Here is a 71,722-nt window from a genome sequence, read left to right on the forward strand (position 1 = left end):
ATATTTTTTCCCATATCTCTATGGTGACCTACCTTATTAATGTATTTTCTGAAATCAAAATCTTATATTTCTTTGAAGGAATTTCTCCTTTAATATTGGCTAAAGCTTTCTTGCTCTACAATTTGCTTGAGTTACTGCAAACAAGGCAACACATAATATTTCATGTGGTCATACCATATACTTGCATAAAAACATTACAGTATTAATAGTTTTGTTTTTTTATCCCTTTTCTAATGATCTCTAACATGTAATTTCCTTTTTATTTTTATCTTTTTGCAGCTGCTGAATACTGGCTGGGCAGTTTCTTGCAGCTATCCAAGAAAACAACTATCCACTTCTCCTTCAGTAAGTTTCAGCTTGGATACCTTCAGCTGATACATGAAATATTGGGAGCGGGGTTTGGTCCCAATATGTTATTGACTGTTAAAAATTAACTAGTCACTAAGAAGGGGTGGGAGAATATGCTAATTTATACTTTTCTACTATTGAATCACTGCTTCATCAGATTACTTGCTCATATCTGCTCTTGCAGTAGCCTCCAACCAAATTCCAATCCCTCCAACCAAAAATATCAGTGATTTAAACTTGGAATTATTTGTATGCAGAAGTTACATTCAATAAATTATGGTTCTTCTTTATGGTTATGGATATCATTGGGTAGGCTACTGTTTAGAGATGAAAAGAGATGCATGTATATTTGGAACAGTTTATCTGCCATAATGTTCTTCTCTACGTATTATATGCCACTACATTCCTTAGGTTGATTCCACACTTTCATGCAGATCTCTTGAAATTAATATTCCTATGTTAGCCTTAATATCTTTAGCTTTTTTCCATCCCATTGATTTCAGTGCATGAACTTAAAGGTGGGTCACATTGAACTATAGTGTGTTTTGTTTGACATCAGTTTAGCATGAATTCAAACATGCAAACTACAAACTACAACAAACACTGTAGTTTGTTGTTGTAAACTAGTTGCATGTGAACCATGCCAGTTATGATTTGTTCAGTAAAGGATAACTAATGAAGTCATGGTTTAGTGCCTTGATTGACAGCATGGCTTGGAGAGCGCATGTGGTGCATCACATCACAACTCCTTATATTGATTTTATTGTCCCCCAGTAACAAGTCCCATTCTGCTTCCGTATTGCTAAATTTCATGTCACCTCTTTTGAATCCGTGGATATCAGTTTTCTGTGTGTATGTGTATAGGTAGTCCTTGACATACAACAATTAGGATCAGTTTCCACTATTAAGCAAACTGGTTGTTGAATGAATTGCATCCAATTTTATGACATTTTTTTCCATGATTGTTAAGTGAATCACTGTAGTTGTTAGTGAATCATGTGGTCATTAAGTGAACCCAGCTTCACCCATTGATTTTGCTTGTTGGAAACTGGCTGGGAAGGTCAGAAATGGAAATCGCATGGCCTCCGGATGCTGCAGCCATTATACCAAATGCCGGTTGCCAAACACCTGATTTTTGATCACATGATTGTGAGGATGCTGTAACGTTCATAAGTGTGAGGATCAGTTGTAAGTCACTGTTTTCGTTTCCATTGTAACTTTGAGTAGTCACTAATTGAATGGATGCAAGTCAAGGACTACCTGTATAAGTGTATAAGAAAAACATGAGACTTGTAGTTTTTATATGAGGGAACCACTTTTAATGCTACTTCTCGTCTTTGTAGTATGGCATCAAATACGCTGTTTAAAAACTGGTATGATTTTTGCTGCTACTAAATTTATGCACTTCTGCTTTAGCATAATCTGAGGTGTGATATATTTCCGCGCGAGCGGTTCTTTTAGTTTATCTGGATTTGAGACCTAATTTACTTTTCTTTCTTTTTTCTCAAAAAAGTTTTTATTTTTATTTCTCATAAACATATTTAAATGTACAATCCTTTATCCACCATTTTTCATTCATCTTATCTTTTAACTTTTCTTATTGTGGCAGATTGCTACTTGTCACTAATTTCCTTTTTTTTCCCTTTTATTTTATTTTTCTTCCCTCCCTGCCAAAAAGTTGTGCAATTTTTTTTGTGACTCTCAAAAATCAAGACTGGTTTAAGAAGCAAGCCACAAGATGATGCAGCGGTGCACACATTCCAAGCACTTTTGGCACTGAGAGCAATTTGAGGGTATCTCACCAGAAGGTCAACGTGATGACGGCCTGGTCTATGGTGGAAAGGCTGAAAATGGAGAAGAGGCATTCCCAAAATGAGAGGACTGTTGAGCAAGTCAGTGGGGATTGCAGCACCGAATCTGAAGAATGGACAAGCTCCGAGAGTGAAAATGAGCAGCCTTGCATCAAGAACAGCTCCAGCAACACCCTACCTAGGGAGAAGGACATTCCCCTCCACAAGCCTCACCGGCAGCTTTGCCGCTCTCCTTGCTTGGATCAGCCCAGCTTCTCCCAGAGCAGCCTTCTTCAGGATTTAAAACTGGAAGATGGTAAAGTGAACTCAGACAAAGAATATCAAGCGAAAATTGATTTCGCTTTAAAACTGGGCTACGCAGGGGATCAGATTCAAGCTGTGTTGAACAAGTTGGGGGCAGATGCTCTCATCAATGATATTTTGGCTGAACTTGTGAGGCTTGGCAACAAGGCTGAGAATGAAGGGCCGGCTAGCCTTGGAAGTAGCACTGCTCCCACGGGTGGAACAGCTGCCAAGGAGGTAACCAGCCCCGAGCTGTCCCTGGAGGAGGATGTTGTGGACAGTTCTGACAACTTGAGGCCGATCGTAATTGATGGAAGTAATGTAGCAATGAGGTAATTCATAATTTTGTGCTGTTTTTGTTGCACCTGCGCCCCTCTTTTCTTGCATAAAAACCCTTGAAGGAAATCAGCATCCAGATAAATGTTTATTTCAAATGTGGATAAGAATATACAACAATGGATTCAAATGGCAAATTTTGAATTCTATATCCAGGTACATCCGATACAGATAGTTCTGGACCACATTTGAACCCCAGATTTCTGTTGCTAAGTGAGACAGTTGTTAAGTGAGTTTTGTCCCATTTATAATCTTTCTTGCCATGGTTGCAGTAAATCACTGCAGCTGTTATGTTAGTAACACGGTTGTTAAGTGAATCTGGCTTCCTCATAGACTTCGCTTGTCAGAAGATCGCAAAAGGGGATCACATGATCCCGGGACACTGCAATCTTCATAAATACGAGTCAGTTGGCAAGCATTCAAATTTTGATCATATGCCCATGGAGAAGTTGCAATGGTTGTAAGTATGAAAAATGGTGATACGTCATTTTTTCAGTGTGGTTGTAACTTTGAATAGTTACTAAATGAACTGTTGTAAGTCAAGGACTATCTATACTACCTTACAAGGTTTGAATCTGCCCATCCACTGAGAACATCCTAAAAATGCCCACAAAGTGTCCCTCCTCACTGAAGATTAGGGAGATGTAGACCATATGGGAGTCCTTTTCTATTATATCCCTGTACATTGAACTTTTTATTCCTGAGGTCTATGCAGCACTCCTATGGCCCTGTCCCATTGAACTGTTACCCCTAGATCAGCGGCCCCCAACCTTTTATGTACCTGGGACATATACCGGTTCTGTACTGGTTCTGTGGAGAGAAGCTTTTCCGTGGATCAGAGGGAGCATGGCTTCACACGCTGCCTGCATCCCACACGTGCACAAATGGGACTTCACTCATTTGTGCAGCCCCGTTTCTGATATGCTACAGACCAGTGCCAGTCTATGGCCCAGGAGTTGAGGACCTCTGTCCTAGTTGATTGTTGGAGGTGTCCATTTTGGGACAGACATTTAGAGCTAGTGCACCTTGAACTGTTTCTGGCACAGTAATAATCTGCCCAGAGTCTTCTGATTCAGGCATACTATAAAAACAAATTTATTCTGTTTGGATGCCACTAGATTCCAGCTGACTCTGGATGACTCACAATAAAATAGCAAAAACAAGAGATATAGAGAATTAATCAAAACAGATTTTAAAAAAAACAATGTGGCAACACAGAAGACATAAAATCTCACAAACAAGGTGGTGGTGCTGATGTCCCATCCACTCTACCCGATGGCCTGGGTAAGAAGCCAAGTCTAGACAGCCCGATATGTCATCAGGGAGGGAACTATATGGATCTCAATGACATCTCATCATTGTAGAACAGGGATCTCCAACCTTGGCAACTTTTAAGGCTTGTGGACTTCAACTCCCAGAATTCCCCAGCCAGCAAGAAAACAGAGTGAAGTTTGTAGGGTCCAATCTTGAGTCGATCACCGGACCAAACATTTAGTCTTCCAAGCTTTTGAGCTCGTCTACAACCCATCCTCAGGGAAATTCTCTCTCTCCAGATTGTGTGCCATTCTCTCTCCAGAATGGGCGTATAGTCTAGAGACAGAGAAGTTCCCTGAGGATAGGCTCCAGCACGAGTCTGAAAGCTTGGAAGAATAAACCTTTGGTCCCGATGACCGACTCAGATTGGATCCTGCAACATTATCCTAGGACACATATATTTGCCTTCATTTGCGAGAATGAAGTTTTTCTGTTTTTTTTCTAGATCTTTAATACTATCTCCTAAATTTTAATAAACGCCTTTCCCTTATGTATTAAATTTTTTCTCAGCCATCTTCATTAAGATATATCAGAAATAATCTGAATTATTTTTGTTCGTTTTCAGCCATGGAAATAAAGAAGGATTTTCCTGTCGAGGGATTCAGCTAGCTGTTGATTGGTTTCTGGAAAAAGGTCACAAAGATATAACAGTATTTGTGCCAACCTGGAGGAAAGAACAGAGTCGACCAGACGCGCCAATTACAGGTAACAATTTTGGGACTGGCATAACTGTTTTAAGATCAAAGATGAGGATTTTTCCAATAGGATGACTCAGTTACTCTGTCTACTATAATACTGTAGACATACATACTGTTTTTGCAAAATATAATAGAAAAAATTTGCATGACCATTTAAATCTTATGGGCTATATTAATGCTTGCATTGAGGAACATTTTGAACCACGTGAGTTAATTGGTACTTATTTTGTATTCTAGTTTATTGAATGCTCAATTTGCTTAAGATAGTTTCCACTTTATACAGGTAGTCCTCGACTTATGAACACAATTGAGCCCAAAAGTTATGTTACTAAGTAAAACGTTTGTTAGGTGAGTTTTGCCCCATTTTATGAGTTTCTTGCCACTTTTGTTAAGTGAATCATTGCCAATTACCAATTGACTTTGCTTGTCAGAAGGTTGCAAAAGCAGATCACACGAATTCAGGACACTGCAACTGTCATAAATATGAACCAGTTGCCAAGCATCTGAATTTTGATCATGTGACCATGGGATGCCGCAATCATAAGTATGAAAAATGGTCATAACTCACTTTTTTCAGTGCCATTGTAATTTGAACACTCATAAATGAACTCTTGTAAATCAAGGACTACCTGTACTCATTTTTAATATATTGTGAGCCTTGTTAAAAGTGGGATATAAATTAACACAAATGTAGTATCAGTGTCCCCCCTTTCCCCCCCCTGACTGATTTTTCTGGAAATCAAAATGGAATTAAGGAAGGGCACAATGGGGAAAATTTTGTGTTCAAAGAATATTCTGCAAATTGCTGGAAGAATTTATTAATCATTTGGGGAAGTAGCTTTAATATTTCATAACTTCAGGAATAGCTTCAATCAGCTTCATCTGGCAAGTCCTTTTGGGGAAAAGAAGTTGTCAGAGTATTGGTGGCATTTTAGTAGGAAAGAAAGAGATACTGAAAGGATTTAATCCCATTCCATCTCTTTAGATTGAAGTAGGGGCTTTTGAGGCCTATTCTACAAGCCAGAAAAGTCATGGCCCCATCACAGGAACACTGTATAATATCATTTGTTGCTAAGAGCCTTGCTGTAAGGATGAAAATGACTCCATTATCTTGACTCCAAATGTGACAGACAAGCATTATCTTGAGTTTCTGAAGCTTTAATTTAGAGTTCTTTTAACACTTTTTTTTCTTGCTGTTCTTTAGAATTCCTCATTCATACATTTCTCTAGATGGAAAAGTTGCTGCTCACTTGACAGAGGAGCTAATTTTACAAACAAGCACCATCTAGTGAAAGAAGATGACAGCAAATGTCAATGAATTCTGGAATTTTTAAGGATTTTGATGAATAGAAGTCCCAATGATTTGGAGAAAACCCGTGTTTTCGTCACCCCCCTCCCCATATGGTTTCCTTTCATTTCACTAGATTTAATCTAAGCTTATTAAATCTCTCTTATGCCCACCTAACAGTTCTAAAGCATGCAAATTGCTTCGGGCAATTGGGGAGGAAAACGCCGGAAAATATGATGCATGGAGGCAATGCTCTTTTTCCTCCCCGATTCCCTGAAGCAATTCACAGAGCCACGCACCCTCCTCCTCCTTTTCCGCAGTCTCACTTTCTCTTCTCCATTGTGGGTGGAGACAGCAGCCAGGAATGGATGTTCTCGCCTGTTCAGCTTGAAGGACTGAGTCTGTAGCAAAATTAAGCTCCGCCCTTGTTGCTAGGATTATCCAGCTTTTTTCTCAGTCCTTCAGACTGGACAGACGTCTTGGGCTGGGTCTCTTAACCACCTTCCTTTCAGCCTTTCCTGGTTGCTATCTTTGACATTTTGGACTTTTATTCTTTTTATTCTCATCGAACTGTGAGTTGCTGAGAACCTTGTCCTCATTGGACTTGGTTCCTTTCCCCTGCAGACTTGCCTGCCTGGGAGGAGACACTTTAAAGAGTAAAGATTTAAAAACTGCTGGGCGGAAAAGACCAGTAAAGACCGGTTGTTTCGGCTTGAGGCCCTCATCATCAGACAAGTCCGGTTCCAGGTGGTTGACCTCGTCAAGAGTCGCTGGATTGGTCATGTGTGAAAGAGCCAACAACACCGATTCCAGACAGGATAGCAGATCATCCTGGATGTCCCGCACAGGAGAATTAGAAACCTTCCAGAAGGATCTTTGGCGGGACAAAGATAGCCAGCTTCTAATGACATCTGAAGAGCCCTGGAAAAAATCTGTTGGAGGTTATCAGGGAGGTTATCAGGGAGCACACATTCTCTATTGTGTGCCAGGAACGGCCTCGGCAGATTCCTCTAGAGGAAGAGGAGGAGGAGTAGAAGCTGAGGGCATAGTAATTCCCCACAATCCAGAAGTGGAAACAGATATGGGACAATCCCGGAGAGAGACCTGGTCAGGTGTCATCACAGAGGGAGGAACCTGGGGAAGCTCCTGTGAGGTAGGGCCCTTACTCTTGCTGGCCTTATTGTAGATTTTCTGCAAGGCTTGATCCCTGCGCTTCTCGTCTCTAGTGGCAGCTGAGCTGAGGCAGCGAGGGGCATGATGGGAATGAGAGTTTTTGCCCTTGGAGGACACTTCCATGATAGAAGGTGCCTGAGAAGTACCTGGGTCTGTGCTCAAAGGCATCCTATCTGACTGGTCAGTAGACCCGGCCTTCCGGCCATGTTTTGATTTGGAAAGTGCCTTAGGCATCTTTATGACAAATATAAAAGGCTCTACGCCCTTTTGGGGCAAGGCAAATTGCAAATGGCCGCCTCAGATAAAAAGAGGCACTCAGGGCAGTTGATTGCTGGAGAGACAATTCAATGGGAACCCCCCCCCCCAGTTCCAAACACAGAGGCCCACTGCAAAGCGCAAATGTGCTATCAGAAAAAATTGAGCACAAGGTGCCAATGGAGTCCAGTAATAGACCAGGGAGCCCAAAACTCCGGAAGGTCACAAAATGGTGCCCAACGGCCAGGCAACGGAGCACGAAGCTCCTGAACAATCAATGGCGACCAACAGTTAAGCAACGGAGTGCGAAGCTCCTCATGGCCAAAACAGCTCTCAGAGGCCAGGCAATGGAGCGTGAAGCTCCTGACGCCCAAATCAACTCCTCAACGGTTAGGCAATGGAGTGTGAAGCTCCTGATGATGAAATAGCGGCTAGCAGCAAGCCAACTGAGCACGAAGCTCCTGGGACAGCAAACAACGTGGTTGCCTGTGAGATCGTTGTCGTCAAGCTGGGAATGCTCACTGCGGAGGGCTAGCTTCTTTGATAATTAGGCAGGCAGGAGTGGTGGAATCAGCAGCTGATCTAAGCAGTGGACGGCCTCGTGCACGATGGAATTAGCAATGGCCGTCCGCGCAGCTCTCAATGGAGCGCGAAGCTCCTCACCAAATCTCCGGCTTGCCACGTTCACCCCAATCCTCCAGGAGAAAAGCCTTCATGGTGCTCTGGAATGCCTGCAAGTTCAACGGAGCAATGCTAGCCGGTGAAATGGGGAGGGGGATGTCTCCTCCCAGGCAAGCAAACCTGCAGGGGAAAGGAACCAAGTCCAATGAGGACAAGGTTCTCAGCAACCCACAGTTTGATGAGAATAAAAGGAATCAAAGTCCAAAATGTCAAAGACAGCAACCAGGAAAGGTAGAAAGGAAGATGGTTAAGAGATCCAGCCCGAGACGTCTGTCCAGTCTAAAGGACTGAGAAAAAAGCTGGATAATCTTAGCAACAAGGGTGGAGCTTAATTTTGGTACAGACTCAGTCATTCAAGCTGAACAGGCGAGAACACCCATTCATGGCTGCTGTCTCCACCCAACGAGAAGGTGCGTATCACCTTCTCTTTCTGACCAGATCCATCTCTCGGGCCAGGAGCAGAAGCCGACCGCCCTCAGCCTGGGTCGTCTGGAGAAGGGGCAGGTTGGGCGGTGAGCACCTTGCCTTACGCCTCTCATGTAGAAGTGCCCGCTTCGCAAGAGTATCGCCTCCATGCATTGTGTTTTCCGGCATTTTCCTCCCCCGCCCTCCTCCTCAGTGACTAAAGGAGAAGAAAACTCTGGGCACATTGAGAAGACATACATTCCTGTTGCTGGAAGAAGGTCGAGGTTGGTTTCCTCCCCCCCCCCTTTTAAACTGAACTGCACTGCTTTTCTGACTTGTTGATAAATGATCCTGGGAGACAGCAACAGCTGGCCACTGCGGAGGCGGCGCTGATCGGTTTCGGGCGGTCAAAATGCCAAGCGGCTGTGGGGAGCTGAAACGTTTCTCCTTCACGCTGTCCCCCCAGCTACTCAATGCAGTTCAGTTTAAGAGAGCAAGTGGGGGGGAACCAACCTCGGCTGCGGATGGAGCCCCTCTGGGCACGAAGACTGTTTGGGAGGAGAAAGTGGCTGAGGAAGGAGGACTGCAGGCGCATGGGAAGACGCAAGGATGGGGAGGGGGACTGCAGGAGAGCAGCCCTTCTTCCAGCAATAGGAGTGTGTGTTCTCAACGTGCCCAGAATTTACTTCTTCCCCTTTAGCCACTGAGAGCTCCAAGTTCTCCCAGGGTCTGCCTGGAAGCAGCTCCAGCAGTTCTGACAGCTGCCTTCACAACTTGTGCAAGGACTGGCGATCTCCACTCCCTACAGCAGTAGACTTCTCTTTAACCTCCCAAGATTTCTGCCTCTATAGCTGCTGTACAGCATAGGGTGAGGGTGGTCCGTGCAGACGACCTGCAGGCTTCGGGTGTGCTGAATGGGCTTGCATCTTCAAGGAACTGGTGGCTTGCTGGACGCTGTACAGGAGGTGTAAGGCAGGGCACTGCCACCTGAAAACACTGTTGCCACGATCTCCTCTGCCTGGAACTGCCTGAAAACGCAATGCTCTTTCTTTGCCTCCACATGCCCCATTTTTGGAATCGGGGAGGCAGCGGAGATCTCCAGGCAGCAGAGATCACAGCAACAGTGTGTTTGGGTGGCAGCGCCTTGCCTTATGCCCCCTGTGCAGCGCCTGCTTCGCCAAGCAAGTCCCGACCTCCGCGCTTCCCCAGGCCGCTTCCAGAATCAGGCTCCGACCAAGGCAGCAAAGGCGCAGGGGACTTGCCGGAAGCCTGGCACCATGTTTATGAGATGGCAGCGTCCAGGAGGACTGAAGTACTGTGTCTCTATCGGGCCTTGCTGCAAGAAAGCCAGGCTTTCAACGCCTATAGGTAGGAAGACGGGGGCATCTCGAGAGTGAAGCCTTTGGTGCCAAGTCCCTCTTCTGTTCCCATGACAATCATACCCCACCCCATACTGCCCACTCCAGTTAAATAGAGTGATAAGATTTGTTTTAAACTGATAAAAAGATCTGTGCTACTCGTTATCAAAATCCAAGTGGAAGTGAGGACACTGCTGATCCTGATGCTGGTAGGCAGAGGCAGAATTATTTTTTTCTTGTTTTCCTCCCCAAAAATTAAGGTGCATCTTATACTCTGGTGCATCTTATACTCCAAAAAATATAGTAAACACTTACTTTAGAATGGATGAATATAAGAACTTGGCAATAATCACACTTTCCAAAGTAGATGATTTGTACTGAATTTTACTGGCTTGCTCTCAGTGAGCTCCTCAGAAGTTGGAGCAATATGTGAATGACAGTTTATTTATTCTGCCTTAAGTTCGTACTTTTCCATGTTCTTATTTTACTCTCTACCTTTTCAAAGGTCCTTAAATATTTGAAAACAAATGTAGAAAAATACTTGATGGGTAAAGGCCAGAGGAAACCTAATTACAGGTTTAAATCATTCTAGAGTAGTTGGTTTCATGAGAAATTCACTATAGGCAAGATACTATTTTATCACGCTTAATATCTTCTTTAAAATTATCCTATAAATTATGACAAAAACTTAATAGCATGGGGAAATGATGACTACGATATGAACTAGAAATGTTAAGTATATAAATATATGTAACTTCTGTAAAATTCTTTTAGAATCCTTAAATGTAGCTTAGATTCTACAGCAAGTAAGTCATTGGTCTGCTTCACAAGCTCCCCAAACTTTGGGTGTGGCCCCAGAGAAAATTATCTTATCAAAAAGTACTTTTTTGATGTGAGAAACTGAAACATGATTGCATATATAATATAGAAAGTATTAACTAAATTTAAATATAAATCAATTCAAGCCTACTTTTTACTTTTAAAGCAAAGTGTGGTCTAGAACTTGAAAAAAAGTTATGGAATCCTGAACTAAAAGAATTAAATAAACTCAATGAACCAAATGGGTCACATTAATCCCTATAGTTATATAACTGCCAACAGTGACAAACCGTAATAAATGCTCTTTATCCAAGTACCTTGATCTTAACATTCTTATGTAAATCCAATTTTGCAGACCAAGAAATCTTGCATAGATTGGAGAAGGAAAAAATTCTTGTTTTCACCCCATCACGGAGAGTGCAAGGGAGACGAGTCGTCTGCTACGATGACCGCTTTATAGTGAAGTTGGCCTATGACTCTGATGGCATCATTGTGTCCAATGACAATTACCGGGACCTTCAGAATGAGAAACCAGAATGGAAGAAATTCATAGAGGAACGGCTGCTTATGTATTCCTTTGTAAATGACAAGTACGCTATTTCCCCTCATGTGCTGTGCACAAATCTTCCTTAGAGAGGTTTCCTCTCTAATTGTCTAATTCCGATTCTCATTACATTCTCATTACAGATAGTCTTTGGCTTACACCCACAATTGAGCCCAAAATTTGTGTTGCTAAGCAAGGCAGTTGTTAAGTGAGTTTTGCTCCATTTTACAACCTTTCTTGCCACAGTTGTTAAGTAAATCACTGCAGTTGTTAAGTTAGTAACATGGTTAATAGATGAATCTGGTCTCCACATTGACTTTGCTTGTCAGAAGGTCACAAAATGGTATCATGTGATCCCGGACACTGCAACTGTCATAAATATGAACCACTTGCCAAGCGTCTGAATTTTGATCATGTGACCATGGGGATGCTGCAATGGTTGTTTGAAAACGGTCATAAATCACTTTTTTCAGTGCCATTGTAATGTTGGTCATTAAATGAACTTCGTAATTTGAGGACTACCTGTATTTGAAAATAGCATGGCCAAGAATTAATGTCTGTGAACAACGTAAATAGTAGTTAACTGATTTAAGTATTTGTTCTCAAAGTTTTCCTATATTCTTCAATTCTTCTTCTTTCTCCATAGATTTTGTTCTAAGCTAGAATAACATTTTTTCCTCTTTAGTGAGAAAAGGCTCCAATCCTGTTAGATTTTTGGTTAGCATTTTTTGCTTGTTTTTCAGGTATCTTTTACTTTTACGTGGAAAGTAAAGATTGATTGGCAGAAGCTGCTTTCTGAATTCGCTACTGCTAAACTACAAAAGTGGTTGTGATCTTGGCTTGTTAGTAAAGGTTGCTGCTTTGAGACTCAGCAACAATAGTTTTGTTAATGTCCCTGATAACCACGATGGGTGGTCACTGACCTCAAGCCAGACATCCTAGAATGTGAAGTCAAATGGGCCTTAGGAAATCTGAGCAACAACAAAGCTAGTGGAGGTGACAGTATTTCAGCTAAGCTAAGATTTCAAAATCTTAAAAGATGATGCAGTAAAAGTGCTACACTCAATTTGCCAGCAAATTTGGAAAACTCAAAAGTGGCCACAGGATTGGAAAAGGTCAGTTTATATTCCAATTCCAAAGAAAGGCAATGCCAAAGAATGTTCAAACTATCACACCATTGCACTCATTCCACATGCTAGTAAATTTATGCTTAAAATCCTAAAAGCTAGGCTCCAGCAGTATGTGGATCGAGAACTACCAGAAGTACAGGCAGGATTTCAAAGAGGCAGAGGAACTACAGATCAAATTGCCAAGATATGCTGGATCATGGAGAAAACTAGGGAGTTCCAGAAAAACATCTACTTCTGCTTCATTGACTATGCTAAAGCCTTTGATTGTGTGGATCACAACAAATTGTGGCAAGTTCTTAGAGAGATGGGAGTACCAGACCATCTTATTTGTCTCTTGAGAAACCTGTCTGCAGGTCAAGAAGCAACAGTGAGAACTGGACATGGATCCACTGATTGGTTCAAAATTGGGAAAGGAGTCCGGCAAGGCTGTATACTGTCGCCCTGCCTATTTAACTTATATGCAGAGCACATCATGAGAAAGGCAGGGCTAGATGAATCAAAAGTTGGAGTTAAGATTGCTGGGAGAAATAACAACAACCTCAGATATGCAGATGATGGCAGAAAGTGAAGAGGAATTAATGCAGGTGAAGAAGGAGAGTGCAAGAGTTGGCTTGAAACTAAACATTAAGAAAACTAAGATCATAAACTAAGTGCATATAGTCAAGGCTATGGTGTTCCCAGTTGCAATCTATGGCTGTGAAAGTTGGACCATAAGAAAGCTGAGCACCAAAGAATTGAGACCTTTGAACTCTGGTGCTGGAGAAGACTCCTGCGAGTCCCTTGGACTACAAGGCGATCAAACCAGTCAGTCCTAGAGGAGATCAACCCTGATTGTTCTTTAGAAGGCCAGAACCTGAAGATGAAACTCAAATACTTTGGCCACTTAATGAGAAGGAAGGACTCCCTGGAAAGGAGCCTAATGCTGGGAACGATTGAGAGCAAAAGAAGAAGGGCGTGACAGAGAATGAGGTGGCTGGATTGAGTCACTGAAGCAGTAGCCGTGAGCTTAAATAGACTCCAGAGGATGGTAGAGGACAGGAAAGCCTGGAGAATCGTTGTCCATGGGGTCACAATGGGTTGGACACTCCTTCGCAACTAACAACAACTGTCTTTCTGTGATTTCATGTCAGCGCTGAAAGAGATCATAATTTGGAACGCTGACATCAACATTATTTTAAATCACCATCAGTCTGTGTTCAGTATGCACTATATAGGTATATTAATGGTCTCCAGGGGATGGTAGAGGACAGGAAGGCCTGGAGGAAAGTAGTCCATGGGGTTACGATGGGTCGGATACGACTTTACAACTAACAAGTATAATATATAAATCTGTGTCATGGCCAATTTTAATGTAAGAATATTGTGTAACCTTCTTAACCACTAGATGCTAGTTACTTTATAGATTGCAGAATAACAGAGTTTGAAGAGACCTTGGAGATCTTCTAGTCCAACCATCTGTTTAAATCAGGAGACCCTACACAATTCTGGCAAATGGCTGTAATCAATCTATTAAAAACCTTCAATAATGATGCAGCCATAACTTCTGGAAGCAAGCCATTGATTAATTGTTCTCACAGACAGGAAATTTGGAACAATCTACCCCCAGAGATACGAGTGATCTCCGACCTTCGGATTTTTCGTCGGGCCCTAAAAACTCATTTTTTCCAGTTAGCCAGTCTGTCTTGATTTTAGGGTTAGTTTTAAAATTTTAATATTGATTTTAATTGACAAGTTTTAAATTATGGGCCAAATTTATAAATTATTTTAACTTTATTTTTTAACTGTGATGTTTTGTATAGATGTTTTTATCTTGGCTGTTCACCGCCCTGAGTCCGAAAGGAGAAGGGCGGTATAGAAATTTGAATAAATAAAATAAATAAATTTCTCCTGAGTTCTAGGCTGGATCTCATTAATGATCTCCCAACCGTTACTTCTTGTCCTGCCCTCAGATGTTTTGGAGAATAGGTTGACCCCCACTTCTCTCTCACAGCTCCTCAAATATTAGAAGACTGTCATGTCTTTCATTCTCCAAAGTACCTGCAGGCAGGACAAGAAGTAACAATTAGAAGCTTGTCAAAGAGATTAATGCTAGGCAGTTAAATTTGACTATGTTTCATTTTTCTAGGTTTATGCCACCTGATGATCCATTGGGACGCCATGGCCCTAGTCTTGAAAACTTCTTAAGGAAAAAGCCAGTGATACCAGAACACAAAAAGCAACCATGCCCTTATGGTGAGTAGGTTACTGGAGGGATTTGGAGAAATTTATGTTCTCGTTGGCTGGGAAATTCTAGGCATTGAAGTCCATAAAACTTTAAGTTACCAAGTTTTGGTGACCCCCTCTCTAAAGGTTTGAGGAATACTTTCAGACTGCATAGCTAACATTTTTTTAAATTGGAAATTTGTAGTTCCCTGAATCTCTGGAAGATTCCAGGTTGGGGAATATTAAAATAAACAATCAATTTATTGAATAATTATATTATTATTTTGCATCTCATAATGCAAAATAGTAGTAGTAAAGTAGTACAGCTTTGAAGAAAATACAATTTAAATTTATTGGCTAATCAAGAATTTACTCTGAATTTTTAAAATTGGGAGGCAGCATAGAAATACTATTTCTTTAGTTTATGCCACCTGATCCATTCAACATGATCTTTGAAGGTAAAGCCTTAGTTTTTCTGCTCTCTCTTGCCTCTCTCAATTATATCTACAGCCAAGAAATTCATTTTGTTTAGGATCTAATCTGGCTCAGTCACTGGGATCAGAGGTTTTGTCTTCTGAGCGTTCAGACTCATGCTGGAGCTCATGCACAGGGAACTTCTCTGTAGCAGAGTATGTGCTGTTCTGTGTGTGCTATTTATAGTGCCTGTTGTAAGTGGCTTTTTGGATGTAGATTGGGGTGTGTCCATGACTGGCTTTTAAGTCATTGACTGTTGTTTCCTTGTGCTGACCAGCCCTCGCCTTGCAAGTATTTGATAGACTGGTGGTAAATCAGTACTCCTGTTGCCTGATGAGGGGCCTGTTTTCCAGGCTTCAGTCACTACTCTGGCTCTTTTTGTGCACACACTCTGCTAGAGAGAAGTTCCCTGAAGATGGACTCCAGCACAAGTCTGAAAGTTTGGAAGACAAAGCCTCTGGTCCTGGTGACCAACCCAGATTGGATCCTGCAGCATTATCCTGGAACATGTATATTCACCTTCATTCATTTTGTTTTTAGATAGGAATAGATCCTAATGATTCTCTTTGATCACTTAGAATAATACTATCACAACATAACTGTGTTCTAATTTAGCTGTATCTCATTTTGAGTGAACATTTATAAATGAATATATTTATTTGTGAGGTCTGCTCTAGCTGCCTTCATGGAGCATTGTCACTCGGATTAAAACCTTGACAAGAATTTGGATCTGTTAATAAGGAAAATTGTGGACCTTTTATCATGATGTAAGAAAATACCAATGTCTTACTTTATGTTTTTGTGGTAAGAGCAAAAGATTTCACTAGGATTATCCAGTTAAGATATATAGTTGGCAAAGAACATTCCTAATCAGAGAGGATTTTTTTCCCCCAGGGAAAAAATGCACGTATGGGCACAAATGTAAATATTACCACCCTGAACGGACAAACCAGCCCTTGAGATCTGTCGCAGATGAGCTTCGCATCAGTGCAAAATTATCTGCGGTGAAAACCATGAGTGAAGGTGCCTTGGCCAAATGTGGTTCAGGGCCAGCCCTTTGCAAAGGAGGGGAGAACATTTCAGAAGTGAAGCGCAATCCTCCGAAACGCCAGTCTGATCCAAGCATCCGGTCTGTGGTGGTGGAACCGGAGGACCGGCTGTCGATAATGCGGAAGCCTGAGGCAAGCTCTGTCCCATCTCTTGTTACGGCATTAAGTGTCCCAACGCTTCCACCTCCTAAAAGCCATGCAGTTGGGGCTTTAAACGCTCGGTCAGCGAGTAGCCCTGTGCCTGGGTCTTCTTCTCAGTTCACCCATCAGAAATCCTCCCTAGAACACATGGCCAGCATGCACTACCCTCCAATCCTGGTCACCAACAGTCACGGGGCTTCGATCAACTACACGGACCCATACCCCAAATACGAATCTTTGGGAGACCATGGCTATTATTCTATGCTCAATGACTTTTCCAGTTTGAACATTAGCAACATCCATAACACAGATTATTATGGAGTCGATCTAGACCAAGGTATCTACTCAAGAAATTCAAGCCCATGTCCTGACAGTTGCTTAAGCCATGCAAGTGATGACTCTTACTCTTCGTATACCGACCTGTACCTGGGTGTAGGAGATGTGGGTTCAGAGGATCACACTAAAGTTCCTCGAATTCCACCGCAAAACCGACTTCAGCCTTTTTCTCATGGCTATCACGAGAGCTTAACTAGAGTTCAGAGTTATAGCACTGAAAGGCCCAAACATACTCCACGCAAGCATTCAGCTTCTCATTTAGCATTACACGTCCAACACCCTTTTGTTGGGGCACGATCCAGTTGCCCAGGGGACTACCCAGGGCCTCCAAACGTTCACCAATCATCAGCTACGGCCCAACCGAGCCGTGCACTGGTTATGACAAGGATGGATAGTGTTTCTGATTCGAGACTTTATGAAAGTAACCCTACTCGGCAGAGGAGACCCCCCCTTTGTCGAGAGCAACACGCCAGCTGGGATCCATTACCATGTGCAACCGATGCCTACTCTTACCATTCCTATCCCTTGAGCAACAGCCTCATGCAGCCATGTTATGAGCCCGTCATGGTGAGGAGCATGCCTGAGAAGATGGAGCAACTCTGGCGTAACCCTTGGATTGGGGTTTGTGGGGAGCCCCACGAACCACGCGTTATCCCAGAGCATCAGTACCAGACCTATAAGAATCTCTGTAATATTTTTCCTGCTGGCATCGTCTTGTCTGTGATGGAGAAGAATCCACACATGACTGATGCACAACAGTTGGCAGCTATGATTGTTGCCAAATTGAGAACAGGGCGTTAGCATGGTATCCCTTTGAATTCCTGGAGAGAAATACTGACTGCACCAAACCAATGTCCTGCAGGAGATACCCATGATCCTATAGAGATATTCTCTGTTATGGGAATAGTTTCCCGCTCTGGTATACCAATCTGTAGATTGTTTTGGCAATTGCATTGAATATGTGGTTGAAGAATTCTGTAAAAAGCAGATTGTATTATAAGTAAGCATTAAGTAATTTTTTTAAAGCTGGGATTTTTTTTAAAAAAAATGTGTATTTTACATGAAGTGCATACTTTTTGCATGGATATATACTGTTTCTTGAATCCAAAAGGTCCTATGTTTGAAATAAGTCCCTCAAACTTAGAAGCAATTATATTGCATGAGTGAGTTTTGTAGTTTGCAGTGTTAACTGACAAGCTGCTCCAAGGAAAATGCGCTGTGTGCATTTGAACATCCTCACACACTGAAGGTTGCCTGTTCTGGTCCATCTCATTCAAAGAACTTCTCCGAGGCCCCATCAGCTGCTGTGTCTGAACAACTCTCGGTTCTCTGGCAAATTCAGTTTGTGCCCACTGGAGAAATCTTTGCTCTCCAAGTGAGGAAAATGGAAAGACAGATTTTTTTTGGTGGTGGTGGGGGAGACTTATTGCATGGATGCACAACTAATGGGGTGATTTGGGGGGGGGGGGTGTCTTTAAGTCATGCCCTTTGGGACGAGGCCATCCGTGTCAAATAGATGACATGAAAGCAAGTAGGACAATACTCAGCTAAACCTTAATCGTCTCATTTCCACATAAATCTTGTTAAAATTGGCAAGTGTGGGTTTTAAAATACAATTAATTGTACAATTCAATTTTTTACAATCCAAAGGCGGTATAATTATAGCATCCTAAATCAAATTTCACATTTCAGTTTAGCCCAAGTACAACTAAGTACAAAATGAGTAAACACATTTTTTAAAGGGATTACCGGTAGATGTTGATGATAGAAGATGGAGTTGTTTTCTAAAGGATGTTACAGAATTGATAAACTTGTTTCAATTTTTCACTTTCGGATCCATGCAAAGGTATGCATTTGCTTCTTTGGAGCTGTTTGACTGACTCAAATCATCTCAGCAAATGTTTGGGTATTTTTGCTCAAGAGCGGGTAACTTTTGTAGCTAAATGTCTCCCCTAAGAGATATTTATCCAGGTGTAGTAGCTTTTCCATTTTCTTTTTTTAAAGCTGCCCTGAGTGGACACCCTTTTAAAATCCAAACATGTCTTTGAACATTTTGAACCATTACTAACTCGATATGTCTCGAGCTAGGACTTGTTGACTTCTACTGTAGTTTTTTTTCATGAAAGTCGAGAAGGCCGAGTTACTGGCCTTCGGTTTCTTCATGAGAAGGTGTGACACTGCCTAAATGTTTCTGACTAGGAAACACATGGAACGCGAGGCTGCCGTCAGGGTTGTTTCTGGTGTTTTGAGAATGGCTTCCAAGCTGCTTTCTGAATTTTTGTTTTCAGACCCAGGGGATTGGGGTTGTGAGGAATAATCCAAAGGGTGTTTCATGTTGCTGGAATAATTCCCAGCAATGCCCAGAATGGCTGCTTAATTTATTTCTGTTTGGCATCAGGTAGGATATTCAAGGTGGATCTAGACAGGGATGATGTCACTAACTGGGTGATTCTATCTCGGTGTCCACAACAAGTATACTTGTGCATTGATACTAACAAGAAAGAACTTGTTTAGATGATTGAGATTCTGCTGAACATATTAAAGAAGGCTACCTAGGGGTAGCATTTCCCCAGAATAGTGTTTTTCAACCTGGACAATTTTTAAGAAGGACTTCAACTCCAAGAATTTCCCAGCCAATATGAATTCTGGGAGTTGAAATCCACTCATCTTAAAATTGCTAAGTCTGAGAAACACTGCTCTAGAGAGAAGAATGACAGTAATTCATCTAACAACTTTCCAACCACAAGAGATGTTGATGTCACCTGCCTGTAGCATGTTTGCTCTTCCACAAAGCTGTCTTCTGATTTTAAAGACAAGCTTTATTTCCCTGTAGGAAAATGGTGGTGGATCACCTGACATGACCCCATGTACTTGTCATGGTACAGCTTTTTTCAAATTACTGCTGGCACACTGGTGGCTTTTTTTTGTTGTGGCTGCTATTGGATTAAGTTTGGATGGTGCACCATGCTGAGTTTACTGCATTGCAGACCCCAGCATTCCCAGTTTTATCCAGTGCTTTAAGAAGCACTGAAGAAAAATGCAGATTTGCCCTTTGGTTTAATCTGTGCCCTGAATATTCTTCGCAATATTTGGCCCTTTCGCTGTAAAAACAAAACAAAGAAAACCCTTGAGTTATCTAGACCCTTTTATCAATGAGGACAAAACCCCACTTTTTTTGAGATTTCTTCTCTTTTAAAAGTAGCTGAGAGCAACACCTCAAATAACCAGAAACGACTTTTTGTTTGTTGATACAAATTGTATCTTTCTTGATGTATAAAAAAATGTATAAAAGCCATCTCTAGATTAGCTCAATATTGTACTTTCATCACTATGTTTGTGACACTGTGTGTCAAAGGGGAGTAGCTCATGGAGGATTATAAATCTTTTTATTTAAAATGGGCACTTAGCAGTTTATAGAAAAAAAAATAACAGGCAAATTTTGAATTCCATTTTATTACTATAATGCACACTGCTAATGTGTGGGCATTTAAGAGCATTATGCTGCATAAATTATATATTGTCTATTTATTAATACATTCTTGCAGAGAATTTTTTTTGTAAAATACTCATGTTAATAAGACGTATGTTCATATTTATACATGGCTATTGACAGTAAAAGTGCTATACATCCTGCTTTTGTTTTTAAAAGGATCATTATAGAAGTATAGTTTTTCAGTTGAAATTTGTGTGCTCATATTTTTTGCATGGAATCCAGTTTCTCTCTCTATATATAAAATAGGTGTTTTCCATTTTATCCCTATCGTAAGGTAATCTTGTAAACAATTCTAGCAGAATCTTTCAGCACACCGAATGCTGAGCAAAAGCTACTGCATGGTTTTTTTTAAAAAAAATTAAGGATGAAAATATTTTACTGTCAGTAAAACTATATATTATATTCTATATATTGTTAGCAATATATTTAAAATGTTACAAGTCTCTTGTGTGCTTTCTTGGGAAGTAATGCTATGGAGAAGAAGTTGTATACTCTCTGTAGCACCTCTTTTCCTCAAGGAAGGAATTCCCTTTTTGTAAAAAAAATATTTCAGAATCTAATCTGTAAAAGCAAGTAGATAATGGCAATTTTAAAACAGTGTTTGGGTTTGGTTTTTTTGCTAATTATTTTTCTCTGAAACTGTTGTAGCATTTGTTAAATCAGTTTACTTCTTTCTGTCTGGATTTTTTCAATACCAGTTCCAAACTGACATTTCACTGCCTTTGTCTCTCAATGCTGAATTTCTTCTTATATAGAAGGGATGATATATATAAAAAATCACAACTGCCTATATTGTAAATACATGTTCTTTTAAATGCTCTTTTTGAGAGCAGAGTGTTTATTTATTTATTTGTGTATCAGGCGGCTATAATCGCTCTGTCTAGCTTGAAAAACCAGAAAACCCCATCCTATAAATTATTTATTTGCATTTGAATTTTCTGTAATATACTGTTAAATCAATATTTAATACTGTTTGCTTAGCTACTGAGAACTGGGATAGATGAAATAATTTTGAAATGTGAGCTTCAGTGATTATGTAAATATTTAGTAATCCTTTTTTGCTTGTATATCTTATAATTATTGTTAGTCCCTTTGTAGTATTTACAGTTGTTTACTTTTTTCATTGATAGAATTAAACATTACACTTTAATTGTTCCCAAAAAATATGTATATATATGTGTATGTTTATGTGTGTGTGTGTGTATATATATGTATATATATGTGTGTGTGTGTATATATGTGTGTATTATATATATATATATATATATATATATATATATATATATATATATGCATGCATGTATATGTATATGTATGTACGTGTACACACACACACACACACACACAGTTTTCTGAGGTTTTCGCGGGTGTTTGTATGTAGGTCTTTGGTTATTCGGGTTTTCTCCTGCGTAAAATTGGAAGTGTCTTGGCGACATTTCGACAAAGTCTCATTCGTCATCTTCAGGTGGTGTTTTTGGCTTCGTAGAAGCATGAAGCTGAAAACACCGCCTGAAGATGACGAATGAGACTTTGTCAAAAGGTCGCCAAGACACTTCCAATTTTACGTGGGAGAAAACCCAAATAACCGAAGACCGATATATATATATATTTAAAAAATCTTTGGGTTTTTTTCTGTTGACCCAAATATAAGGTAAGTCTCAATGACAAAGAATGAAGATATACTTTAATTGCCCTGATCCAATAAGATGGGGTGGACAACTATGGCAACTTTATGACCTGTGGACTTTAACTCCCAGAATTCCTAAACCAGAATGGTTTAGGAATTCTGGGAGTTGAAGTCCACTGGTCATAAAGTTGCCCATCCCTGCAGTGAGAGGTATGATAATGACTTTTATAAATGCAAGGAGCAGAGTGTACATCACAAGTGGTAGCCTCAACCACTTCTTTGGATAGTAGAATAAGGGAAAAGGAACATGGGCACCAGGAAAGGTCACTAGCTCTGGGTCAGGGCTGGCATGCATGTCTTGTAAATACTATAAACTGCAGTGCTTTTTCTCTGTAGCTGCATGTAAGCAATAATGGGCAAGGCCTTTCTTTTTAAGAAAGCATGCTCTTTAACTGAAATGGCCAAGCTCCAAAGCATCAGCTTCTGGGAGAGACCCCCATTTTTCCCCTTTATGAGACAATTCACACTTTTGCATATTGCATTGACATACATTTGCATATGGTTGGTTGTAAATACTGCTTTATCAAACCAGTGATGATCTTAGCTCAGCCTGAAGTTATCTTGGTTGCTTTCTGGTGGTCAGTGACCACAGAGCAAATATACTTGTCATTATGTTAAATGCCTCTCCCCTCTACCAGTAGCATCCATCTTTGTACAGGCCTAATTAAAAGAGGAACAGTTTTTGTGGCACTGTTGATGGACGCCCATCTTGACTTAATGCTGTAGTCTGAGCCGCCAAGTAAGGGTGAGAAAAAGTATAAATACTTCTACTGAATGCTTAGCACATTCAACATTGTTACAAGACTTGCACAGTGGTGCCCTCCAATTAGTTAATAAGTTAAACTACCTTGTGTGGTTTTGCAAGAGCCATAACCAATCTTAGAACAAACAGTTTATTGTTGGATGGCGTCTTTTTTTTATCCTCTTTCATAGGCTGCTACTTCTCCATTGATGCACTTTGTTCTTGCAGAGTCTTCAAGGATGCTAACAATCACTTAACCTGCTTACCATTCTAGCCTGCTTGAACCTTTGGTTTCTAGGGACCAGTCTGGATAAGAATGTTTATTCAATCTTTATCTTAGGACTTTTCTCTAGTGTTGTTGGAATAGTTCAAATTTCTGTGTAATACCTTTTGTAAAGATGCTTTATATCCAGTAATTAATGTGCATTCAATAAATGATACACTGACTTAGGCTCTGAAACTGCTTGTTTCCTCTTTGTAAAAAACAAAACCCACTTGGAGTTTCATAGATGGCTTCATCGGACAAATAAAGAGCAAGTGTATATATTTTAAATTTGTTTTTTAAAAACCTTAACAAGAACCTAACATAGCAACAATGATATACTGTACAAATTTATGACACACATGCTTTTTAAATAAAAAGCACACACCTATTAAAATATTAAAACATTTAATTATTTTTTTAAAATACAAAAATGAATTTAAGCAATGGACAGATCTGTTGAGTGGATTAAGTGTGCCTGCTTCTCCACACCCTTTAAATGTCCAGGAGGAATATCTATGATGGAGAAGTAGCTGCATTGCACCAAAAAGAACTTTCAAAGAGCAGGCAGGCATGGCATCTTTCGAGTGGCAAGGGAAACCTCCCATTGTGTTATATCATTGACATAGAATCTCCCACTCAAAAAAGCTGAATCCCACTCTTTAATTTATGAAGCTCGCTCTGGGTCCATAAGAGTCCTGCCGTAAGGAAACCAGACCATTCTGATGAGCTGTAGGAAAAAGAACAGGACAATAGTGAGGTGAAAGAACCACGGCACACAATTACTTCACCAAGCGTGGTTGCATCATGTGGTAAAAACTGGTGAAAGGGAACACCATCTCCTCCAGGAAATGGAGGGGCACATGAAGTATGATGGAATTGACCCATTCCAAGCTTCTTTAGGAAGCTTTTGGACAATTAGAAGATTCCAATCAAAAAGCAAAGCAGGGAGTAGGAAAATTTATCTGGGTCCTGGTTTATTTAGTTCAGACTGAAACAAGGGGAGCCATCCAAGCCTGATCAAAGCCTGAATTTGACTGGACAACAATTTATTGCAAATAGACATCGTTTATTTTGGCATTGCGAGTTCCAAATGGTTGGCTACATACGTATTTTACATAAAAATGAATAATTTATCAGAGCCAGTTTACACATGGGTTATTTTTAATAATGATTAAAAATAACCCATGTGTAAACTGGCTCTGATAAATGGTTTATTTTTTGTTTTATGCTGCCAAAGTTGTGTTTGAGTTGGACAGATCTATAGATGTTTGTAATCAATCCATCTATCATTCAAATCACATTGGAATCCAGAGAAATTGAATTGGAGAAATTAAGTAATTTGTGGCTTGGCACCCTGGGAGATAGTTTGGCAACTTATACATGGCATAGTGCAAGAACAAAACAACCAGCAATGTAATTACAGAAACTCTTCCGATTATTAGAATCACGTCCCCCCCAATTATTCCTTCTAGTTTGTCTACATTAACTTGGTACAGGTAATCTTTGACGTATGACCACAATGGAGACCAAAATTTATGTTGTTATGTGAGACATTTGTTAAGTGAGTTTTGCCCCATTTTACAACCTTTCTTGCCACAGTTGTTAAGTGAATCACTGCCATTGATGGTAATCTGGTTGTTAATCTAGCTTACCCATTGACTTTGCTTATCTTGATGTAACCAAACACAAAATGGAATTCATACTCTGGAGAATAAATGGTGCGGAGAAAAGCAGGTAACATTACAATGGCCCTGCTATGAACTTTAGAATGGGCAAAGCCTTATGAAAGAAATGTTTATGCCTATCCTAAAAATTTCACTGTTCGACAAAAATTTCTCCCAGAAAGCAGGTGCATCCTGTACGTCAATCAAGTTCTTCCTCTGGCTTGCAAAAGCAGGCGGGGAAAACAGTTGTTAACCCCTGTCAGTTTCCCTCTCTGCTCTTCAGCAACAGGTGCAAACTCCAGGAGTGACATCTGACAGGAAACACACACACACACACACACCTGCTCAGAACAAAAGCTGCTGTCTGAGCATGATTTCCAAGTCAAGATAACCTCCTTTTCTTACAAGCCACACTTCCATCATAAGGCAAGTGCACTTCTGCTTGTTTGCTAGAGCAAATGTTGCTAAGGATTCAAATAAAAACTCAAGGCAGATGACGACAAAGGGAATACAAACAGAATCGCATCTGAAACTGGTTCAGAGAAAAGCCTTTTTTTTTTTTGATATAGCAATAGCATTTAGGTTTATACAGGTAGTCCTCGACTTACGACCACAACGGAGCCCAAAATTTCTTGCTAAGTGAGACATTTGTTAAGTATGTTTTGCTCCATTTTACCACAATTGTGCCACAATCCTTGCCACAACTGTTAAGTGAATCACTGCAGTTCTTAAGTTAGCAACACTTAAGAGGTTGTTGTGAACTTGACTTTCCCATTGACTTTGCTTGTCATAAAGTCTCAAAAGGTAATCACATGACCTTGGGATACTGCAATTGTCATAAATATATGTCAAGTGTCAGAATTTTGATTGTGTGACCATGGGGATACTGCAATGGCCAAAGTGTGAAAAGGGGTCATGAGTCACTTTTTTCAGTGCCATTGTAATTTTGAAGGGTCACTAAATGGACCATTGTAAGTCAAGGACTATCTGTACTTCTGACCGAGGAACTCAGAAGATAATTATATTTCTCTTCATTTTATTCTAACAGTAGCCCTTAGAGCAGGGGTCTGCAACCTTAACACTCAAAGAGCCATTTGGACCCGTTTCCCACAGAAAAAAAAACACAAAATCTGGGTGGGCATGGCCAACTCCTCCTCCTCCTCCTCTTCCTCCTCTCGCGACCCCCTAGCCAGCTGTGGTGGGGCTGGGAGCGTGTGCATGAGTGGGGAGACCCTCAAGTGAGTGGCCGCCCTCCCCATGAGTGCCTTTTCTGTGCTTTGACCGAGCCTGGACGCTCACTTGAAGAGGGTCTCCCTGCTCATGCGTGTGCTCCTGGCTCCACCACAGCTGGCCAGGGGGTCATAAGAGGGGAAGGAGGAGGAGGAGGGAAGCCTCCGCCTCAGCCTGTGCTTGTTCCTTAGCCAGCCTGGATTGCCAAAAAGTTGCCAAGAAGAAAGAAAAGGAGCTTCTCACTCTCGGAAAGCCCAGTGAACTCTCCTTGGGACGCTTCGCTACTCCTTTCTTCTTTTTGGAAATCCGGGCTGGCTAAGGAACAAGCGCAAACCACGGCTTTCCTCCTCATCCTCCTCCCCCTGCTTCTCATGCACACCCTCCCGGCACCACCACAGCTGGCCAGGGGGTTGCAAGAGGAGGGGAAGGAGGGAAGCCTCTGCCACAGCTTGTGCTCGTTCCTCAGCCAGCCCAGATTTCCAAAAATAAGAAAGAAAAGGAGTATTGAAGAGCCCCAAAGAGAGCTCGCCAGCTTTCTGAGAAAAAGAGAAGAGGCACACACAGAGAGACATAGAGAGACACACACAGAGAGGGAGATTGGTGGCCGGGCCAGGCCAGTGTCTCAGGGCAGAGAGCAGGTTGCACATCTCCCCAAGCGACCAAGGCATGCCCAGCACCAACATGGCCGGAAGAAGCTCCAGCAAGAGTGAGGCACCAGAGAATCGGCCCCAGCAGCTTTTCTATCCCCCCCGTCGCCCTTACCTTCTCAAAACAGGCAAGAAGTGACTGGGAGGAGAGGGCGAGGTCAGCCAGTGATGGGACAAGGAGCCGCAGCAGAGAGCCCAAAGAACCCATGCGGCTCCGGACCTGCCGGTTGCAGATACCCACCTTAGAGACATTTCAAATTGAGAGGAGTAGGCAAGAGAGGCCCACCATCCCAAAGCCTTCCTCATTAATCATTATTATTCAGCCAAGACTGAACTAGCCCCCCCTCTTCCTTTTTCCGAGAGGTAACATTAACTCTTCTCCAACAATAGAAATTTCCCCAATCTCTAGGAAAATACTCACACGGTGTTGGGGGAATTTTTCCTGTCTCCATTCTCCAGTTGGTCAAGAGCCGACATCATGGTATAGTTATCCACTAGCAGGGTATCGGGATCATCTGTTTGGCCGGGTAGTTTTCCCAGAGGAAAATTTCTCCATTTCAGTTCATCTGTGTGTGGTGGTGGTGAGGGGGAATGGATAGACCTTAGCAAGATCAAGTATAGTCAATGATGGATAGAGCTCACCCAGGAAGTCACAGGAGTGGAGTTAAAACACTGCACTGAGCCAAAAGGGAACAATGTACAGCAGGAGTGTCCAACCTTGGCAACTTTTAAACCTGTGAACTTCCAACTCTCAGAATGCTCTGATACCACTGGAAATTGGGTAAAGTTGCTTGAAAGCACCTTGGTCGTCTGCTCTTTCAGAAACGGTCCCATCTTGGAACCAAACATTTTCAATCTAATCCATGGTGTGGCCCAGTGAGGAAGGACAGAGTCACAGCCATCCAAACATGATGTTCCATATGACAGGTCCTCAGCAAGAAGCTACACCCCTTGAGTCCCACTAGGTGACTTGAGAGAGGAGTCATGCCAACTCTGCTGGATATTACAGAAAAAGCAGATAGCTGGAGACAGGAGGTCTTACAAGTAATCTAATTGGGGGTAGGCCTGAACTAACTGTAGATTTTCTAGATACTGTTAGAAGCATGGGTTATCAACAACAGGCTTTTCCATCACTTGGAAAACCTAAATGTCTAACTACTTGAGAGATATCATAACAATAGGAAATTATCAGTTGCACACCTCCAAGCTCCCTTTGTCCAATAGCAGCTATCTTAGAGGATGGACGGGGTTTCATCCTCTGCTATAATACCATAGAAAAAGAAAAAAAGAGAGAGAGAAAGGAAAGAGAGAAGGAAAGAAGGAAAAGAAAGAAAAAGAAAGGGAAGGAAGGAAAAAGAAAGAAAAAAAGAAGAAAAAGAAAGAGCATCTGCTATTAAAAGGGGTATCCCATTAAGCAAAGGCAATTATGGGGCATAGTTCATCTAAACTCTATGTTCCTTTCCTCCTGCCTAAATTCCTCCAGTTTCGCACCTTCCAACCACTGGTTTATTTATACAAGTTTATTCAGAGATGAACTACGCAGCTCTCAGGCCCATTTTTTGCCCTTAACATGCCAAACATGCGAACTCCCACGCTTTACCTGAGCCGACTTGCCAGACTCCCCCCTGAAGAGCTTTTCTTTTTTCAGCCAAAGCTGCTGGGTCGTCTAGGAAAAGAGGTTCTTGCTGTGATGGTGACTGAGTGTCCATCTCTTCTTCTTCCTCCTCCTCCTCTTCCTCAGCCAATCCTTTCTCTTTAACCATTCCTGGCAACACCTCTGTCCACCCTGCTCTCTTTAAGAATTTGTGGGAGGCTGCAGCAGCACTGAGCTTCAGCAAGCTCTCCACGGTGTACATGGGCTGCTTACAAACGTCCAGTGTAGAGCCAGAACTGGGGAAGGCGCCATCTTCTTGAGTGTAAATAGAGGTCAAGTAGAGGAGCTTCTCTTGAGCCTCAGCCTGCAATGGAGGCTCCATACTCAACAGAATCCTGGCAAGCAAAACCAGATTTGTAAAGGTAGTCCTCAAGTTACGACCACAATTTAAGTGAAACAGTTGTTCAGTGAATCATGTCATGTGTTAAGTTAGTAACATGGTTGTTAACTGAATCTGGCTTCCCCATTGACTCTGGTTGTCAGAAGGTGGCCAAAGGGGATCACATGACCCCGGGACCCTGCAACCATCATAAATATGAATCAATTGCCAAGCAGCTGAAGTTTGATCATGTGACCATGGGGATGCTGCAATGGTTATAAAGTGTGAAAAATGGTCATAAGTCACTTTTTTCAGCGCTGTTGTAGCTTTGAACAGTCACTTATTGAACTGTTGTAAGTTGAGGACTACCTGAGCTAAAATTCATAAAATGTGACCTCACATATGACCCTTTACCCATCAGAAATCTATAAAGGTAGTCCTCGACGACCACCATTGAGCCCAAAATTTCTGTTACTAAACAAGACAGATATTAAGTGAGTTTTGCCCCATTTGTCGACATTTTTTGCCACAATTAAGTGAATCACTGCAGTGCAGTTAGTTTAGTACAATGATGGTTAAATGACTGTCTTCCCCGTTGACTTTGCTTGTCAGAAAGTCACAAAAGATGATCACATGACCACAGGTGACGATCACAGGACATTGCAACAATCATAAATTTGAGTCAGTTGCCAAGCGAATAAATTTTGATCATGTGACCATGGAGATGTTGCAATGGTCATGAGGAAAACAGTCATTACTCACTTTTTTCAGCACTGTTGTAACTTTGAATGGTCATTAAATGAATGGTTGTAAGTCGACTACCTGTGTTCAAGAACTTTCTTGCAAAACGAATATATCCTAAGAATTGTCATTATGGTATGGGTAAGCAAAACAGTTCCAATGGCAAATAGGGGCCTTTAAAAATGCTGGAGACTGGAGAAGGCCTACATGCGTGTATAATCACTCTTTTCTTTGCTGGAAAACAGAAACTCTTGCGTTCTTGAAGAGGAAAGCACAGTGAGGGGATCTTTGCACTGACTGATGGTTCTGGCACTTTCTGAACCTTTCTTATTGACTCAATGACTGAAAAAAAATTGTGAAGTACTGATTGAGTGAAACTCAGCAGATGGACTCTCAGAAACGAGCCTCTTTCTGAGACCTTCCAGATTTTATTTTGGATCTTGAAACGATGAAAGCCAAAACGAGGAGATCCAAAACTTGCCTTCCTGCCACTCTCCCCTGCCCCAGAATCACGAAGGCCACTTTGTGGCCCCAGATCCACTCTACTGATGTACTTACAGATGCAAGAGATGAGGACTGGCCCAGCAAGGCGCATCTAGGCAATCTCTGAGAAGCTTCAACCATTGTAATGAAATATGGTGATGGAACAATCTCAAGCAGCTTTGCTTCTTCTTGGCTTTGGAAGACTTTAACTTCTTTTCTTAATCATGGAAAGAAAAGAAAAAACAGGAAGGAAGGCTCTCACTACCAAACTCAGGAAAAGATTAGAGGTGAAAAAAATATGGGTTGAAATTCAGATGTCACAAACATCAGTTGCACTGGGGTGTTGCGTGGGGTCACTTCCCACGTTTGAACCCCAGTTCTGTCTATAAAATGGGAGCATGGGAAGGAGACAGAAGCATGTTCATTGACCAAAGCTGATGCATTGGATCCATGTCCAGTTTGGCATTCATACTGTGCAGTTCTTCAGAACTGAAGAAGCTTCTTAGATGAGAAGCAAAACGTCTTCAAGGAAAAACAAAGTCCAGTTGTCTTTTGAAAAAGCACCTTTGGGACAGCCATGACCTGGATGACTGAGAATCTCCATAGAAATTCACTTTTGTGTTTCAATAACGATTTATTCAGTTAATCATGGCTGTTACTTAGGGTTCACACAACACAACTACACTGAGGGCAACATACTGAACTACCAACTAGACTTCAACACTTCAGTCTAGTGCTGTGAATGTCCAACTTTCAATTGATACAAACAGTTGATCACAATTTTATGGATTGGCACCTTAAATTGAACAATAGTGAAAGTTTTCCAAAGCATGTTCAGTGTTCAGACTGCTCTCTTTTTATGTATACGTGTAGTCCTCAACGTCTCTAGTGATGGCTTTTGTGTTCTGCAGTTATCTGGAACCCAAACAATGATAATGATACCCTACAAAACACATTGCTGGCCATTAGACTCACCCATTTCTTTGCTTTCTCAACATGTTTAATCTGCAGCCAAAGGACAGACTTGGTTGTGATCACAACAGAATCTGGAAAGCTGTTGTTGACTTTTTTGCCTTTTCAAGACAAGCTTTCAGAACACAGCCTGCTTCACAAATTTGATAAAAATACCACAAACATATTCACAAAATGTACTGGTGTTTAATGCACCCTTTGCTCGATTCCTGTCCTGGTAAGGATCACTGCAAAGAATGATATTTTACATCTTTGCTAAATTACACCTTACTTTAAGTTTTAGTATTTTCATGCATTTTATAGGTGAGGATATATTTTTGCAGAATACAAAAGCCTTCATTAGAGCATCACGCAACCTGTTTTTCTGCTAATAATTTTTCTCGTCCCCTAATTATGTTTTTCATCAGTCCTCACACTGATAAAGAGAAGATATGCCAAGGTGAAAATTTAAATCTTGTCTGAACACCTCCCAATACTTACTAACTCGCAAGTTAGCCTTCAGAATTTTTGTGATCCAGTTGATGAGGTACTGAGACCGAAGTGATACGATCCTTGCGTGGGCCTTCAAATCATCAAACATTTTCTCCAAAAGAGTCTGAGTGAAATGTCTGGAGTGCAAACCTCTCAGTAGGGGCTGCCAGAAATGAAGAAATGCTCGAGGCATCTTAAAATCCCACTTGTGAGTTTCTACATTCCAAACAACAAGGCAAAAGAGGGGCAGGGAAGGAAAATAGAAACTGAATATTATATATGAACAACAATACCCAATACCCAATTTTCTAACCCTTAAAGGTTAGAAAATTAATTTTTGATATTAATTCCTTGGGGGCCAAGGAAATACAAACGTAATAAATATTCCCAGTTTTAAAGAGAGAAAGAAGTGTAAGGACAAACCCCAACAAATACGTGGCTACTATTTTAAAAAGGGCAAGAAAAATAAAATAGATGAGGCCCTTGGGCAAACATTTTCTTGGAACATAAAAAATGTAAAAGAGTTGTAACTGTAAAAATAATTCAGGATGACTGGGGGGTCAGACGGCATAGACCCCCCAACAATCTCAGTGATTACTCTTTCCTTGAATTTTTGAATTCTTCACTAGTATGAGCTCATTTTTCACTATGTAAATCAGGGGTGTCAAACTAATTTCATTGAGGGGCGCATCAGGATTGTGGTGACTTCGGGGGGGGGGGGGGCGTGGCCATGGTGGGCATGGCCAGCTCCCACTGCTGCTGTGCTCGCTCTCCTTGGCCAGGTTGCTCATGGTGTGTGCAGGAGGGAAAAGTGTGTGGGTCAGAGGGAGGCCCACTCCATCTCCTTACAAGGAGACCCAGCTCTGTAACCAAAGCATCCTCAGTGATAGGATCGGAGACCACCAGGAGAGGTCAGGAGGAAGGGAACCAAAGGCAGCAGAGCTGCTGGTGGCCAAGTGCTAAGGCAGGATTTACCTCAGACCCTCATTCTCTCTCATTATAATCTCCTTCCTTCCTTCCCTTCATTCCTTCCCTTCTTTTTCCAGAGACAGAGAGAGAGAGGGAGAGAGAGAGAGAGAGAGTTTGTGTGTGTGTATGAGAGAGAGAGCACGTGATCCCTGCTTCAGTCAGGGCATTGAAGTTGCAGGGGGCAGCAATGATTGCCCCCTCCTCAACTAGCCAGCAATCACTGCCTGACCTGCTCCCTGCCTGACCAGCCAGCACAAGACATCACTGTTCTCCTCCTCCTCCTCCTCCTGGTCGTCCTCCCCGCCCAAGCGGTAGTGGGACAGGGTCTCATTCCTGCCCCAGTACAGTGAACTCTGGCGGGCTGGACACAGCTGTGAAGGGCCTGACCCCACAGTACTTACTCACTCAGTTGAAGGCTTCATTCAGCCTTCAGCATTGCAGGGCCAGGCACTTCACGCCCACATCCGGAGTTCGCTGTGCTGGGGCAGGAATGAGACCCTGTCCCACTGCTGAGAGGGGAGGACGAGGACAACGAGAATGGTGAGGCTTTGCACTGGCTGGCCAGGCAGGGAACAGGTCAGGTGGTGCTAGCTGGCTAGCTGGTTGGGGAGGGGGCAATCATGGCTTCCGCCACCAGCCACTTGAATGCCCTGACTGAAGCTGGAGTTCGCCATGCCAGGGGAGAATGAGAGACCTTGCTATCCCGCAGAGCCCACTGCTGCTTGAGTGGGGAGGATGGGGAGAAAAACAGCTGCTCAGGTGGCTTCTGCCCCCCCCCCCCGCCAGCAGTTTGAATACCCCAACTGAAGCAGGGATCACTCACTCGCTCTCATACACACACAGAGTTTGGAGAGCCCCCCTCCTCTGTGTCTTGTTGCGGTGGCAGTTGTGGTGCTTCAGTGCCTAGCTGACGGGGAGCTCAGGTAAGCCGGTGCAGGCCATGGGGGTGGGCAACTCTGTACCCCCAGACTTGCTTTGTACTCCACCCCCCCCACCTCCCACTGCCTCGCTTTGTGGCTGTTGCGGCAGTTGCTCAGCCTCCTGCTAGGTTACGGCGGTGAGCAAGAAGTGACGAAGAACGAAGCAAGGCAGCGGTGGTGGAGGACAAAGCAAGGCAGGGGGTCCAGAGTTGCCCCACCTGCCCCGAATTATCTGAGGAGAACTGGGCCTGTGCGTACGCACACACGCCGGGATGGCGTGGGCTGGGCCGAAGTGACGTAGGCCAGACTCTTATAGTTTCCAGGATGGCCCGCAGGCCTTGAGTTTGACACCCCAATATAGATCATGATTTCTTTCTATTATTTGAGATGTTACCCAAGGGGCCATCATTCTCTCTTCCAAACTGTCTGAAAGTTAAAACCTGCAGAAGAAACTTTTCTGAACGTGCTCCATTATCAAAGTCCTGCTGATCTGGCATATGGTAAAGAGCTTTTGGTAGTTTCAGATGATTAAATTAAAATTAAAACCCATATCTTTAGAAAGACAGCCAAAATCTCTTTTTAGCCCTGGAAATCCTACCAATTTGAAGTTTCATAGCTTTGGTTTTTATCTTTTTTTTTTATTATTTATATGCCGCCCTTCTCCGGAGACTCAGGGCGGCTTACAATGCGTTAAGCAATAGCCTTCATCCTTTTGTATATTTATACAAAGTCAGCTTATTGCCCCCACAACTGGGTCCTCAATTTACCTACCTTAGAAAGGATGGAAGGCTGAGTCAACCTTGAGCCTTGGCGAGATTCGAACCTGCAGTAATTGCAGGCAGCTGTTCTTAATAACAGGGTGCTTTAGACCACTGTACTACCAAGGCTCTTGACAAACCAGTCCTAATAATCACTTTGAGTGTTTGAATGGAATGGCCACAGGCAACTAAATCGATTGCCAGGATCCAGTGCAGGTAATCTGCACAGATTTTGAACAGGCAATGGTTGGAGAACCAAGGAAAAAAAGCAACTTGATATACCAACCTTGAGGAATATTTAAGATCTGCACAGTGTCAGCGGTTGGAATGAGAAAGCCATCTTCGAGCAATGTCTCAGCCACAACTTCCCTATAGGAATTGTAAAGCCCAATGAGTATTTTCCAGGATCTTCCAATTACAAATACCCTTTTACTCCCCAACATTATTATTATAGTTGGTTACTCAGTCAGCCAGATATTCAGAGTGGATTTGGCATCCTAGCCTTAAATAGGAATCTACCTCTTCCTGTATAGACATCCAGGCTTTGAGGATAAAACAGTCTCTACTGCTTCAATCAGCACTCTCTGAATCCCTTTTTTTTTTAAGGGGGGGGGAGCAGCACAAAAGGAGAAGACACAACTAGACAAGACTTCAGTAAGATTTTTACTTGCAGGGATGTTTAACAAAACCACAAGGGAGATTGTTATGGCTGACTCAGAAATTCTGAGTGTTGAAATCGACCTACCTGTTCTCTTGTAATAAATCTTTCATTTGGGCCACAACCCATTCCACCTCTGAAGTAGCTATGCTCCATATTTTACAGGCTTGGTTGACATCTGGCTGCTGCCTGAGAACCTAAGGCAAGAATGAAGAAGTAGCACATCAACTAATGGACGGGACTGGCTAGATTCACTAAAACAGTTTGTTTGGGGCCTAGTGTTATATGTGAATTGAGCCAACTGCCTTACGGACATGATGTAAGTCATTATGACAACCAACTTGGAAAAACTGTTGATTCCAACAATCAACCAGATTAGGAATAGAAAAGACAACGGGAAGAAATCAGAAAGGATAAAACATCTGTACACATAACTATTCAAAATAAATATAAATCTGGTTCAAAGAGAATAAAAACAGACTGTACAAATCATCAGTAGGTGTGCATATTTATAGCACGACGGTCCATTTAAAATTCAAATAGATAGTCCTCAGCTTACAACAATTCGTTCAGTGACCATTCAGTTACAATAGCACTGCAAAAAGTGACATATGACAGTGTTTCACATTGCAGCATCCCCATGGTCACATAATCAAAATTCAAATGGTTGGCAACTGACTCATATTTATGACAGTTGCAGTGTTTCAGGATCAGATGATTACTTTTTGCGATCTTCTGACAAGCAAAATCAATGGGGAAGCCGGATTCACTTAACAGCCACATAACTACCATAACAACTGCAGTGATTCACTTTACAACTGTGGCAAGAAAAGTCATAAAATGGGGGAAAATTTACTTAACAAATATCTGTCTTAGCAACAGAAATTTTGGGCTCGATTATGGTCGTAAGTTGAAGACTACCTGTATTAGTTTAATACAGGTAGCCCTACATTACTTTTGTTTCCACTTCTCTGTGTCCAAGAAACTTAATTACCAGGACTGTCAGTCACTTTGATTTTTTGAAAACACTGCTTTATGTTCTCAGTGATGGCATCTTTCCATCTAGTCTTCCATTTCTGCAAGCATAAGGATGTTTTTCCAGGGACTCATGCCTTTACCTGATGCATGCTTTAGTTTTGCAAAAAGCTTCCAACCGTCAGTGTGTTTAGCATCTCATGTTCTCCAGGTTCAAGATATTCTCAACCAGCACGGCACTTCAAGAGCAACATGAGGTTTTTTCAGTGTTTCTGATGTCCCAGCTTTTAAAGCTATTTGTTGTGGCCCGCCAGCGGCCTGCGCGGATTGTGGCTGATCCCGACGAGGAGGCTGGTGTGGGGTTGCGCCAGGTCGGACAGCGAGGAGGCTGAAGAGGATGTGGTGCCAGAGGCAGAGCCTCAGCCAGGGCCTTCAGAACCTCCAGAGGCTCCTTCAAGTGGAGAGAGCGAAGTGGAGGAGCCTCTCCTCAATGCTTGAGCACACAGGGCTGCCAAAAGGCAGGAGTGGCCACTCAGGAGGAGGAGGTCTACTCGAGAGTAGGGCTTGAGGATAATTGGCCACTCCCTTAGCCTATTTAAGTCACACACAGCTAGTGCGTTCTTGCTGGAAACAACTCGTATTATTATCAGAGTATTTTGATTTATCATACCTTGTTTTCTGGGCTGATTGCCAACCTTTGCTGGTCTTGTTTATTCTTGCTACTTAATAAATTTGATAAGGACCGTTGGTGTGTATCAATATCCTCGGAAATCCAGAGCTGGGGCAGAACACTACTTTTGTAGCTGGGGAAAACCTTGAAGGATCCATCTGGGTCAGTTACGGGGACCAGAGGTTTAGTCTTCTGAGCTGGAGCCTATCATCAAGGAGCATAGAATAGCCCAAAACACACATTCTGCTAGAAATTCCCTCTGGGCTCCAGCATGAGTCCGAAAGCTTGGAAGAGTAAACCTCTGGTCCCAGTGACTGACTCTGATTGGATACTGCAACATTATCCTGGGACATGCATATTCACCTTCATTTGTGGGGAAAACCTTATATACATTTGTTTTTGGTTTGATGTCCATGTACCTTAATTTTCAATCTAGATCTGTTGTAGCCTTTATCTCAGGCAAGAACACCTCTTTATTTCACGGCTCTACTCACCATTCCTAAGAATTTTTGAACTTACTATTATTTCAACTCTCTGACTCTCTGCATTAGGTTGGCATTGCCTATTGACATGAACTTAAGGTTTTCTAAAAAAAAAAAAAAAAAAACCTATTGAGCAGCAGCCTGATGTTGACATTCATTTCTTTCACCTTCAATAGATTCATTTTCTGTGTGTCCAACAACATATATCAGATTGTTATTACTCCTAGCAATATTAATTACAATTTCTTTTAATCCAGCACCTTTCTTGATATATTCTGCATATATTAAATGGACAGTGGGAAAATATCCACACCCCTCTTCCAATTTTGAACCATTTAGCTGCTCTATATGTCTTTCTAACCAAAGGTAACTGGACTTTCCTTGTTTTTCCTTGAAGACATTTCACTTCTCATCCAAGAAGCTTCTTCAATTCTGACTGAATGGTGGAGAATGGAAGGATTTATATCCCTTAAAGTTATCTGATCATTAGCAGCAAGGAATATAAATTATAATATAAACCTCTTCAAGGAAAAACAAAGAAAGTCCAGTTGCCTTTTTCCCCCTCAAGTTTTTTTTTTTTTTTTTATAAAAATGTCAAATCAATGTGTGAACAGTGTGGCATCTGGGCACCATACATTCTAATACAAATGAAACTGATAAGATTAAGCATTATTATTACATTCAATCAACTTATTTCTAATAACAATACACATCTATATTAGGTTACAGTCTATCATTATTCAATTATTCCACTTATTTCTCATTACTTTCATTTTATCAAATAAAAATGTATACATAAATATTCCCTTTATTTCTATCACTTATTCTAGCTTTTAATCATGTCACCCTTTATTAAAAAGCTTTTTCTTTCTTTCCTGTCTAACTTCTAATCATGTCACCTGCCTAAAAAAAGAAAAAAAAAGGGAGAGAGAGGGAAAGGCAACTCAGAGTAGCAACAAAAAAGAGGAATCATCCATCCATCATCTCTTGCCCACTTCATATTTTGATTGCTATGCTTTAAAAGAAAGAGGAAAAAGGAAAAGCGAATCGGAACAACAATAAAGATGAAAATCATCTACCCATCGTCTCTTGCCTGCTTCAAAACTTTAATTGCTATGCTTTTTTTTGACTTGCCTCCCACATTCCTCTTAAAATCTGTCTATATCTAGTTCTTGGATGTCCAATCTAAGTGTTCCTCCAACCACTACCCTCTTCCACTGCCTAGTTTCTAAAATTTCTACCAAGGCCCGTGCCTCCATTTCAAACATATCTTCCAACACTCTAAATATGTTTTCCCCCATCAATCACTATTATTTTCATTGTTCTCCTCTTTGTCTTCTTCCTTCTGCATTTCTTCTTTCGACTCCTCCCTGTCCAGTTGCCTTTTGAAAGCATGCCTTTGGGACAACCATGACCTGGATGACTGAGAATCTCCACAGATATTCTAACTGTAGCTTCCTGAACAAAAAAATCATTCTCTGAACTTCTGTAGAGATTCTCAGTTATCCAGGTCATGGTTGTCCCAAAGATGCTTTTCTCAGGAGGCAACTGAACTTTCTTATTTTTTCTTTGAAGATGTTTTGCTTCTCAGCCAAGAAGCTTTTTCAGCTCTCACAGGATTGCTTCCCCACTTCTCTTAGATGAGAAATGAAATGTCTTCAAAAAAAGCAACAACAAGAAAGTCCAGTTGCTTCCTGAAAAAAACACCTTTGGGACATTCTCTGAACTCACTTATTCCAATCCCAGGAAACATTGGAAGACACATTGGAAGATTGGAAAAAGTATCGGGAAATCCACGACATACAACCATAGTAGAGCCTGCCGTTACACTTATATGTCATGATGGACACATGACAATCTGATTTTACCCTTTTCCTGCAAATTCTATGGTTGTTAAATGCCTATTGTTTGCCGCAGATGTAGTTTTGCCCAAAATTGGAAGTGCTGGTTTTTAGCAAAACCACTATAAAAAATATGGGACATTGCAAATGACTGAATAGGCCATGGGTGTCAAACTAGATCGAGTCACGTGACATATTGCAATGTCTCACAACCTTTTTTTCCCTTTACGGAGCATGGCCTGCACGTGACACATCCAACCTTTGGGCCGCCAGTTTGATACCCCTGGTATAGGCAGCTGTGTTGCGGAGCACTCAAAGTGTGGTCATGTGACTGTGTCTGTGTGACAGTAAGATCTTTGAATCCAGATCGTAAGTCCTTTTTTTTCAGGTAGGTTGGAACTTTGAATGGTTGCTAAGCAACCGGCTGCAAGTTGAGGACTACATGTAGTGAATCAGGAGACTTTACTTTGTCTTTGCATCAGAAAGTCCAAACTATAACATTTTAATCAAAGCAAAACACCTTGAATTCATACTTTATTTTTTTCACTTATACTTTAATCATTCGAAGAATTTTCAATGGAAACAAAAATTGCTAGTCTGATTAGGAATCTACAGAGCTTACCTCAAATTGTTGATTTTTAAATGAAGTCAAAACATCTCTGACTTTTCCTGGGGGAAAGAAATTGAAAAAAAAAATCCTTTAGAAAAACATTAAGTGCAGAAGAAAAAACAACAGATCTGAATACACCTACCACAGAATTCCTGGTGTTTCTGCTCATTTGGTGTCTTCTCCGGATCTTCTTGACTGCTGACCATCTCATCTTCACCATCTGCTTCTGATGATTCTTCAGTTTCCTCCTCACCTTCTTCAACTAAATTATTGCCCAGTTGGCAGCTCCAATATGAGCGCCTCAGCCAGTCCAGCACGGTATCACAACCTGCAGAGAAGAAAGGATAGCACTATTAAAAATAAACAAGATAATAGTTATCCCAAAGATGCTTTTTCAAAAGGCAACTGGACTTTTTTTTCCTTGAGGAAGAAGACATTTCGCTTCTCATCCAAGAAGCTTCATCATGTGGATTTCAACTCCCAGAATTCCATGCAAGTTGCCAAGAGAGCCTTGGTGGTGCAGCGGACTAAAGTGCTGTTAAGTAGCACTTAGCTGCCAGCTGCCTGCAATTATTGCGAGTTCAAATCTCACCAGGCTCAAGGTTGACTCAGCCTTCCATTCTTCCGAAGTAGGTAAAATGAGGACCCGGATTGTTGGGGCAATAAGCTGACTTTGTATAAAAAAGAACACCACTTAGGGGGGGCCGAAAGCCCTACTAAGCAGGTATATACAAAAGTATGAAGGCTATTGCTTAACGCATTGTAAGCCACCCTGAATCTCCGGAGAAGGGCGGCATATAAATCGAACCAATCAATCAATCAATCAATCAATCAATCAATAAATGTGCTTTTTCAGGAGGCAACTGGACTTCCTTTTTTCTTGGAGACATTTTGCTTCTTATCCAAGAAGCTTCTTCAGGTCTGACTGACTGGATGGTGGGGAATGGAAGGATTTATATTCCTTGCAGACAGCTGGTTGTTTGCATTATTTTAGAGAGCCAAGAAGGAACCATTTGCACTTCAGTTTGAGATGCAAACAACATAGACTCATCCCCAACAGCCTGCACCTATCTTCAACAGTGAAAGGACACAGAGCAGAAAACATCTGGCAGCCAAGGCTTCGCACCGTTTGCTCTATTCAGGTGACCCTAAGGACACAGACAAACCTCCAAGTGGCCTCAACAACTCTGTAAAAGAATGTAAATGACCAGCTGTCTGCAAGGAATATAAATCCTTCCATCCCCCACTATCCTGTCAGAGCTGAAGAAGCTTCTTGGATGAGAAGCGAAACATCTTTAAAGAAAAAACAAGGAAGTCCAGTTGCTTCCTGAAAAAGCACCTTTTTTAAAAAATTTGATTTATATGCCGCCCTTCTCTGGATACTCAGGGCGGCTTACAATGCGTTAAGCAATAGCCTTCATACTTTTGTATATTTATACAAAGTCAGCTTATTGCCCCCATAATCTGGGTCTTCATTTTACCTACCTTAGAAAGGATGGAAGGCTGAGTCAACCTTGAGCCTGGTGAGATTTGAACTTGCAGTAATTGCAGGCAGCAGATGTAAGTGGATGTTAATAACAGTGCTTTAGTCTGCTGAGCCACCAGAGCCACTTTTGGGACAACCATGACCTGGATGACTGAGAATATCCATAGACTTTTTGCCAAAGTAGAAACACTGACTTAACCTTCACTTCTACCATCAGAGCAAAATTAGTGCATCCACTCATACAACCTCACACAGCCATTAGTAAAACCACAGAGCATTCACCGTTATTTACTATTCCCTTATCTACTACAAACTATTTCCTCAGCTCCCTGATCTAAGCATTAAACCTGGCAGAAAAGAGAAGAGAAGAGAAGAGAAGAGAAGAGAAGAGAAGAGAAGAGAAGAAAAGAAAAAAGAGAAGAGAAGAGAAGAGAAGAGAAAAGAAAAGAAAAGAAAAGAAAAGAAAAGAAAAGAAAAGAAAAGAAAAGAAAAGAAAAGAAAAGAAAAGAAAAGAAGAGAGCCAGTTTGGTGTAGCGGTGAAGGTGCTAGCCTAGAAACCAGGAGACTGTGAATTCTAGTCCTTTCTTAGGTATTAAAGCTGGCTGGGTGACTGGGACAGCCAATCTCTCAGCCTAGCTCACCTCACAAGGCTGCTGTTGTGGGGAGAAAAAAGGGAAAAAGAAGAAAGTATTATGTATGTTTGCTGCTCTGTGTAACTTATAAAATAATAAAGGCAGGATAAAAATAATCAGATAAATAAACAGTGTTTGCAAAGACCTCATTTTTGGAAATGTAAGAGAAAAAAACCTGGATTTCTGCAAACGATCTGGAACAGCTTTCTCCAGATCCCTTCCTCCAGAGACATGTTGAAAGGTACAATTCCACTCTTCTAGAGGAGAAATCTTATCTGGAGCAGAAAGAAGCATTCTGCATTTTCCTTCCACCCTGAAGAGTGAGACATTTCTATTCCCTTGCTCATGCTATATGCTTAAAACCTTTTCCAAACAAGTCACCACTTACAGCAGATTGAAAGTTATGTATCCTCTGGGGACAGTAGTATTTGCTCCCTGCAGTGCAACATCGCCACCTGGAGGAAGCACTAAGGATCGCATCAAATAACAAATGTATACAACAGGTCTGTCAAACTCGCCGCCCCGCGGGCCAGATGCATCACACACTGACCATGCCCACACCTGGTTTAGCAAAGGGGTACTCTGCTGATACGTCATGTGACGCCATCATGACAACGCAAGTTTGACACCCCAGGTATACAGGAACTTGGAGCTGACCTGCCCCTCATCTTTTTTTAAAAAATGTACTGATTACATGCTTGTTTACTCAGGTAGCTGTTACTCAGGAAGCTATTGTAGGACTGAACTGCCTTTAGCTGGGTCTTTTGGCCTTCTTTCTTCCTTCCTTCCATAACTCAAGGTGGTGAACATATCCAACACACCTTCCGGTAACTTAACAATTGCAGTGATTTACTTAACAAATGTGGCAAGAAAGGCTGTAAATTGGGGCAAAGCTCAATTAGCAACTGTCTTGTTCATCAATGGAAATTTTGGGCTCAACTGTGGTCGTAAGTCAAGGACTACCTATATGCAGCTCCAGGTTGAACAGTGGTGCTCTTTGAGCTTGGCTGTTTGCAATTATTAATTGCATAGTACTAGCAATAGCATTTAGACTTATATACAGCTCCATAGTGCTTTACAGCACTCTCTGAGCAGTGTACAATGTCAGCATATTGCCCTCAATAAATTGGGTCCTCATTTTACCAACCTCAGAAGGATGGAAGTCTAAGTCAATCTTGAGCCAGTTAGGATCAAACTCTTGGCAGTGGGCAGAGTTAGTCTGCAATAACTGCATTCTAAACACTGCACCACCAAGTTAACTTCATCAGAATAAAAAAAAAAATCCTCTTACCTTTTCGGCAAGTCACCAGCTGGGGAAGGGTGCCGTGGGTTAGGTCATGACGGAGATCCACAATCCAGATTGGGATGTTCAGCTTGGAGCAAGAACCAAACGATTATTAAAATCAGAAATGGAAGCAATGCAATTATTTCACAGCTCCCAGAGCTTAATAAACTCAAACCTCTTATACCTCTTTTGCTAGATGTCTCAGTGGAACCGTAACCATTTTCTGCTTCCGTTCAGTGATGAGATTCACAAACCTGTGGGTGATAGAAGTATTGAATGATTTCAGATACAACTTGTGTTTGAGAATATCATTTGAACCCGAATCAAACCCAGAAATAAGAATCCTCCCAGCCTTCAGCCACTATCTTAAAATTAATTGTTCATTATGATCCATGGCAGAGGAGCTGGTTATTTGAGGGACTGCCTGTCTCCCATAATATCTGCTTTGCCAATTTGAATTGGCAGTGCTGGCGTGCTCCAGGTTTCTTCAATTAAACAATGTCAATTCTTGGGGACCCCAGAAGCATGTCTGCCCTTTAGAATGAGGTTTCACCCCCCAAGATCTGATGGTTCCATTCTTTGGTGTTTTGAAAGGGCTTGAAGATCTGACTCTTTATCCAGGGCTTTGGCAAGAATGAAGCCCCTTACAGTAGACAGTGTGGGTTTGTTTCTTTTTCATTCGGTTCTTGTCATCTTTGAGTTTTCTTTTTCATGTATGTTTTAAAACAACTTTGTGAGCCCAGAGACAAGCAATATAATATTCAGAACAATGCAGAATAACAATTCAGCTACCATCTGAAGCAATAATGCTCATGAAACAAAACTTGTATGTTTTCAATTAAATGACTTAACAATGCACATGAAATAATTACTTAACATCTATTACCGTATTTTTCGGAGTATAAGACACACCTTAGTTTTTGGGGAGGAAAATAAGAAAAAAGCTGATTGGCAGATGGATCAGCCTCCCAGAATACCCCCAATCAGCTGTCCCCAGAGATGAATTTTAGCAACAGGTTCCTTGGTTGTGAGCTCTGTGCCTTGCTTTTTTTCCTGCCTCTGAAACTTCTGAAACAGAACTTCAGAAAAAAAGCCTCTGAAACTCTGTTTGGGGGCTTCTTTTCTGAAGCTCTGTTTGGGGGCTTCTTTTCTGAAGCTTCGTTTCTGATGCTTTTTTCAGCCTCTGAAACCTCTGTTTGAGAAGCTGGGCGGGACGCACCCAGATTTTCACCCTCTTTTTGGGGGGAAAAAGGTGTGTCTTATACTCTGAAAAATATGGTAATTCAAGAAAGCATAACTATAAGCAGCTCAGACTAGAAAATAGTTTCATTGCAGCTAAGTATATGTTCAATAGTTTGCTGGCATCGCTTAAACTGCCCACTGCTCCATCTAATCTTTGTGATAAGGTCTTTGTTTTACAGAACTAAAGACAGCTTTAGAAAAGATTTTGTTGCCATTTCAGATTAGGACAAGGCTATTAGTAAAGAGGACATTTGGTATCTGAAGAAGAGTAAAGTAAACATCTGGTTACTTGCAGAAGACATTGACAATGAATACATTTATAGAACATCTACAAATGTAAGTTCATTGTCAACATTTACTAGCAGAAAAAAGACTGGGTTTGAAGAACCCACGTAGATTCCTGTTGTTTTTCAATATGTTCTTTGCTCAAAGATTTTAAGAAAGTGTCTTTAAAGAAAAACTTTCAGAATTCAGAAGCTGCTTTCATTAGAGGTAGAAAAAAATCTTTCCGTAAAAATGCAACTATCTCTTTCCTAGACTCTCCAATAAATCTTACACAGCAGCTTCTGTAAGAAGCTTGTTCCCTCTTTCTCACAACCCTTACCTCACAAGTGCCAGGCCATAGGTCAGGATCAGTTCATGGGATTTCAGAATTCCAGAGGCATCTAGGAGCTTACAGCGGATCAGATCTGCAGTGCATTCCACAGCTAAAGGCATCTTGGACCCAAATCTAATTTCAGAGTGAAACACAGTAACATTATGATCTTCTGCATGCAGTGATTTATTATTATTTTATTTTATTTTATTATTTATTTATTTTATTAAATTTTTATACCGCTCTTCTCCTGCTGGACTCAGGGCGGTGAACAGCCAAGAATAAAAAACATCTAATACAAAATTTAAAATTATTAAAGGAATTAAACCAATTTTTGCCCAGATTTAAAACATCCTAACTAAAATCCGTTACAATTAAAATATCTAAATATTTACCGGTATGTCCCTCCTATAGCAGACCTAGAACACCTTTTGAGATTAGAAGCATCCTTAATGAGAACATCAACTGTGGAAGTTCAGTGTTTTTGAAAGAGTTTCTCTCTGCAGCAGAGATGAAGGGCTTTCTTAGACACACTGAGCTCATTTTGGGAGCCAGCAGTCCACAATAGTGCTGAACAGCAATCAGTAAACCCCAAAGTATTCTGCAATGATCAGGAATTCATTGGATTTCTCTGTACCCAAAATTAATAGGTAAAGAGCTTCTAAGGGGAAAAATATTTACAAAGTTGAATATATCTGGCAAATAAATAATCAAGACATCAAATCCTTGAATACCTATTATGGGTAGTCCCTGACTTACAACTTTTCATTTCATGACCGTTCAAAGTTACAACAGCATTAAAAAAAATGACTTACGACTTCCGGTGGCACCGCCGATGTTGCTGGACGCTCTATCTCGGAGCACCAGCCCTGTGATCTTGTAAAGCCGCCCTGACAGCACAAATCAGCTGTCTGGCGGCTGGAAAATCTTTCCCCCGGGAAAAGAGGGAAAGGAGAGCAATCGGATGGGGGTAGAGCTCCCCCAAAGCCCCTGAAATAGTTTTGGGGGCTTGGAGGGTGAGAGCTCCCCAGGAAGTCCGATGAAACTCCGAGATCCAGGGCGCTTCTGCTTTAAGCAGAAAAAAACGTCGCAACCACTTCTGCAATCTTTACTGAGATCTAAGTTGATTATCTAAGTAGACGGAGTGAAGACAGAAGAGCAGACAATTGCAAGTAACAAACCCTTAATTCCACGCTTAAATTGATACTTTTTGAAGCTGCTTAAAGGAGTGAAGAAAATGGCGCTTGTGCTTAATAGGGTGTGAAAGTGAAAGTTAACTCTCGATAAAGCTGTTAACACCCAGCATTGTTCAAGGTGGATGGAAAAAAAATGGCTGGCTTTTTTGAAAGTGATGAAGGCTCACTATTACAAACATCAGTAAATACACAAAAACTGATTGTGGATCTCTTTAAAGAAATTTTAGAATCATTTACCTCCGTGTTGGAAATAATGGAAGGGTTTTTCAACAAGGATTTTATTCAAGTTCGAAACAAAGTTATAAGTGAAGATACTGTATCGGTATTTCAGTTGCCAAATAACAGTGAGTTGCTGAATGAAGAGGTGGAAGAAACAATCCAGTTTAATGTGCCTTTGGAAAATGGAATGGATGTTTTTCAAATTAAGAAGGAAAGGCTGAGAGGTTTGAAGGAGTGTAACCAGGAAATACTGAGAGAGATTTCTCCAGAGGCTTTGTTACAGTCAACTGGAAAATTGTCAGGAGGTGTTGGGATTTCTAATATAAGAAGGAGGATTCGAAGTGGAACTTTACAATTTTTTTATAAAATGGACTCTCAATCGCAGTTAAAGAGGTGTGTTTACTGAAAGGAATTACTTTGCAAAGAGAACAAGATTGTAAGGTACAGCAACTTCAGCTGAAAACTCAAGAACTTATAAAAATAAAAGAAGGCGGAGGAATAAGACTGAAGAAGAAGGTTCGCAAAAAAGTCAGGAAAAAATGGAGATGGAAAAATTACAACCTTTTTGCCTGGGGAGGATAGTAGTAGTGAAAATGAATGACTATACCTGTATTTAGGGATATGATCTGTTTTGAAAAGTTATGTTAAGTAATGTTACGTTTGAATTGTTATGGGCTACTGACCAAATTTTCACTTTTGTCCTGAAGTATATTAACACTAAAGTTATATTTCAAGGAATGCTTTGTTGAAAAATTTATATAAATTGGGGATGTAAAAGTTATGGACAGTGCAGATCAATTAATATAAGTTTATGGGTTAAAAGAAGGATATTACTTAAACTTTTATATTTTGTTTTAAGTTACACTAATACTATATTAAAGAATGTTTTGTTGAAGAATAAATATAAACTTGTGGGCTATAAGGAAAATATAAGTGGTGCAAGGGTTGAGGGAAGGTTTTTACAATATTTTTATAGATATCAAATAGTGAAGATGTTATTTGATTATACGCAGTGGATTTGTAGAGAATAAGATGAATAAGTTTATGTAAAACTATTAAGTAAGGAATGTTTCCAGGAAGAATCAATTTAAGTTTATGGGATAAAAAGTAAAAATAAGGTTTTTACAATATAATTTATTTGAGATTGGTTAAAATATTTTGTTAATGTGTTAATATATGTAGGGGTTGGAGATGTGATGGTTAATTGTAATTGGGCTCTGATTGAGCAATGCTGGAAGAAAGAAGACTTGCTTATTATTGAAGAACCGACAAGAACGAAGTTGGATTGATTACTTTCAAGCAATAATTGGTTTAAATAGTTATATTCAGATATAAACAAGGGGAGTTAAAGTGTAAAAGGGAGATAAATCTATAGATAGTTAGCTTATGTTTTTTTTTATGTTTGTTAAATACTATATCCTGTATTTGCTCTGGGAAGTCAGGGGGGGGAGGTTGAGGTAGGAGGGGGGAGGAGGGAAGGGAAAATATGTGTAAATTTTTTAAAAAACTTTTCAATAAAAAAAAATGATTTATGACTACATTACAACTGCAACATCCCCAAGGTCATGTGCAGTGGTGGGTTGCTCCCAGTTCAGTCCAGTTCTATAGAACTGGTAGTAAAACCGGCGGGAGGCTCCGCCCACCCGCCACATTACGGGCGATATGCGCATGTGCATAAACTTCTGTGCATGCGCATGCGCAGTCCCATTGTAAACCGGTAGTAAAGATAAGTAGAATCCACCCCGGTCATGTGATCAAAATTCAAATGCTTGGCAACTGGCTCATAATGATGATGGGTGTAGTGACCCGGGGCCATGTGATCATCTTTTGCAACTTTCTGACGAGCAGTCAATGGGGAAGCCAGATTCACTTAACAACCATGTGACTAATTTAACAACTGTAATAACAACTGTGGCAGGACAGGTAATTTTTTTTTATTGAAAAGTTTTACAAAAAACAAAAATTTTCTTCCCCCCCCATTCCCCCCGCCCTTTCCCTCCCCTCATCCCACCCTCCCCCCCAGACTTCCCAGAACAAAATACAAGGTATTTCATTTAGCAATCATAAACTAGATTAAGCTACTTATCCTCAGACTACTAACTCCCCCCCTGAAACCTTAACTACACTATAGATAATTAAATACTTCTAATACTTAACATTCAATCATAAGCTATATGGTATTTTCTTGTCTGATACTTATTTTGAATATAGTTAATCCATCTTCTCCATTCCGATACATATCTTTCTTGTGTATAGTCCTTCAAGTACACTGAGATTTTCGCCATTTCTGCTAGGTTCGTTACTTTCAGTATCCACTCTTCAATAGTAGGCAAAGAGTCCTTCTTCCAATATTGCGCTACCAACAGCCTAGCTGCTGATATTAGATTCAAAATCAATTTAGTCTCTACTACTGTACAGTCCGTAGTTATACCCAGTAGGAACAATTGAGGAGTAAATTTCAACCTTCTTTTCAAAATATTCTGCATCACCCACCAAATTTTTAAACAATATCATCTCTTATTTTATCGTGTTCCTCTGCAACCACTTCCTTGATCGAACTTATATCCTCCTCAATTTTCTTAAATTTCCCTTCCACAAGTAGTGTTAAATTATTCATTGCTGTGGCTTGGTTATTCATAGCTTCTCTCATTGCTGTTGCTTGATTATTCATGGCTTCTTTCATAAATTCTTTAAAATCAGTAAGTGCTGCATCTTGACTCTGAGTCTGGCTCTGCGAATCAGCCGGAAGTTGTGCTTTCTGTGTCACCACTGACACAACTGGAGAACCTCCCCCTCCTTTAGCAACTCCTGGTTTCACTTGTCTAGAGGCCATTTTTTTTCCTCCTCTTTTAAGGAGATCTTTAAAAGCCACAAAGTCTTTGAAGATGTTTATAATTTATAGTCTCTAATTTGCCAGGCAGAATAGTTTTTTTTTTCCTTCCCTCCACAAGCTCTCAGCTTCCAGCAGTTAATAAGCAGCTAATCCACTCTCCCAGCGCAAAGTTCTCAAACACTTTCGTTTCTGGCTTTCACTTTCAAAACCATAACAAAGACGCCATCTTCAGCCTCCAGCTCAATAAGATTCAGATTGCAACAAAGTAACTTCGGAGTTAAGCTCTGTACTTTTAAGGCTTGATCTCCTGTTTTCTGCTCTGCCTGCGCTTGTAATCAGTCAAACTCACTTTTAAAAGCAGGATCAGATCGCGGCTTCTCACTCTGCCTTTGCAGAGTCGTCCTGGCTCCGGAGCTTCTTGGTGGGCTGACTGGGGAGCTCTCACCCTCCAAGCCTCTGGAAATGTTCCAGAGGGCTTTCGGGGAGCTCTACTCTCACCCACCGGCTCTCCTCTCCTTCTTTTCCCGAAAGAGAGTTTTTCAGCCGCCAGACAGCCGGTTTGCACTGTCAAGGCAGTTTTTATAGAGACGCAGGGCTGGCGGTCTTAAAAGACCGTCCACGGAGCCTGCGGTGCCGACCGGAAGTCGACAGGACAGGTAATAAAACGGGGCAAAACTCACTTAACTCAGAAACAAAATGTTGCAGTAAGTCGAGGACTACCTGAGGTAAGGACTATACTAATGCAGTGAAAGAATAATGTTGAAGAATAATGTACTATTAAAATAGTGGTTTTCAAACATGGCAGTTTTAAGGTTTGTGGACTTCAAACTCCCAAAATTCCTCAGCCAAATGTTGCCAAGTTTGAAAAACACTGTACAGAAAGTTTGGAGAGAACTGCCCAAAGAGATGGGATGGGTTTCTAATTCAAAATTCAAGCTGCTATCACAAAAACTCCTCTCCATATAAATTTGCATCCAAATGATCTCTTGCAAATGCAAGATATGAACTGGTCCTCTCTGGGGAGCAAGGAGAGGAGTCTTTCTCTCCTTGCTCCCCAGATATACCAGTTGTACCACTTAATTAAGGAACTAACCCATGTTTTGGGTTCATACAAAATGCTAATCACAAAACCTTATCTCAACCAATTTTAAAAGTTTAATATATATGCAAACAGAATTACTGGGTCATTAACTCATCTAGGGTGATGAGTAAACACAAACCCCTCAATGGTGGCAGCTGTTTTCTGTCCACCTTCCTTCTCACCTGCTCTTCCAGACAGACACTCTGTCCAGTGCATCTCGTTGTGTCTGGCAGTCCTCACAATACAGCCCCACCATCACTTGGTCCCATTCAGCCTTGCTCTGCCAAGGAACAACATTCCGTGGTCTGTTCAACTGAGATGCCTTAGCTGCCAGTTTCCATCTTGGCTTTTGATTTCTGGGCTTGCTAGCCATGTTGTTGTAGCTCTGCCCTTCTTCAAGCTTCCTAGAATCCGGCGCTACAGATCTAAAGAAAGCAAACCAGCCATAAATAATCTCCTACCAACTAATTCCCAAGTGCTCTACAAATAGTCCTCAATTTACAGCCATTCATTTAATGACTGTTCGAACTTACAATAGATCTGAAAAAAGTGACCTATGGCTGTTTTTCACACTTATGACTGCTGCAGCATCCCCATGGTGATAAGAGCAAAACTCAGATGCTTGGCAACTGGTATATATTTATGATGATTGCAGGGTCCTGGGGTTATATGATTCCCTTCTGTGACCTTCCAACAAGCAAAGTCAATGGGAAAGCCAAATTCCCTTAATAACTGTGTTACTAGCTTAACAACAGCAGTAATTCACATAACAACTGTGGGAAGAAAGGTTGTAAAATGGGGCAAAACTCACTTAACTAGTTGTCTTGATTAGCAGTGGAAATTTTAGGCTCAATTGTCATCGTAAATTGAGGACTACCTGTATTTAAGTCCTGAACACATTCCAAGACTGCGTGTCATGTTTTTGACCTCCGCGAGTCGCGTTTTTGGCCTTCTCATGTTGCATTTTCGGCCGGTTCCAGGTGGCGGGGATCAGCCACGGCAATCCCCATCGCCTGGAATCAGCTGAAAACAGTGTGTATGGAGGCTGAAAATGCGACGCGTGGAAGCTGAAAACACGACACGGAGAGGCCAAAAACAGTGTGTGTGGAGGCTGAAAATGCAACGCGTGGAGGCTGAAAACGTGACAAGCGGAAGCGGCGATGTGCTGTGGCAATCCCTGCAGCCTGGAACGGGTCTAAAATGGAGTGTGAGGAGACAGAAAACACGATGCATGGAGGCCAAAAATGGCTGAAGAGTGGGGGCTGGCAGAGTTTCGGCAACATTCGGTGTATAACACACACAGACATTTCCGCCCACTTTTGGGGTGGGGGGAGTGTGTTTTATACTCCAAAAATACAGTATGTTGGGCCAGTCCCTCCCTCTCAGCCCAACCCACCTCACAAGATTGTTGTTGTGGGGAAAATAGGAGGAAAGTGTTTTGGATATGTTCATTGCCTTGAGTTATTTATAAAAAATAGTAATAGTGAGATGTAAAATAAATAAAATATGGCTACCCTATTCACTTACAGTGACTCTGGGTGGTTTACAGAACTAAAACCCCAATACAAAACCCAGTAAACCCTCACCACTCTGGTGACAACAATCGAACCAACCATTTGATGGGTGCTGGATCATCCTGGGGTCCCCAGGCTCAGTGGCCCCCTCTGCAAAACTCTCCTGGCACACCATCAACAAACAGAATAACTGAATTGAAAGGGATCTTGGAGGTCTTCTAGTCTAACCCCCTGCTCAAGCAAGAGATCCTATATCATTTCAGACAAATGGCTGTCCAATCTCTTCTTAAAAACCTCCAGGGATGGAACACCCACAACTTCTGAAGGCAAGCCATTCCACTGGATAATTGTTCTCACTGTCAGGAAATTTCTTAAATTGCTTCTCTCCTTGATTAGTTTCCACTCTTGCTTCCTGTCTTGCCTTCTGGTGCTTTGAAGAATAGGTCCTCCCCCTCTTCTTTGTGGCAACTTGTTTGCCAAAGCTCCATAAGGCAAGACAAGAAGCAATGGAAAGTTCTTCATTCAAGTATGCAACAAGAAGCAACAGTGACACACATTGTCACCATCTTCTCTCCCCACTTGCCCTTAATAATGCCTTTTCCTGCTCCAGCTACACAGGTTTTACCCTCCTCTTCCTGCTCATGGATCTGGAACCTGTAAGCCACCCAAATTCACCTTGTAGGGGAGATGCATGGCATAAAAATCAAATAAACAAATGAACCAATGAATGAATGAATGAATGAATGGACAAAAACAGTAGCCCAGTCAATCTGAAAGGCACCAGGTTGCAGAATAACCAAAAGATGGGTTCAATATCTTTTTTCAAATCTGACCACTTTTAAGATGGGCGAACATCAACTCCCATAATTCCCCAGCCAGCAAAGCAAATCTGGCTGAGGAATTCGGGGACTGGAGTCTGCTCATCTTAAAAGTGGCCAGATTTGGAAAACACTACAGATACGGTAGTCCTCAACATACGACCAAAATTGAGTCCAAAATTTATATTGGTAAAGTAAGAAATTTGTTAAGCAAGTTTTGCCCCGTGTTTTTGACTTTTTTCATATTTGTTCAACGAAAATAAATGCAGTTCTTAAACTAGTAACATGGGTTGTTAAATGAATATGGCTTCCCCATTGACTTTGCTAGTCAGGAGGGGATCACATGGCCCCCGGGACACTGCAACCATCATAAGTATGAACCAGTTGCCAAGCATCCGAATGTAAATCACTTGACCAAGGGGCCAAGTGATAACGGTTGTAAGTGTGAAAAAATGGTCATGTTGCTTTTTTCAGAGCTGTTGCAACTTCAAACGGTCATTAAATGAACTGTTGTAAGTCGAGGACTACCTGTATTATTATAGGTGATGATGATGATGATGATGCATTCTATGCATGCCCAGCAGACACAACACCCTGTCGAAACTGCAGAGGGACCAACATCACACGTGCCAGCACCCACCTCCTTACAGAAAACCTCCCTGGCCACATACACCCATCTGCCCATTTCACACGTGCCTATTTCGGCAGATCCCCCTTCCGTCCACCCCCAACGCGGTATACCAGCCCGATCACCCACACCCGCCACCTGTTGGCCTTTTTTCGGACAAAGAACGCCCGGCGATCACGCACCAAAGCCGGAGAGGCCGACCCAGCGATGGCAGCCTCCCGCGGAAAGGAGGCGGCGCAGAGGCAGGGCAGGAAGGGGCGGTGAATTGGGAAAGTTAGCCAATCCCGATAAGGGAGTGGAGAGAAGAAACCAATTGGGGAGGACTCGAGGTGGCGTGTGCAGGAGAGGAAGTTGGTGATTGTTGGTGCGATGCCTAGATCGTCCTCGGACAGGGGCTTCCAGCTGTTTTGGGGCGAGCGAGCGCCACCTCTGACCTAGACCTCTTCTGCAAGCGGAGTAAAATATTGTCTTACGTTACGTGCTATCTATATGTTATATTTTGCATTTATTGTATATTTGTATATATTATATTGTATACAGTATTGCATATTATATAACACATGAGATACGCACGCTCGCAGAGGCAGTAATGTAATATAGCATACACTATAGTGCAAGTAAACACATAGTAGAACAGATTGCCTTCAGAAGTTGTGGGGGCTTCATCGCTGGAAGTTTTTAAGAAAAGACTAGACAGCTACTTGTCTGAAATGGTATTGATTCTACTATAGAGTCTCCTGCTTGAGCAGGGGGCTGGACTAGAAGACCTCCAAGATCCCTTCCAGCTCTATTCTATTCTAAAGAACTCAGAAGATCATCTTTCTGTGCACTGATGAATCACGTTGGTAGCAATGTGGTGGTCAGACAGCAGAGGGCCTGCATTATCCACAGAAACATCATGCGCTGGACTGGCACAGCAATTTCTGGAGTGGAATGTTATTAAATTTGCTATTATTGCTGGTTAGATCATGTAGGGAAACAACAATATAGAATATAAAATATTGATATACTAGATTTAGTAAAAGCTTGTTATTCTGTAATCATTAGGTTCCTGTAACATATATATTGTGCTTTTGTATCACATATATTATTCCTTTCTATTTGTATCTCCTGTTACAAACATATTGTCATTAGGCCTCTGAAATGTATCTGGTATTTGTCAAACATATGTCCCTGCCATTTGACCTGCTCATATCAATCTCTTTCTGTGCCACCTAAAAACATGGTACGTATCTGTTGGAACTCCAGCTATCAACAAAGGGGTAATTTACATCTCAATCCTAATTTATGTCTGATCTGGATAAGATCTGGTCTTCAGGAGCCAGGCACTAAGTGGCCAATTAAGTAAACAAAGATAAGACTAATTGGAAGTTTAGATTCCTTTGCAGGGCAACAAAGAATACACAAACATAAATTAAGAGGCCAGAATTGGGGATCTAACTGATGCTTTAAAGGTATAAAACGTGGTTACATCTTCTCTGAAGATGTGAACCCTCCCATATACATATCTCTTTGTATGTGTTTGGAATGGTTTTACCCAGCCTTTTGTCTTTGATCAAAGATTAAATGTTCATTCTTATTCAAGCCTCCGTTTAAGTCTTTCTTTTTGGTTCACTGAGAGCTTTTTTTTTTTTTAATTGCAAAAGTTTTACAATTACATTTTCACCCCTTTCCCCCCCCCCTCAACCCACCCCAAACTTCCCAACCTCCCTAACCCACCCTAACCCTCCCCTCCCCCCAATATACTCATATCAGGTAAAAAAAAAAACCCTCCTTTGTATAAAACTTGTATAAAACTTGAACCCCTCCCTCCCCCTTATAATTTTTCATCTTCATTACATTAAAATATTTCTATCTTAATATAACATTTTCAAATAAAAGCTATTTGATACTTCCTAGTTTGATATTTGTTCTGAACATAATCTATCCACTTTTTCCATTCCCATTCATAAGTCTCTTGTGAACAGTCTTTTAAATATGCTGAAACCTTCGCCATCTCTGCAAAACTGGCCATCTTCAAAATCCATTCTTCGATAGTGGGCAAAGCTTCATTCTTCCAGTATTTACCTATCAACAATCTCGCTGCTGTTATCATATACAATATCAATTTTATTTCACCCAATGTAAAACCCTTAACTATACCCAATAAAAACAATTGTGGAGAAAATTGAATTTTTTTCTTCAAAACATTCTGCATGACCCACCAAATTTTTATCCAAAAAGCCTTAACTTTCCTACAAGTCCACCAAACATGATAATATGTAGCATCTAAACAATCACATCTCCAACATTTTGGCTGAACATTAGGGTACATACACGACAACTTTTTGGGGTCTAAATGCCATCTATAAAACATTTTATAGAAATTTTCCCTCAAATTCTGCGACTGTGAATTTACCATTCTGAACCCAAATTTTTTCCCATGTTTCCAACATCACTGGTTCTTCAAAATTTTGTGCCCACTTAATCATACAATCTTTAACCAATTCAGTTTCTGAATCCCTTTCTAACAAAACATTATAAAGCCTTTTAATATGCATTGGACCTTTCTCTTTTATGTGTCTAACCAATTCTTCCTCATGCAACATAATACCAGTTTTTTGGTCCTCTTTCCATCTCAATTGTAGTTGATTATATTGTAACCAAGTTAAGTTAATCCCTTCGTCCAACAGTATCTGTAATGTCTTCAACTGCCATCTGCCCACATCTGTAAAAAGAACCTCTTTGTATAAAAACCCCCCGAGTGACATTATATTTGTATTCCACATAATATGACCAAGATCCAGCCATAGCGGTATTTTATAATCCCATTTGAATCGGTGCTTCTTCCAAACTCTCATCAAAGAATCTCTAAGTATATGGCTTTTAAATACTTTATCCACTTTGTTGTCATAAAATAAGTAAGCATGCCATCCAAATTCAAGATCAAAACTTTCTATATTCAGTATTCCAGTCTTTTTCCTTCCAAACCAATCACTTGCTAGAGTCAAAGCTGCTGCTTCATAATATAACTGTAGGTTTGGAAGTTTAAGGCCTCCCCTTTCTGGAACATCTTGCATAATTTTCAATTTCACTCTCGGTTTTTTCTCATTCCAGACAAACTTATTCACTCCAGTTTGCCACACTTTCAGTTGTTTATCACTTTTAAGCACCGGAATCATTTGAAACAGAAAAAGAAATCTTGGCAAAATGTTCATCTTAACTGCTGCTATTCTTCCAAGTAAAGACAGCTGCAGTTTTTTCCAAGTCTCCATATCTTTCTGCACCTCTCGCCACAACACCTCATAATTATTTTGAAACAGTTTCATATTTGATTCTGCAATCTGAACTCCTAGATATTTTACCTTTGGTACAATCTCAAAACCTGCCCTCCTTTCAAGCTCGTGTTTACGATCTTGTGTCATATTTTTAACTATCATCTTAGTTTTTTTCTGGTTCAGTCTAAAACCTGAAACTTTACCATAGTCTTGTATAATGTCCTTCATCTGGATTATTGATTCCATTGGCTGTGTTAGGGTAACGACCAGATCATCTGCAAATGCCTTTATTCTGTAATCCTCTTGCCTTATACCTTTCAAGATATTAGAGTCCCGTATTGTATTTAACAAGACTTCTAGTGTTAGAATAAATAACAGTGGGGATAACGGACATCCCTGTCTTGTTCCTTTTTCAATTTTAAACTCTGTTGTCAAACTTCCATTAATAATAATCTGTGCCTTTTGCTCTTGGTAAATTGCTGAAACCGCCTGTATAAATTGGTCCCCAAAGTCCATCTTTTTTAAAGTCTTTAATAGAAAATTCCAATCCACTCTATCAAAGGCCTTTTCTGCATCCAAAAAGACCAGCACTGCAGGTACCTATTTATTCCTTTCAAGATATTCCAGTAAGTCTATTACTTGCATTATCCTTCATATATCTACCCTCGATAAATCCCGCTTGATCATCATGAATCACCTTTTGGATTACTGGCATCAACCTGTTGGCTAGTACTTTTGCATAAATTTTATAATCAGTATTCAGAAGAGATATTGGTCTATAATTCTCTGGTTTTTAGGACCTGCTTGCTCTTTTGGTATCAAAGAAATATAAGCTGTTGTCCATGATGGGGGTATTTTACCCCCTTGTTGAATATTACAAAATAGATCTCTAAATTGTTCCACCATTTCTGCTTGCAAAGTTTTATAATACACTGCAGTCAAGCCATCCGTTCCGGGAGCTTTAGCTGTTTTTAATTGTTTAATTGCTACTATTATCTCCTCCTCTGTTATAGGATAATTCATTCTTTCCTTTTGTTGGTCAGAAATTTTTGTAACTCTTTTATTATCTAAATATTTTTCTATAAGTCCATTCTGCACATCATCTTTAGCATATAGTTTAGTAAAATAGTCCACAAAAGCTTCTTTAATTAATTTTTGTTGAAAGATTTCTTTCCCTCCAATATCAATACTATCAATAGTCCGTGTACTCTGCTTTTTCCTTAATGTGTAGGCCAACCATCTGCCCGGTTTATTGGCATTACAAAATGTATTATGCTTCGCATATTGTAAGTTTGTTACAACTTGTTCCGCCATAAGCATTTGAAATTGGTCTTTCAAAAGTTTTATAACACCACGTATTCTTTCATCTGTTGGGTTTTTAATAAGTAGCTGTTCTTTGTTCTTTATTTCTATTTCCAATTCAGATCTTTTCTTTTGTCGAATCAATCTATGTTTAGAGTTCATATAAATGAGCACCCCTCTCATATAAGCTTTGCTCGCATCCCACACAATTTCAGTTGGGGTACCTTTATTCAAATTTATTTCAAAAAATTCTTTCAAGTGCTTTTTAAGTTCTATTATATTTTTTTCATATCTGAACAAGTTTTCATTTATTCTCCAAGAGCGTCGCTCAGTCTTACCCATCTCGATTTCTATCCATACTGGGCTATGGTCGGTCAAAGTTCTTGGGAAAATCTTTGTTCTTTTTGTCTTAACAAGTAAATCATCTGACAACAAAATAAAGTCAATTCTAGAGAAGGATCTATGTCTGTCGGAAAAAAAAGTATAGTCCAATTCTTTTGGATTATGTATTCTCCAAATATCTTTTAATTCCAAGTCTTCTTTCATATCAAAAAAAGTCTGTGGTAATCTGATCCTGGATTTCGCCAAACTCTTTTTTTTTTTTTATTGCAAAAGTTTTACAATTACATTTTCACCCCTTTTTTCACCCCCCCACCTCCCTCCCCAAACTTCCCATCCTCCCTAACCCTCCCTAACCTTCCCCCCCCCCAGACTTCCCTATTATGTATTCATAACTAATAACACTGATATATAAGCTTGAACCCATCCCTCCCCCTGTATAATTTTTCCTCTTTATCTCTTTACATTAAAATATTTCTAATACATTATTTTCAAATAAAAGCTATTTGATACTTTCTAGTTTGGTATTTGTTCTGGACATATTCTATCCAGCTTTTCCATTCCCATTCATAAGTCTCGCCAAACTCTTTTTATCTAGTTTAGAATCAATTACTCCATTCCAATCTCCCATAATTAAAATAGATCTATAGTCCCATTGCAGTATTTTAGTATGTAACATTTTATAGAAATGATCCTGTTGTTGGTTGGGAGCATAAATTCCAATCAAAAGAATTTGGCCATTTACTGTAAGCAATTCAATTGCTATAAACCTACCATCTTCATCTGCTTCTATAATTTTAGCTGTTAGTCTTTTGTTTACATAAATAACCACACCATTCTTTTTTTGCAAAGTTGAAGATATAAAATGTGTTCCTAATTTAGAGTTTATCAAGTATTTTTGATCTTGAGTTGAGATATGAGTTTCTTGTAAACAAATTATATCATTATTAAATTGTCTCAAGTATGCAAATAACTTCTTCCTTTTCTGTACTGAGTTCAACCCATTCACATTCCAAGATAAACACTTAATTGTCATCTTTATCTTTCTGAAGCAACGACCAGAATAACCGAATATCTTCCGGAATCTTCAGTCTTGCTCCCCCCATGGCTTCAGTCTCTTGTGTAGTACTCTTAGCTCCCTTTTTATATTGTCTTTCCTGTTGTTGCTTTTCTTTAAGTTGCTTAGATTTTGCACGAGTTATACGCTGATCTTTAACTTCAACCATCCGAGTCGGGTCCAAGATTGGAGAAGATTCTAACAGAGGCTCCTCCAAGAGACCTCCTACAGCACCCTGCGTTTCCTCTAACTCCACCTGCTTAGACTGTTCTTGCAATTCTTGCTGGAGTTGCTTCTTATCACTCTCCTTAATCTCCAGCACTGTAGATGTACGTGGAGATTTTGTTCTTTCTTTAAAAATAGTAGTATAAAAATGCTCCGCCTTCTCCACAGTGTTCAAACGATGTCTTTCTCCCTTATACTTCAAAATTATGCCAGTTGGGGCATCCCACCGGAATGGTATCTCTTGTTTTTTCAGTTCGTTTACTAGAAAGCCAAAATCTTTTCTGGCTTTCAGCATTTTAGGTGGTAGTTCTTTGTAAACTCCAATTTGTGCGCCCCCCACTTGCACAGAGGTGAGAAAAGATTTTTGCAGGATGTCATTTCTTATTGCTCTGTCTGTAAAATATATCACCACATCTCTAGGCAATTGTCTTTGTCTGGCCACCCAAGAATTCACTCTATAAATTTTGTCTATTTTGTAAAAAACCACATCAGGATTAATTTTTAATATCACTGCCAAAGCCTCAGCACAAGTCTGTCTCAAATCCTGTCTGTCATCCTCTCTGATTCCTCGAAGCCTTATAGCAAATTCCATTGCCCTGAATTGCATCATTACAATTTCGTTTTCAACTCTCTGCATTTTGTCATCAACATCAGAAATTTTATAATCATTGTCTTTCATCTTAACATTGACTTCTGATTTAAATTCTTCCACTTTAGAATCCACTTTAATAATAAATTCTGCAAGGCCAGACGCCACATCTGATATTTTTTTAGTCACCTTGCCATAATCCTGTTTCACCATATCTTTGATTTCATTAATTTCCTGCATAATTTCCTGTTGAGATTTTTGAAGTTTATCATCTATTTCCTGTTGAGATTTTTGAAATTTATCATCCAAAACCTGAGATATAAATTCTTTTAAATTTTCAAAGTCAAAGTCTTTTTTCTGAGTTTGTTGGACAGAAGGAGGCTGTGATTCATGTTTGTGTGTGGGGGATCCCCCCCCCGCTGCCTTTCCTTCCTGCTTCTTTGAAGCCATCCTGCCACGTAGGTTAGTTTTTCTGAAAAAGGAAATCCTTTTTCCTTTTCCACCTCCACAAAGGCTTCTAAAAAAGTCCCCCAGGTTTAATCAGATAGAAGCTAAACTGAGCAAACTCAGATTTTAAAGAGAAAATTTTTCCTCTTCTCCTATTCCTCTGTATTACAGGCAGAGTAACTTTGTAACTGATCAAAGTAGCTTCACAGAATCACTTTCACTAGCTCGTTAGCTCAGCTGCTGGGCGCCATTTTTTTTCAAATCAATTTCACACGATCGTACTTTCTCTTAATTTAAAAAGTCACCAAAGCATCAATACTTGCAGTTTTCAAGTTTGGGGGTTCAAGTTGATACTTCCACTGATTATTAAGGCTGGTTTCATTCAGATATAACATTTGCAGCAGCCAGCTTGTTCTGCGGAAAGCAGAGTCATCCCACGCCGTCCGGAGTCTGGCAAGTTGAAAGGGAGCCGCGCCTGTTTCCTCCCCAGCAGCGATTCTCTGGGGGCTCACAGGGGCTCAACCGGTGCCTTGCCTTCTCTCCTCCTGCAATCCTTCGGATTTTTGGAGTTTTCAAGCCGCTTCTAGGTATCGAAGCGGCTCTATAGACAGCGGGGCTGGCGGTCCTTAAAAGGAGACCGTCTTCGCTGGCGGCGAACAAACCGGTAGTCCCGGTTCACTGAGAGCTTAAGCGTATAGCCGGACCTTACATTTCTGGCGCCCAACGAACGTGGGGCTTGAAGGCAAAGTTTTCCTTCAAGGTTGCCACATTTGGCCCCCCATACAGCCAACCCCCTTGTGGTTTGGCAGCCTTCACCAACGGTGGACGGAAGAAACCGGCGAGGACCAGAGATGACATCAAGAGTGCTCCCGGCAAGTTTAAACCTGTGACTTTGACCTGGTCGGCCGTCGGCAGATTCTGTTTCCAGCCGGACCTGAACGCCCTAATTGAGGCTTGAACTGGGTATTGGGGAAGATTGTCCTCTGCTAGGTGAGTAGAGACTTTTTCTTTTGGGTGGGGAGGGGAGTGTTGCTTTGTGAGTGTGTGAATGAGACGAGGGAAATTCCTCAGAGGTTTGCCCTCGAAGCGACGTGCGGAGATCCAATCTGCGTTTCTGATTATCTGAGAGGAGATCAGCCAGAGACGATCGCTTTGAAAGGAGTGTGACTGTTGGAATAAGAATCTGTAGTGCAGGAGAGGGCTCTGACCAAACTTCGGACCCGCAGGGGAGGTCTGGGAAATCTCTTAGGGAAAAAGAGAGGGTTTGGTTAGGCTTCGCACCGACGGAAAGGTGTGGGAAATCTCCTCAGGAGACAGAGAAAGTCTAGTCAGGCTTTGAGCTGACAGAAAGGAATCCCCTGGAAAATGGGCAACCATGCTGGTAGCCCATTCAGAATGAGTAACTTTGTAAGAAAAACAAAGCCGTGTTCCCCTCTGGACTGCGTGTTAGCCCATTGGGACACAGTAAAGCCTATTGCAGAAAAAAAGATTGTTCTAAAAAAGAATAAGCTGAAAGTCCTCTGCACATCCATCTGGCCAACCTACTTAATTGGTCCTAACGTAGGAACCTGGCCTCTAGAAGGCAGCCTTGATTTAGATTTTGTCAACAAATTTGCTGAATTCCTGGCTGCCATAGGACGAACTGAAGAGGAGCTTTACATTAGCTTCTTCTCCAATCTCCTTTGTCGACCAGACATACAGAAAGCATGTGGGCTCACTCCAACACCCTCTTCTAAAATTTGCCCCATTGTCACTTTTGCAAAAAAGAAAAAGCTATCCAAAGTGACTGAAGAAGAAGAGGAGTTTCCCCCACCATATTATGTTGCTCCCCCTTCCCCTGATGTAAATGCTGTGCCTTTAATGGCTCAGGCACCTCAGGCAACAGCACAATCTGCTGTGCAGGATCAGGTGCGTCCAACTGCCCCTCAGATTAATCCACAAGCTCAGGTGCTCCCAACAACATCACAGCCATCCCAGGCTAATCCACAAAGTTCAACATCTCAGGCAGCCCAAGCTCTGTATCCAGATCTGACGGCTTTAAGTCCTCCTCACACTCGGACGGGACAGACTTACGCACCTGCTGATCAACCGGGTCCCTCAGTCCTAGCCCCCCTTCGACAAGTTCCTATGAAAGATGAATTGGTGTTTGTTCACATACCTTTTACTACCAATGATCTTTTCAATTGGAAAGCAGGACTTCCCTCTTACAGGGAATCCCCCCCAAAGTTATATTGAACTCGTTCAACGTGTGATGGCCACTCATAGACCTAATGTGCCTGATATTTTTACTCTCTTATCGGCACTCCTGTCTACTGAGGAAAAACAACAAGTTCTTAAAGCCACCACGGCACACTACAAAGCTGCTAGAGAACATGGCATTCAAACTAATAACGATGCCCCAGCTTTATGGCCTGAACCCCTGATTCTTTTTAGCCCCAGCTATGAGGTTGATCCCAACACAGATCAGGGTGCCCTCATCCTCCAGAGAGCCAGGGATGCTATCCTTCAAGGACTGAGGCTCGGTGTTCCAAAAACAGTGAACTTTCACCAAGTTCATCAGATCCTTCAAAATCCAAAGGAATCCCCCACTGATTTTTTGAACCATTTGAAAGATGGATTTCAGAAGTTTACTGACCTCGACCCTGATAGCCCAGCTAATGATGTTTTGCTGAAAATGACCTTTGTGGGACAAAGTGCTCCCGATATAAGAAGGAAATTGCAAAAACTAGAGACCCCTACTGCTAAGGACTTAGAGGCCCTCATTCAAACAGCCTTTACTGTTTATTCCCAAAGGGAGGAAGAGGAAGAAAAGAAAGAAGATAGGAAAATGAGAAAGCAAGCTGTTCTTTTAGCAGCGGCTTTGAGCCCCCAAAGTAAAGGCAGAGGGAGACCCCTCCTGAAAAATCAATGTGCCCGGTGTCATCAAACTGGCCATTGGTGGAGAGAATGCCCCAACGAACCACAACGGCCCAATAGGGGATGTGGACAAATGAGGGGAAGGGGAGGATACAGACCTGATCCCCTGCAAGCCCCTCTCATGTCAGCTCAGGCTCCTGAGTTTTATCCAGAAACTTACTGAAGGAGCTCTGGAGGGCCAATTGCTTCCCCAGACCCTCTGATGGAGCTCAAAGTGGGGAACAAGGGCCCAGGGGAGGGGTGGGGGAGTGGCGGTGATTATTAGGGAAAGTCTTTGTCCGAGGGAGACCACTGTTCCTCAGATAGCCGGATGTGAGTCCCTCTGTGTAAAGTGGGGCCGTGGGGTGCAGATGGGTTTGCTGACTACGTACCTGGCTCCCTGCCACGTGGCAGCGACCCTGCCCGAGCTACTCGACGTCATTGCCGGGGTGGCGGTTGATACCCCCAGACTTATCGTCATGGGGGATTTCAACCTTCCATCCGCGGGTGAGGCGTCAGAGGCGGCTCGGGAGTTCATGGCTTCCATGACCTGACCCAGTTAGTTCAAGGCCCAACTCACATAGGGGGACACACTCTGGACCTGATTTTTGTCTCTGGTCAGTGGTTGAATGATCTTGGTAGAGGGGACCTAGATATTAAACCCTTGTCATGGACAGATCATTCGCTCCTCCAACTAGACTTTCCTACCGCCGGCCCCCGCCGCAGGGAGACGGAGCCAACTAGATGGTTCCGTCCCAGGCGCCTGATGGAACCCGAAAGGTTCCTGACGGAGCTTGGGCCGTGCCCTGAGACCCTAACACACGACTCGACTGAAGAGCTGGTGGCCGCCTGGGAAAGGGCGGCCGCTGGAGCTTTGGACCGCGTCGTGCCTTTGCGGCCTCTGACCCGATGCCGATCTCAACTGGCTCCTTGGTTCTCTGAGGAGCTGAGAGAGATGAAGCATCGGAAAAGACGCCTAGAGAGCATTTGGAGGACTAGTCAATCCGATTCCGACCGGACACAGGTGAGGTCTTATATCAAGACCTACCTAGTGGCGATAAAAGCGGCAAAGTCTAACCACTTTTCCGCTCTTATCGCATCTGCAGAGAACCGCCCAGCCGCCTTGTTTAGGGTGACCCACTCCCTCCTCCGGGGGGGAGTGCGGGAAGATCCCTTGCAGGGTCGCGCTGAGGATTTTGTGCAATTCCTGCACGATAAAGTCGCTCGGATTCGGGATGGCTTGGACTCCGACTGGATGAGTCCATGGGAGGAGACGAGGGCAGGTCTTGAGAATGTTACCTGGGAGGAGTTTGATCCTGTGACTCCCGAGGATGTGGACAGGGTTCTGGGCAAGATTAGTGCCGCCACGTGTTTATTGGACCCGTGTCCCTCCTGGTTGGTGCTGGCCTCCCGGGAGGTTACACGAGGCTGGCTCCAGGGGATTATAAGTGCTTCTCTGAGTGAGGGTGCCTTTCCTGCCGCCTTGAAAGAGGCGGTAGTGAGGCCCCTCCTCAAGAAGCCTTCCCTGGACCCGGCTGAATTAGCCAACTATTGTCCAGTCTCCAACCTTCGTTTTGTGGCGAAGGTTGTTGAGAGCGTGGTGGCATGACAACTTCCCTGGCACCTGGATGAAGCTATCTATCTAGACCCGTACCAGTCGGGCTTCAGGCAGGGGTACAGCACTGAAACGGCATTGGTCGCGTTGGTGGATGATCTCTGGAGGGCTCGGGACAGGGGCTGCTCCTCTGTCCTAGTCCTATTAGACCTCTCGGCGGCTTTTGATACCATCGACCATGGTATCATGCTGCAGCGGTTGAGGGGGTTAGGAATAGGGGGCACCGTTTTGCGGTGGTTCTCCTCCTTCCTCTCCGACCGCTCGCAGTTTGTGTTGGCAGGGGGACAGAGGTCGACCTCGAGGCATCTCGCATGGGGAGTGCTGCAAGGGTCGGTCCTCTCGCCTCTCCTGTTCAACATTTATGTGAAGCCGCTGGGTGAGATCATCCGTGGTTTCGGGGTGAAGTGTCATCTGTACGCTGACGATACTCAGCTGTACATCTCCACCCCAGACCACCCCAACGATGCCCTTGATGTGATGTCCTGCTGCCTGGAGGCCGTGCGGGCCTGGATGGGGAGGAACAGGCTCAGACTCAACCCCTCCAAGACCGAGTGGCTGTGGCTTCCGGCGCCCCGATATAGTCAGCAGGTGCCATCGCTGACTATTGGGGGTGAATCCTTGCCCCCCACAGAGAGGGCTCGCAATCTGGGTGTCCTCCTGGACACACGGCTGTCTTTAGAAGAGCACATGACGGCCGTGGCCAGGGGGGCCTTTTATCAGGTTCGCCTGATTCGCCAGTTGCAGCCCTTTCTGGATCGGGACGCCTTGCGCACGGTCACTCACGCCCTTGTCACCTCCCGGTTGGACTATTGTAATGCTCTCTACATGGGGCTCCCCTTGAAGAGCACTCGGAGGCTCCAACTGGTCCAGAATGCGGCCGCGCGGGTGGTTATGGGTGCAACCCGTTGCGCCCACGTGACACCCCTCCTGCGCGAGCTGCACTGGCTCCCAGTGGTCTTCCGGGTGCGATTCAAGGTGTTGGTTACCACCTTTAAAGCGCTCCATGGCATAGGACCCGGGTACCTTCGAGACCGACTTCTGCCACCAATAGCCTCCCACCGACCAGTCCGCTCCCACAGAGAGGGTCTCCTCCGGGTGCCATCAGCCAAGTTATGTCGGCTGGCGACACCCAGGGGGAGGGCCTTCTCTGTGGGAGCCCCAGCCCTGTGGAATGAACTGCCCCCCGAAATACGAAAGATTTCCGCCCTCCGGGTGTTTCGCTGCGCTCTGAAGACCCTGTTGTTCCGCCAGGCAGGGCTATTAACATAACGTTTTAAATTGGGGTATTTTAAATTTCTGGGATTTTAATTGGAGCCTAATTATTTAATGATTTTAAATTTTAAATTGTTGTTGTGTTTTTGTGTTTTTAAATAGGCTGTACACTGCCCTGAGTCCTTCGGGAGAAGGGCGGTATAGAAATAAAATTATTTATTTTATTTTTTATTTTTTTATTCCTTTTTGATTGATACAGGAGCTACCTTTAGCATCCTGAACGATAAATCAATCCCTTGCCTCTCTTCTAAAACTACCCCCATTGTTGGAGCAACCGGGATAGAAGAGAATGCCCTGATCAGTCACCCAATGGAGGTTGAACCAACCAAGGGACCATCACTCCAGCATTCCTTTCTAATATTGCCACAATGTCCTATCAATCTTTTGGGGAGGGATCTGCTAGGAAAATTGGGGGCAGTTATACAATGCTCCCAGCAGGGAGTTTCCCTTGAAATTCCCCCAGAAAGAGCTTATCTTTGCTTCCTAGAGAAAGAAACAATCCTTAGAGGACCTGATTCAAATAAAATAAATCCCCAAGTTTGGTATCAAGGAATCCCTGGGTTTGCAAAATTTGCTACACCCCACATGGCTCAGCTCCTCCCAGATACCCAACCTATCTCTATTCGCCAATACCCTATCAAACGGGAAGCCCGGCTTGGCATTAAAGCACAGATTGAACTTTTTCTGAAAACTGGTCTCCCCTTAACGTTTATACGCCTCATTCAGTTCAAGCTCTCCTCGAACAGAAACTCCCAGGATGGGCCACCTCATGCCGAATTTCTAAGTATGCAAGCCAGATTTTAGAATCAGACTCTGTTCAGCTTCATAGATGTGAAAGGCTGAATCCAGCTACCCTTTTGCCTTGCCCCCCGAGGATGGTCCACAGCATGACTGTTTAGCCGTCTTGGAATCTGTGGTAGGCATTCGTGCAGATCTTAGGACTGAACCTTTTGACAATCCTGAGTCCCAACTCTGGACTGATGGCTCTTCTTTTGTAAAAAATGGGAAAAGATACACAGGACTGGACCAAACTACTGGCTGTAGTTTGCAGAGATGGCCCCCTCCTCCTATGACAACTCCCCTCTCACTGATCCGCTCAAGCAGCCGAGCTTTTAGCCCTGATCGAGGCATGCCATCTGTCAGCTGGACTACGCACTAATATTTATACTGACAGTCGTTATGCATTTTTGGCTGCACACACTCATGCCGCTCTATGGAAGGCTCGTGGCTTTACTGGTGCAGATGGGAAAAGCCTAAAGATGAAGCCCTTGCTAGAAAAACTTGTCACAGCTGTCAGACAGCCATCCCAGCTAGCTATCATTCATTGTCAAGGACACCAGACAGACCACAGTGAAATCTCTCATGGGAACCGGGCTGCTGACTATTGGGCCCGTCAAGCTGCTGAATCAGGCCTTGCTGTCAATCCCAAGAATCTCTCAGCTTTGCTTCCCTGTGACCCCACGCAACACCTTCCTGCCCTATATGATACTAGGGACCAGCTACACCCTGATGGCAAGTGGTGCGATGGGTGGTGGGTTGTTCAGAACAGAATCCAGCTCCCTCAACAAATGCTGTGGAAACTTGTTCAACGAGCTCATCGCATGTCTCACAGTGGTCCTCGCCCACTCCAGAAGTGGCTCACATCCCGCTATTGCAATCCAAACTTGCGTGGCCTTTGCAAGACTGTTGTTTCTCAATGTGACATCTGCCAAAAGAACAACCCCCGAGGGGGCAGTCCGCTTCCTCTCGGTCGTCTTCGAACTGCCCGATACCCAAGGGAGGCTTGGCAAGTAGACTTTACTGAACTCCCAAAAAGGGGAGCAAAATCTAACCTTCTTGTATTTGTGGATTTATTCACTGGATGGCCAGAAGCCATCCCTACCTCCACCCAAAAAGCCAGAGAGGTGGTGAATGCCTTAGTTGATCACATTATCCCAAGATTTGGGGTCCGTAAGGGTCTTGAGTCTGACAATGGCAGGCATTTCACCTCACAGGTTACTCAGGATGTCAGTAAGTTTTTAGGCATCCCTTGGCACCTCCACTCTGTTTACAGACCACAGGCATCATCGAAAGTGGAATGTTTGAACAGAACCCTGAAAACACACTTGTCCAAATTATGCCAAGAAACCCAACTCCCCTGGCCTAAGGTACTACCACTAGCCTTAGCAAGAATTAGAGCCCTGCCTTCAGAGAAATTAGGATTGTCACCCTTTGAAATGATATATGGGAGACCCTTTGTTGCTTCTGCCCTGCCAGATTCTAGTGAAGGGGAAAGAAATATCACTTCATATTTGCATAATCTGGCGCAGGTTTTGTCCTCTATCTCTAAACAGGTCCAGTCCGCTTTACCTCCAGCTGCTGATGTGCCACCATTGGCTGAACCGGGCCAGTGGGTAAGGATTAAAGAACTCTCTCCCACCTGCACTCAGCCCAAGTGGTCTACACCCCGTCAGGTTCTTCTGAGCACCCCCATGGCTGTGAAAGTGGACGGCGTCAAAGCGTGGGTTCACGCATCACGAGTCAAGCACGTCCCTGAGCCCCCTGAGCAGTGGCAAGTCCAACAGTTGGAAGGACTCAAGTTGAAACTTCACCGCTCCCCAGCATCGCCTGCTGACCTGTTCACTGATGAACTGGATAGACTGGACACCCATTGAATATATTTGGTTTGCTGTTTTTGTTGTCTTTGCTGTTTTTCTGCTCTGTTGCTGCTGGTTTCCCCGCACATTCTTTGGAAAAGGTGACAATGGCTCTGATCTTTATTTTGGTTCCACAACTTGTCTCAATGTTTTTGATCCTCGGGACTTTTATACCTGCAGCCAAACTCTTCCCCAACTGAACCTCTCATGATTCTTAAAACCATCCCTACTAAATATGTACCTCTTTTACAGCATGATGGAAAGCGTTCCATCGTTTAAATAAAAAGAGTGAAATGTAGGGAAACAACAATATAGAATATAAAATATTGATATACTAGATTTAGTAAAAGCTTGTTATTCTGTAATCATTAGGTTCCTGCAACATACATATTGTGCTTTTGTATCACATATATTATTCCTTTCTATTTGTATCTCCTGTTACAAACATATTGTCATTAGGCCTCTGAAATGTATCTGGTATTTGTCAAACGTATGTCCCTGCCATTTGACCTGCTTATATCAATCTCTTTCTGTACCACCTAAAAACATGGTACGTATCTGTTGGAACTCCAGCTATCAACAAAGGGGTAATTTACATCTCAATCCTAATTTATGTCTGATCTGGATAAGATCTGGTCTTCAGGAGCCAGGCGCTAAGTGGCCAATTAAGTAAACAAAGATAAGACTAATTGGAAGTTTAGATTCCTTTGCAGGGCAACAAAGAATACACAAACATAAATTAAGGGGCCAGAATTGGGGATCTAACTGATGCTTTAAAGGTATAAAACGTGGTTACATCTTCTCTGAAGATGTGAACCCTCCCATATACATATCTCTTTGTATGTGTTTGGAATGGTTTTACCCAGCCTTTTGCCTTTGATCAAAGATTAAATGTTGATTCTTATTCAAGCCTCCGTTTAAGTCTTTCTTTTTGGTTCACTGAGAGCTTAAGCGTATAGCCGGACCTTACAATCAGTATAAAAGCTTTGCAAGGGAACAGCTGGTGGTGCACCCTTAAATCAAGGTCTGATATCCAGGACTTAAGCATACAGCCCGTTTCTGTGCTTAAAATGGATTTTTCTCTCCCTTTCTCCTTCCCTCCCTCCCTCCCTCCCTACACACAGACACACACACACAGAGAGAGATAAAGATGCAATCTGTGTACAAACACTGTATTGTTCCAGCACCACGCTATTTCAGATTGAAGAAAAGCCACTCCTCCTGAAACACTATTAATCAGATTTATTCCAGATTATTTCTATTTATAATTCACTGATTTAAACATACTTGTGAATCTGGTCTGTGCAAAGAGATATTATTCTCTCTATCTGGATGATCACGCTGGCTGGATTGGAGATGGGCTCTGTGTCAAAAGTTATGGTTTCTGGCTGATTTGAGTCCTACTCCCAATTCTGAGACACAAGTTTGGTCTAACTTCTAAGGGAAAGCTCGTACTTGAAAATTGAATGTGTTTTTGCACTTTTCAGACCGTGGGGACCATGAATATTTGTTTCTTCTGCAAAACTGAGCTCTGTATCAAAGATAAGTTTTCTGGATGAATTGAGTCCTACTGCCAATTCTGAGATACAGCTTTGGTCTAACTCCTAAGGAAAAGCTTCCATTTCAAAATTGAATGTGTTCTTGGGCTTCTCCGACTGTGGGGACCATGAATATGTGTTTCTTCTGCAAATCTGAGCTCTGTGTCAAAAGTTACGTTTTCTGGCTGTATTGAGTCCGGCTGCCAATTCTGAGATACACTTTGGTCTAACTCCTCAGGGAAAGCTCGTACTTGAAAATTGAATGTGTTTTGTGCTTTTCAGACTGTGTGGACCATGAATATATGTTTCTTTTGCAAATCTGAGCTGTGTCAAAAGTTAAGTTTTCTGGCTGAATTGAGTCCTACTGCCAATTCTGAAATATAGCTTTGGTCTAACTAGTCAGGGAAAGCTCCTACCTTTAAATTGAATGTGTTGTGTGCTTTTGAGACAGTAGGGAACATGAATATGTGTTTCTTTTGCAAATCTGAGCTCCGTGTCAAAACTTATGGTTTCTGGCTGATTTGAGTCCTACTCCCAATTCTGAGATACACGTTTGGTCTAACTCCTAAGGAAAAGCTTCCATTTCAAAATTGAATGTGTTCTTGGGCTTCTCCGACTGTGGGGACCATGAATATGTGTTTCTTCTGCAAATCTGAGCTCTGTGTCAAAAGTTACGTTTTCTGGCTGTATTGACTCCGACTGCCTATTCTGAGATACATTTTGGTGTAACTAGTCAGGGAAAGCTCCTACCTTTAAATTGAATGTGTTTTGTGCTTTTCAGACTGTGTGGACCATGAATATGTGTTTCTTTTGCAAATCTGAGCTCTGTGTCAAAACTTTCGTTTTCTGGCTGAATTGAGTCCTACTGCCAATTCTGAAATATAGCTTTGGTGTAACTAGTCAGGGAAAGCTCCTACCTTTAAATTGAATGTGTTGTGTCATTTTGAGACAGTGGGGAACATGAATATGTGTTTCTTCTGCAAATCTGAGCTCTGTGTCAAAACTTATGGTTTCTGGCTGATTTGAGTCCTACTCCCAATTCTGAGACACAGCTTTGGTCTAACTCCTAAGGGAAAGCTCATACTTGAAAATTGAATGTGTTTTTGCACTTTTCAGACCGTGGGGACCATGAATATTTGTTTCTTCTGCAAATCTGAGCTCTGTATCAAAGATAAGTTTTCTGGACGAATTGAGTCCTACTGCCAATTCTGAGATACAGCTTTGGTCTAACTCCGAAGGAAAAGCTTCCATTTGAAAACTGAATGTGTTCTTGGGCTTCTCCGACTGTGGAGACCATGAATATGTGTTTCTTCTGCAAATCTGAGCTCTGTGTCAAAAGTTACGTTTTCTGGCTGTATTGAGTCCGGCTGCCAATTCTGAGATACACTTTGGTCTAACTCCTCAAGGAAAGCTCGTACTTGAAAATTGAATGTGTTTTGTGCTTTTCAGACTGTGTGGACCATGAATATGTGTTTCTTCTGCAAATCTGAGCTCTGTGTCAAAACCTATGGTTTCTGGCTGATTTGAGTCTTACTCCCAATTCTGAGACGCAGCTTTGGTCTAACTCCTAAGGGAAAGCTCGGACTTGAAAATTGAATGTGTTTTTGCACTTTTCAGACCCTGGGGACCATGAATATTTGTTTCTTCTGCAAATCTGAGCTCTGTATCAAAGATAAGTTTTCTCGATGAATTAAGTCCTACTGCCAATTCTGAGATACAGCTTTGGTCTAACTCCTAAGGAAAAGCTTCCATTTCAAAATTGAATGTGTTCTTGGGCTTCTCTGACTGTGGGGACCATGAATATGTGTTTCTTCTGCAAATCTGAGCTCTGTGTCAAAAGTTATGTTTTCTGGCTGTATTGAGTCCGACTGCCAATTCTGAGATACACTTTGGTCTAATTCCTCAGGGAAAGCTCGTACTTGAAAATTGCATGTGTTTTGTGCTTTTCAGACTGTGTGGACCATGAATATGTGTTTGTTTTGCAAATCTGAGCTCTGTGTCAAAAGTTAAGTTTTCTGGCTGAATTGAGTCCTACTGCCAATTCTGAAATATAGCTTTGGTCTAACTAGTCAGGGAAAGCTCCTACCTTTAAATTGAATGTGTTGTGTGCTTTTGAGACAGTGGGG

At 42.0% G+C, this 71,722-nt stretch overlaps 2 protein-coding genes across 4 annotated transcripts; one reads left to right on the forward strand and one right to left on the reverse strand.

Annotated features, from left to right (window-relative positions):
• Positions 1-2,108: 2,108 nt before the first annotated feature.
• Positions 2,109-18,336, forward strand: ZC3H12B (zinc finger CCCH-type containing 12B). The gene is made up of 5 exons (XM_070952140.1): positions 2,109-2,773; positions 4,657-4,796; positions 11,124-11,358; positions 14,568-14,674; positions 16,013-18,336. Exons 1-5 carry the CDS (start codon positions 2,166-2,168, stop codon positions 17,443-17,445), a joined length of 2,523 nt encoding a protein of 840 aa, XP_070808241.1. The 5' UTR covers positions 2,109-2,165; the 3' UTR covers positions 17,446-18,336.
• A 4,883-nt stretch (positions 18,337-23,219) lies between these two features.
• LAS1L (LAS1 like ribosome biogenesis factor) lies at positions 23,220-52,662 on the reverse strand. 3 transcript variants are annotated; one of them, XM_070952143.1, is made up of 14 exons: positions 52,607-52,662; positions 49,647-49,889; positions 44,145-44,270; positions 42,483-42,552; positions 42,305-42,386; positions 39,038-39,223; positions 38,908-38,954; positions 34,405-34,514; positions 33,946-34,028; positions 31,022-31,228; positions 29,645-29,786; positions 27,973-28,361; positions 26,794-26,938; positions 23,220-23,558 (listed from the first exon to the last, which is right to left on the reverse strand). In XM_070952143.1, the coding sequence occupies exons 2-14, from the start codon at positions 49,835-49,837 to the stop codon at positions 23,468-23,470; spliced, it is 1,869 nt and encodes a 622-aa protein (XP_070808244.1). In that variant the 5' UTR covers positions 49,838-49,889; positions 52,607-52,662; the 3' UTR covers positions 23,220-23,467. The 3 variants fall into 3 exon arrangements, with proteins under 3 accessions (XP_070808244.1, XP_070808243.1, XP_070808242.1); XM_070952142.1 differs by lacking the exon at positions 23,220-23,558 and adding an exon at positions 26,469-26,592; XM_070952141.1 differs by lacking the exon at positions 23,220-23,558 and adding an exon at positions 26,469-26,613.
• Between the last annotated feature and the right edge of the window lie 19,060 nt (positions 52,663-71,722).

This window comes from Pituophis catenifer, unplaced genomic scaffold, assembly GCF_029215685.1.
Source record: "Pituophis catenifer annectens isolate HBS135680 unplaced genomic scaffold, rPitCat1.0.hap2 SCAF_11, whole genome shotgun sequence".
Taxonomy (NCBI): domain Eukaryota; kingdom Metazoa; phylum Chordata; class Lepidosauria; order Squamata; family Colubridae; genus Pituophis; species Pituophis catenifer.

What these genes read in the sequence shown, in the direction of transcription:
- ZC3H12B (XM_070952140.1), top strand. Translation starts at nt 2,166, where the DNA reads ATGACGGCCTGGTCTATGGTGGAAAGGCTGAAAATGGAGAAGAGGCAT. An exon ending in ACCAGACGCGCCAATTACAG is followed by an intron (nt 4,797 to 11,123) that starts GTAACAATTTTG and finishes CCAATTTTGCAG; the next exon opens with ACCAAGAAATCTTGCATAGA. An exon ending in AAAGCAACCATGCCCTTATG is followed by an intron (nt 14,675 to 16,012) that starts GTGAGTAGGTTA and finishes TTTTTCCCCCAG; the next exon opens with GGAAAAAATGCACGTATGGG.
- LAS1L (XM_070952141.1), bottom strand. Translation starts at nt 49,837, where the DNA reads ATGGCTAGCAAGCCCAGAAATCAAAAGCCAAGATGGAAACTGGCAGCT. An exon ending in GCTGGTGACTTGCCGAAAAG is followed by an intron (nt 39,224 to 42,304) that starts GTAAGAGGATTT and finishes TCTTCTCTGCAG; the next exon opens with GTTGTGATACCGTGCTGGAC. An exon ending in AAAAATTCCCCCAACACCGT is followed by an intron (nt 26,614 to 26,793) that starts GTGAGTATTTTC and finishes AATGTCTCTAAG; the next exon opens with GTGGGTATCTGCAACCGGCA.